The following is a 72,089-nucleotide window of genomic DNA, read 5'->3' as shown; positions in this document are numbered from 1 at the left end:
GCCCCTACAAATGCCATTTTCAGGGCAATGGATAGATTAAGTTTTACTTTATTTTTATTTTGTGGGTTTGGGGGGTGGGGGTTTGTAATACTGTTAGGGGGTCTTTGTTTTGTTTTGTAGCAAAAGAGCTGTTAAGGGCCCACAAAAGGCCCTTTTAAGGAACCTTGGTAGTTTATTATTATTTTTTAACAGGGTATTAGAATAGGAATATTTTTTATAGTTTTGGATAATTTCGTTTGTTATTTTTTGTAATGGTAGTTTTTTTATTTTTTGTAATTTAAGTGTTTTTTTATTGTAATGTTAGTTTTTAGTGTAAGGGAGCTTAGGTTTTATTTCACAGGTAAGTTTGTATTTATTTTAACTAAGCAGTTAGTAAATAGTTAATAACAATTTACTAACTAGTCTACCTAGTTAAAATAAATATAAACTTACCTGTAAGTTGCATAGTTCCACTAAGAAGTTTGAATAAATCTCCATATTGGTCCTAGATTATGCTCATCATTGCTGTAGACTGTTATGACAACATGATAATAACAATGCCCTAGGCACACAAAATTCTGCTGCCCCCCTCTTTTCTCCACTTAATATTTTTGGGGTTATTGTGTATAATGTTTTTGTTGTTTTTGTTGTTTTTAAGTGTCCGTTTGCTATTTACTCCATGTGATCAAGAATGCAGAGAAAGCTAACTATTAGTAGCTAACATACATTAGCACTGACAGTTTATGATTAGACATCACAAGCTGATCTAAGCAGTGCACAGATGCATCCAGTCTGTTAGCTGCTAAGACTTGCAATAAGCACTGTGCTGGCAGACCAACCACAGATGATAACGGTAGGCAGCATATCGGCACAAGGTCTTCCCAGCTTCACCTTGGAAGCATATTCACGGTCAAGTTTCTCACCAAGAACACTTCCACTGTAATAATGCCGGCGGCTCTAAATGAAGCAACGGTTTAAAGGAGCACTGCCTGTAAAGAGCAATCTTAATAAGCACATGTGCCTTGTCTTCTCTGTAAAAGCTTGCACTTTATAGCTCACTGTACTGTATGCTGGCTTTTAGAGAGAGGATAGTACAGATGTGCTACACATCCCAAATCTGCTTCCTTAGGCCCCCGGGCTTTTTGGCCTAGGCCAAAATGTGCCACTGATTAAACTGCATCATAAATTAACATTGTTCAAACTCTCTCTTTTATGTTAAATAATGACAAGATGTTGTTGTAAAGTAAAATTACCTTCTGTATCAGGGACATCAGAATATGCCCATGGCTCATCCTCCACTGGAATCTAGAGCAGAGTCAGAGGCAGTGGTGGTGAGGAGCGGTTGCTCCGTGGCATACAAATAGAGACAGGCATGAGATACCTGGGTATCCTATCCCTTGGCCTAGTTAAATCTGTGAACATATAATGATGTATGTCAACATTAGAACCATGTTTTTTTATTATTATTATTATGCCAAAATATTTATGTAGCTTCAATGTATGAAGATTGTATCCTCATGATGAAACTAACAACCCCAAAAAAATATATAAATATATATATATATATATATATACATACAGTATATATATATATATATATATATATATATACACATATATATATATATATATACATATATATATACATATATATATATATATATATATATATATATATATATATACATATATATATATATATATATATATATATACATATATATATATATATATATATATATATATACATATATATACATATATATATATATATATATATATATATATATATATATATACATACATATATATATATATATATTATTCTCATTTGCTTTTATCTTTCATCTTCAAATTACTTTTTGATGTTCGATCCGCCCCCTATGTGTCATTATTGAGGAAACTTTGACCCTGTATGTCACAGCCTTCTGACACATTAGAGCCAATCAACATCAGACACTCCCTCCCAGACCCTCCCAGCTACTCGGAAGCCGCCATTTTAGACTCATAACGACCTTGCTTTCTTAGTGAGAGGACGTGTTGTGTTTGTGCTGCTGACATTATAGGGAAATACATAGCTAGGCTAGTGTATTTAGTGTCCACTACAGTCCAGAAGGACTCCACTCATCTCTGCTGCAAGGACAGCACCCCAAAAAGCCCTTTTTAGGGCTATAATTCGAGCCATTTTTTTTGTTTTTTTCGTATTTTTATTAGCATTTGCTTGTCTTTCAGCCTGTGTTTAAGGCTCACAGCATATGCTGTGATTACTGCCACCACTGATATCTGCCTAACAATATTAGTTTAAATTTAACCAACCAAAAATTTTAATTATTTTGCTAGTGTAATTTTTTTTCATTTTCTATCAGGCCTGTGTCACACAGCATATACTCTGGTTCATTGCTCTGTGCCAGCCACCAGTGTTAATATCCATTTATAACATTATTTTAAATTAAAAAAAAAATTAAATAATTTTGCTAGTGTAATCTAATTACATTTTCTATCAGGCCTGTGTCTGTCAGGCTCACACAGCATTAATATAATTAATTTTTTTCAGTCTTTTGGTTAATTGGTCTGTGCCAGGCAGCCACCACTGATATCTTCTTCACCTTAATTTAAATGTAAAAAAAATAGTGTAATCTAATATCATTTTCTATCAGGCCTGTGTGTTTTGCCGACATACAGAGCCTACTGTGTTTACTTGCTGCCCTCCCTAGTCTATGAGCCACGACTCATATGTGTTTAACCTTTTTTTAAATTCCCCCCCCCAAAAAAATTTAAATCAGTTTTCTATTGTAATCTAATAGTATTTTCTATCAGGCATGTGTGTATCTGACTTACAGAGCCTACTGTTTTTAATAGCTGCCCTTCCAAGGCTATCAGCCACGACTCATATCTATGTGCTTAACCTTTTTCTTAAAAATTCCCCAAAAAAAGTCTTTAAATCATTATGCTAGTGTAATCTAATTTTATTTTCTATCAGGCCTGTGTCTAACTGTCTAGCTGACTTACACAGCATACTGTTGTTAATTGCTGCCCTACGTAGCAGCCAGCCAGTGCGACCACTCATATGTGCATTGCACTTCTTAACATTATTTTAATATTAAAATATAAAATTTTAAATTATGTTGCTAGTGTAATCTAACTTAATTTTCTATCAGGCCTGTGTTTTTGTCACTTACACAGTGTGTGCCAGGCCCAACTCGCCAACTAGTGCCACCAATCATAGTTGTTGTAACAGTATAGAAAACATTGTGAATCAACACTTTTTTGACTGTGAATCTGCAGTCTAGTAGTGCCATTGAATTGCAGTTCCCTCCTGCCTGCCAGCCTGTGTGTCAGGCCCAACTAGCCAATTAGTGCCACCAATCCTAGTTGTTGTTGTAACAGTATTGTTAATCTTTAAAATTACAAATTGTTAGCTTGTGATTCATCAGTTTGCTCGTGCCATGGAATTGCACTTTCCTCCTGCCTGCCAGCGTGTTTTCCAGGCCCAACTAGCCAATTAGTGGCACTAATCATAATTTTTGTAACAGTATATAAAAAATTTAAAATCATAATTTTTTGGACTGCAAATATTCAGTCTCCTAGTGCCATTGAATTGCAGTTTCCTCCTGCCTGGCAGCCTGTGTGCCAGGCCCAAACTAGCCAATTAGTGCTACCAATCCTAGTTGTTGTAACAGTATTGTTAATCTTTAAAATTCCAAATTGTTAGCTTGTGATTCATCGGTTTGCTCTTGCCATTGAATTGCACTTTCCTCCTGCCTGCCAGCGTGTTTTCCAGGCCCAACTAGCCAATTAGTGGCACCAATCATAATTCTTGTAACAGTATATAAAAAATTTAAAATCATAATTTTTTGGACTGCAAATATTCAGTCTCCTAGTGCCATTGAATTGCAGTTTCCTCCTGCCTGTCAGCCTGTGTGCCAGGCCCAAACTAGCCAATTAGTGCCACCAATCCTAGTTGTTGTAACAGTATTGTTAATATTTAAAATTAAACATTGTTCGATTGTGATTCATCATTTGGCTTGTTGCATTGAATTGCACTTTCCTCCTTCCTGCCAGCCTGTGTGCCATGCCCAACTAGCCAATTAGTGCCACCAATCAAATTTCTTCTAACAGTATATAAAAAAAATTAAATCATAATTTTTTTGACTGGAAATATTCAGTCTCCTAGTGCCATTGAATTGCATTTTCCTCCTGCCTCCCAGCCTGTGTGCCAGGCCCAACTAGCCAATTAGTGGCAGCAATCATATTTCTTTTAACAGTCTTTCAAAAATTGTCAATCATCACTGTTTTGACTGTCAATCTGCAGTCTACTAGTGTCCTTGAATTGCATTTTCCTCCTGCCTGCCAGCCTGTGTGCCAGGCTGACTTGCCAACTAGTTACACCAATCTTATTTGTTGTCACAGTATTATTAATAATTGTAATAATTTTTTATTTTTATTCTGAATCCTCTGTTTGCTTGTGCCATTGAATTGCACTTTCCTCCTGCTTGCCAGCCTGTGTGCCAGTCCGTCTTGCCAACTATTATTTACACCAATCATAATTGTTGTCACAGTATTGTTACTAATTAAAATTAAAAAAAATTTGATTGTTGTTCTGAATCCTCAGTTTTCTTGTGCCATTGAATTGTACTTTTCTCCTGCCTGCCAGCCTGTGTGCCAGGCCCAACTAGCCAATTAGTGCCAGCAATCATATTTGTTGTCACAGTATTGTTATTAATTAAAATTAAAAATTTTTTGATTGTTGTTCTGAATCCTCAGATTGCTCGTGCCATTGAATTGCACTTTCCTCCTGCCTGCCAGCCTGTGTGCCAGGCCCAACTAGCCAATTAGTGCCAGCAATCATATTTGTTGTCACAGTCTTGTTAATAATTAAAACCAAAAAGTTTTTGCTTGTTGTTCTGAATCCTCAGTTTGCTCATGCCATTGAATTGCACTTTCCTCCTGCCTGCCAGCCTGTGTGCCAGGCCCACCTAGCCAATTATTCCCAGCAATCATATTTATTTTAACAGTATTGCAAAAATTGTCAATCATCACTGTTTTGACTGTCAATATTCAGTCTACTAGTGTCCTTGAATTGCATTTACCTCCTGCCTGCCAGCCTGTGTGCCAGGCCGACTTGTCAACTAGTTACACCAATCTTATTTGTTGTCACAGTATTGTTAATAATTAAAATTACACATTTTTGGATTGTTATTTGGAATCCTCAGTTTGCTCGTGCCATTGAATTGCACTTTTCTCCTGCCTGCCAGCCTGTGTGCCAGGCCGTCTTGCCAACTATTTACACCAATCATAATTGTTGTCACAGTATTGTTACTAATTAAAAAAATTTTTTTTTATTGTTCTAAGAATAGTACTACTTAAACACAACCTAGTTACCATGGGTCCCAGACCAGATGTTTTCTTATTATACTTTGTCAGGCTAATCATGCAGGCCATATAGAGCTCCAACAAAAGGGGGGGGGGGGGGTAAGAGGGATTCAAGTGATAAGAAAAGTTTTACTTAACACAAAAAAATTACCATGGGTCCCAGACCGCGTGTCTTGTTGTTATACTTTGTCAGGGTAATCAATCATAACCGCCATATAGACCTCCACCAATAGGGGGAGTTACAGGGCTGAAAGTGCTAAGAATAGTACTACTTAACACAACCTAGTTACCATGGGTCCAAGACCGCATGTTTAATTATTATACTTTATAAGGGTAATTATATATCTAAAAAATCTATCTATTTCTCTTCTATCAATTCTATCTAACTATCAATCTATGTATATCTATCTATCCTATCTATCGATCTATCTTCTGTCCGGACTGTTTTGAGAGAGCCACTTGTGTTTCTGACAAATTTGAAGTAGGAGGACAGAACAATCATCTTCTTCCATCTCCCGGTTCCAAAAATGAAGGCCATATAGACCTCCCCCGATAGGGGGAGTAACAGGTTGTAGTAAAATGTTAAGAATAGTACTACTTAACACACCACGGGTCACAGAACGCATGTCTTATTGTTATACTCTGTCAGGGAAATTATATATATTTCAAATCGATTTATTTATATATCAAATCGATCGAACTATCAAACGTATCGATCAAATGTAGATTGCATCTATTGATCAATGTAATTCGTATCTATAAAATGTATATTACATATTTTGGTTGATGTCATTCGTATCTATAAAATGTATATTGCATCTTTGATTCGATAACATTCGTATCTATCAAATGTATATTGCATCTATTGATCGATGTAATTCGTATCTATCAAATGTATATTGCATGTATTGATCTATGTACAGTGTATCGATCATATGTATATTGCATTGATTGAGCTATGTAATCTATGTATCTATCTATCAAATCTATCTCGTGGTTCTGCAAGTGGACTGTTTGCGGTTGATTGCGGTGCGTTACACTTGGAGATTGCTCTGTGACTGTGATGTGGCCGTAACCCTTACACTACCTGATAGATACAACATCTTAACTGATGTTTTAAAGCACGTTATTGCAAACAATTTGGGAATGTTAAGTGATTTAGGCCCTTTATGGGTTAAAAGAAGACTCTGCATAAACTATGTAATTTTCCAGGGGAGTTTTGCCAGGGATCCCCCTCCAGCATGCCACAGTCCAGGTGTTAGTCCCCTTGAAACAACTTTTCCATCACTATTGTGGCCAGAAAGAGTCCTTGTAGGTTTTAAAGTTCACCTGCCTATTGAAGTCAATTTTAAGGCTTTAAGGCCTTCGAAACATGTCAGGAGCAGGGGGAATTGGGACCCCTCAGTTTTAAATCTAGCCATACTAGTTAGTTGTACAAATATAATATCTGAGCTGACGACTACCGTATTCTCAGATTAATCATATAGATTTATTCACCAGGGAGCATTCCATTACCTAAACATCTGAGACTAATGTCTCATATTGTTTACGATTAGTGATGTTGCGAACCTAAAATTTTGCATTCGCGAACGGCGAACGCAAACTTCCGCAACTGTTCACGAACGGGCGAACCGGGCGAACCGCCATAGACTTCAATAGGCAGGCGAATTTTAAAACCCACAGGGACTCTTTCTGGCCACAATAGTGATGGAAAAGTTGTTTCAAGGGTACTAACACCTGGACTGTGACATGCCGGAGGGGGATCCATGGCAAAACTCACATGGAAAATTACATAGTTGATGCAGAGTCTGGTTTTAATCCATAAAGGGCATAAATCACCTAACATTCCTAAATTGTTTGGAATAACGTGCTTTAAAACATCAAGTATGATGTTGTATCGATCAGGTAGTGTAAGGGTTCACAGTGACAGACCGCTTCACAGTGACAGACCAAACTCCCCGTTTAAAGGGACAGTCTACACCAGAATTTTTATTGTTTTAAAAGATAGATAATCCCTTTATTATTATTAGTGTGAAGGAAACTGACTGCTATTATTTAACACAGTCAAAAAAGTGTTTTTTTTTTTTTAAAATCTACACTACTATTACACCACATATGAGTTGCACTGGGGTGACACTGTGCCCTGGCAGGCAGGCACTTAAACGCACACGTGTGAAGGAAACTGACTGCTATTATTTAACACAGTCAAAAAAGTGTTGTTTTTTTTAAATCTACACTACTGTTACACCACATATGAGTTGCACTGGGGTGACACTGTGCCCTGGCAGGCAGGCACTTAAACGCACACGTGTGAAGGAAACTGACTGCTATTATTTAACAGTCAAAAAAGTGTTGTTTTTTTAAATCTACACTACTGTTACACCAGATATGAGTTGCACTGGGGTGACACTGTGCCCTGGCAGGCAGGCACTTAAACGCACACGTGTGAAGGAAACTGACTGCTATTATTTAACACAGTCAAAAAAGTGTTGTTTTTTTAAAACCTACACTACTGTTACACCAGATATGAGTGGTGGCACTGGGCAAGTGGGCACAGTATACGCTGTGAGCCTGACACACACGCTGGCAGGCAGGCAACTGCAATTAGATTACACAGGAAAAAAAAAAAAGCAGCCCTAAAAAGGGCTTTTTGGGGTGCTGTCCTTACAGCAGAGATCAGATGAGTCCTTCAGGACTGTAGTGGACACTGAATACACTAACCTAGCTATAGATTTCCCTACTAAATCAGCAGCAGCTACACTGTCCCTCCTCTCACTAACAATGCAGCTTCCGAATTAATCTAAAATGGATGATGTCCAGGAGGTAGGAGGGTCTGGGAGGGAGGGTCTGCTGCTGATTGGCTGGAATGTGCCTGCTGACTGTGAGGTACAGGGTCAAAGTATTACTCAATGATGACGAATAGGGGGCGGATCGAACATCGCATATGTTGGACCGCCGCGGCGAACGCGAACATGCTATGTTCGCCGGGAACTATTCGCCGGCGAACAATTCGCAACATCACTATTTACGATACATATCCACTTCATAAACTTATAGTTTATTGCTGAAAGTATATTTTTTGCTCTAACCAATCCGAATAACTGCATACTAATAGAATCATAGCAAGCAAAGATATTTTCAACATATATACAGTAGTGCAAAATATTAAGCAGTGCTGTACTGTAAGTTTATCCGGATATTCAGCTTTCATTTACCCGCCACCAACAAACAAAGAGCTACAAGTTCAAATTTAGCTAATATCCGTCAAATGTTATAATTAGTATCAGATTGCCGTTATAAACACAGGGCTAATAATCTTTGTTTGTATTTGAATCTATGGTGATACATAGTGATACACTTATACTGATCACAATGTAAAGCAACCTCACAGTAAATATGATGTTACGGTACCAACAGGATACCAAGGGTTAATACCAGGGAACAACGTCCTGCATAGGGAATCAGCAATTCACAAACCAGCCAGTTTTCAGGTTTAAACAGAATGACTACTTTATTTGAAGGCAGCACACAGATTTATACACCCTGGCTTCAGGTTACAAAGGGCATTGGTTTAACAGTAAAGCAAACATATGAACAATGCATCAAACCTCTAACAATTGTCTATTCACAGGTAAAACAGATTAACATATTAAGTTAATTAACTAGGGAAGAACGTTTACTCAGACAATCTGATGTTGGGCAGTCTAGTTAACATAATCACACAAGGACACAATCAGTTTACCCAGACAGACTCCTGAGACACAATCAGATCTGAAACATACATAGAATACATCTTATTAGAGAATATAGGAACAGTTCTTATTAGCTATAAAGTCTTTTATGCCCACTTGGCTTATAGAGTCACAATTGCTCCCACAAGGGGCACTCACACCCTGTACCCATCCTGTATTTATGGATACAGGGTGACATAGACATAAGACAGAGTTATGAAAGTACATGGGGTGTCCAGTATATAAAATTCCATATTTCCATGCAGTCTCTGGGTATCCTTAAGCCCATGTACCTCCAGCCCAAAGAATGTTCCATAACAGGCCCTCCAATGTACAGTGGCGAGATTGGTTTTGTCACATCTCTCCCCTTTTCCAAACAGACTAACAGGGTATCTGACCTCCTGTCGGTCAGTGCCCTGGTTAGTCCAGCAACCCACCCATAAAACACAATTAGTAGTACAACCCACCCACAATAAATGGTTACTACACCTGAGTACGGGGAAAACTTGTCCATGTCCAGGTGCCTCACCACAGCTGTGTGGGGGACTGGTACGCTGAATTGGTGGGTTGCGAGGTGGGCAGAGACCAGCTGTACTCTGCCCGGGTGCCAGCACTACCATGGAAGTAGCCTGGTGGGAGCCTGGTTGCTGGAGGGGGAGACCGACTGTCTCCCCTTTGGATACATAGCTGTGCTACTGGAGGGGGAGACCAATCGTCTCCCCTTTGGCTAAACAGCCGTGTTGCTGGGGGACAGGACCAACTGTCCCTACCCCTTGTAACGCAGCCTGCCGCTGGGGAATTCCCTGTATATTCCTCTGCTGCTGGGGGACAGGACCATCAAACTCCTCTCCCTCTGGTTTGTCATGCTCAGCTGTCCAGGGTATATACTGTGCCATATACCACCAGAGCACCTGGTAGGCATGTCAGTTTGCTGGGACAATCCATCTGTATTCCCGTTATGAGAGAGAATTCCTGTCCATACAAACAAGGGTTCAAATTCCTCAGTGCCCAGACCAGGGCCAAACAGTCCTTCACAATCCCATCAGCTTCTTTACAAGTTTTCTGTGCCTGCTCTTTATAGGTATCCACAATCCCTTCATACTGACATAGGGTGCCCTTGAGTTGCTGCACCTCACTATGAGCCAGCGTCAGCTTCTCCTCAAGTGTCGCTAAGTTTGTCTTTAAGGTTTCATGTCCCACTCTCAAGCTGGTGTTTTCTGCAGTCTGTCGGTGCAGCTTGTCTAGCAGAGATTCACGTTCTAAACGTGCTTTTTCCTCTGCGCTCCTCTTCTCCTTCATCAGCGCATTGTAACGGGACCTCCACATATCAATAGCTGATAGAGATTTACTGAGCTCAGCGTCCTGGGGCTTAGCAGCAGGTGGGTCAGTCTCTGCTGCACGGATCTGGGCACGGGTAGTCACAGAGTTAACATCAGCGGGACCCATAGGAGCGTAGGCAGAAACAAGGGGGGCCAAGTCATTTCCAAGAAGAACATCAGCAGGTAAGTCCTTCTTGACCCCCACATTCACAGGTCTAGCGCCCACTCCCCAATCCAAATGTACCCTGGCAACAGGTAGGCTGAACACATCGCCCCCTGCTACCCTCACAGCCACAGTGTCTCCAGTGTACTGTTTCTCAGACACCAAGTTCTTTTGAAGCAAGGTCATGGTAGCACCAGTATCCCATAGACCACTGACCTTCTTCCCATTCACTTTAACCAGTTGCCGGTTATTCCAGTGGGCAGCTTGCACAAGGTCTGCCTCATGTAGGATGCTCCAGCATTCTTGCGCCTCTACGTAGCGGGCCGCAGGCTGAGGATTATGTGGGATTCCGCCGGCGGGTCTTCTCCAGGACTGCGCTTGGTTCGCTGCGTTTAGGGGACACTCTGGTCTTTTGTGCCCTAGTTGCTTACATCCAAAGCATCGAATCGGTTGTGAGTAGCCCCGCAAATTGAACAGGGCTCTCTGAGGGTAGTTCGTGGCCGGAGGCCGTGTGGTATAGCGGTGCGCCGGGGTTTGGTAACTGGCAGCTGCTGGGGTGACTGGGGGTCTGTACTCCACTCTAGCAGGGGGCTTAGTAGTAGCAGTGTCCAGTTTGCGGGCATCCGTATACTCATCTGCCAAGCGAGCCGCTTCCTGCAGGGTGGAGGGTTTACGGTCCCGAACCCACTCTCGAACTCCTGCGGGTAACTTGTCGAAGCAATGTTCCAACAGGAATAGCTGCAGCACCTCTTCCCCAGATATGGCTTGGCACCCCGCTATCCAGTGAGCTGCTGTGCAGTGCACCTTACATGCCCACTCAAGGTAGGAATCTCCAGCTAATTTAACAGTGTCTCTGAACCGCCTCCGGTATGCCTCCGGTGTAACCGCATACCTGGAGAGCAGAGCCTCTTTTACAGTATTATAATCCCTGACTTCCTCATCTGGAATGGCCCGAAAAGCCTCTCTGGCCCGGCCGGATAATTTTCCAGATAATATCGTGACCCAGTCCTCTGCGGGTACCTTGTGTAGTGCACATTGCCTCTCAAAATCCACAAGGTACCCATCAATCTCTCCTTCTGTTTCCAGGAAGTTTTTAAAAGCTGCAAAATTTACTTTTCTCTTTTCCATCTTAGTCAGTGTTGTAATAATCCCCCTCTTCCTGAGGTTACTGGCTTGTGTAGTTGCTCTTCTGGGCGATAAGGTTCATTCCGTCGCTTGCCACCAATTTTTACGGTACCAACAGGATACCAAGGGTTAATACCAGGGAACAACGTCCTGCATAGGGAATCAGCAATTCACAAACCAGACAGTTTTCAGGTTTAAACAGAATGACTACTTTATTTGAAGGCAGCACACAGATTTATACACCCTGGCTTCAGGTTACAAAGGGCATTGGTTTAACAGTAAAGCAAACATATGAACAATGCATCAAACCTCTAACAATTGTCTATTCACAGGTAAAACAGATTAACATATTAAGTTAATTAACTAGGGAAGAACGTTTACTCAGACAATCTGATGTTGGGCAGTCTAGTTAACATAATCACAAAAGGACACAATCAGTTTACCCAGACAGACTCCTGAGACACAATCAGATCTGAAACATACATAGAATACATCTTATTAGAGAATATAGGAACAGTTCTTATTAGCTATAAAGTCTTTTATGCCCACTTGGCTTATAGAGTCACAATTGCTCCCACAAGGGGCACTCACACCCTGTACCCATCCTGTATTTATGGATACAGGGTGACATAGACATAAGACAGAGTTATGAAAGTACATGGGGTGTCCAGCATATAAAATTCCATATTTCCATGCAGTCTCTGGGTATCCTTAAGCCCATGTACCTCCAGCCCAAAGAATGTTCCATAACAGGCCCTCCAATGTACAGTGGCGAGATTGGTTTTGTCACATATGATATTAAGTTACTGTATCATTTATACAGAATAATCTAAAACGGTTTGCCCTGCAAACATCATAGAACCTATACGATATCTTTGCATATTTAATTTGATTGTTTATTCTTGGGACACTACTGAGGCGAAATATCCCGTTGTAGTAACAACAATCTGTTATCCGCAGTACATACAAACATAACACTATCCAACAAGCTACTTGTCTATATATTCATAGATATCGATACTAAGACACTACTGCTATAGTAATAAAAGTGAATTTACTACAAAACATCAGTAAGGTAATTCCATATTAAAAACATTACTACAGTATGTCTTTATATCATTTTTATGTAAGAATCTAGCAAGTTGTGCTCTTTAAATATTACTGAGCCAATACGTTAACTTTATATGTGTATACTGACAGGGTGTTGCCAACATGTCACTTTAAATGCAAAACATCCGTATACTGGAATATCATCCTTTTATTTGCAGAATTTGCTAACACACCATTATTCTTGTAACAAGCGGTATTGCAATTTGACCACATATCTAGAGACCACGCTATTGTGATACTATAGCAATGGTAGCACTATAGTAGCTACTACTAATAATAAAGCAACTTTATATTAAATTAGATACTGTGTCACCATTGCATTTTTATATAGCAACTCAGTAAGCTTTGTTTTTCAAATATCATTAAGTTGACAAGTCAACTCTTTACAATTAAACGGATTACTTGTTCTTTGTACGCTACAACAGAAAATCAAGATATTTTCTATACCAATACAAATTATCCAACAGTAGCGCAAGATAACAGAATACTATTCAACACACTCTCTAGTAATCTGATTACACACTTATAAGATATCGACATTACGATACGTTTACAATAGCAATACAAGATTACTCATCATAAATATGAAGTTATACGTCACTAAAATTTAACAATTATTTTTGGAATATTACTAAACTATCAATACAACGATACCTACTTAGTGGACATAGTAACTCGATTACAAATAATTATTTGTTCACAAAGATTACATACAATGGTCCTAATTTCACCATACAGCAACTAACCTTATTGTCCATTGGAAACCTAATATAAGTTTTTCAATCTTGCATACTGTTATTTACAACGGCCATTTGAGGTTTTAATAGTAATACGGTAATACCACAATATAGTTACCAATATCAATTCGGGAGACCTAAATGACAGTGTGAGACACTTTTTATGATGACATTGATATATACTTAGATGGTAACATGTAACAACACAACCATCTACTAGGAGCTATGTTATCCAGGATACATCCATTACTTAGAATCTATTTTTGAACTCGGCTCCCAGGACACTACATCTACATATATAGGTGGTGTGAACCTAACTAAATTATTAAGGGGTACTCATAACCAACCATTGCGGTCTTAGTTATTAACGAGTACTCCATACACTTTTGTTTAACCTACTACACCACAATCAGTACATTAACTCCTTAGGTGAAGTTGTTAATAGTTATCTGATAACATTATTGATATCTTATTTTGTCTGGTCATTTACAGACGTATTACACATTACAACTAATAGTTGTCTAGGGTTTTTAAGTGTGCCCAATTTTTTATTAATACTATTAAAGTTTTTTTTTTAATGTGTGAATTTCCTTACATATACACAACACACCACACATATATAATTTAAATACATAAGGGAGTGAGTGCTATTTTTGTGTACACTTTGTTCTCAACTTTCTTTGGTTGTGCATGTTGCAAGTAATTGGTACACAGCACCTATGGGCAAGAGCGATTATTAATAAAGTCAAACAGATACTATTACCAGCCCAACCCTCAATACTCACAGTAGTGCCATTGCACCCTTTCTTTTTCGCCACCCTACAATTGGCCATCAGTAATCATACTGAGTCCAGCCACAGCTTCTCCTCAGCAGTCACACAGCCTGACCTTACGTGCAGCACCTATGAAGCAGCAAGCATTGACCGAACAACAGGTATGTTTTTTAATGTTAGATTTTGTTTAATTAAAATGCTCTTACTCGTATGATTGGAAATTTATTTTTAACTCTATATATACACATTTTTTATTTCAGCTGAGGTACGAAGGGCTTTGGGACACCTCTTCGATCTCCTCCACAGAAAACAAAAACAAACATTAATATTATATGTGTGCTCACGTAAACGGAACAGTCAATGCCATATTTTTTAAGTTAAAATAGTATAACTGAAGAATATCACAGTATTAAACAAGAATGCTAAATTACATTGATCGTTGATATAATCTGTGATTGAATAGTATCTCAAAGAATAGTGTAGTCAAAATAAAACATTCATCATTTACATAGACCATGCATTTTAATGTCCTATTATTGAATATTCTTCTTTCTATTATTATCTTTATTTGAAAAATAATTTAAGCTTAGAAGGAATCACAGGTTTATATCATCACCTGTGTATTGCTTGATGATTGTTTGGCTACATTTAAACACCAATCATCAAGTTTTACCTATGTGATTAACAAAACACAGAAAATCTCCTAAGCGTACACTTAAAACAATCTAACAAGAGAACCAAGAAAAATGTTTGGAAAAAAAAAATTGGATTTATTTCTGAAGTTCCTTCAAATTGCATGCTTTATCACATTTTAATAGAATATCACTTTAACCTCTGCAAAAATTGCCATTATCGCATATATATATATAAGCCTCAATTAAAACGTAATTTTTTTTATTGGTAACGTTTTTACATACACATCCATGTGGATCAGAGCTAGATATTCTCAGCGCAACAGCATTTTCAATACTGAAGCTTCTCACAGCACCAGTGGGGATTGTAATCATGTCAGTAATTAAGAAACAGAGGCTAAAAAAAGTTAATAAAAGCTCTTTTGGTTCTCATAACAAGTGCTGTGTTGAAAATGCTGGTGCACGGTGAATACTTAAATACACTTTTGAAACAGCTATAGCTTTTATTAGACGCACTTTTGTTACTACATGTATATAGCAAAAATGAAAATGCTGTTATTAAAAAATGAAATGCATTCATGTGGATTCAAAACTTTGATGGAATATCCCTTTAAGATAACATTAACTATCGGAATTGTGCATGTTAAAATACAGTGTCTTACATTTATAATCTTGATATGAATAATGAAAGCTATATGTTTACTTTCATATGCCTTTAATCTTTCACTTTACATTACGTGTAATTATATTTTTATTTCTTTCATTTAATTGGCAAGAGTCCATGAGCTAGTGACATATGGGATATACAATCCTACCAGGAGGGGCAAAGTTTCCCAAACCTCAAAATGCCTATAAATACACCCCTCACCACACCCACAATTCTGTTTTACAAACTTTGCCTCCTATGGAGGTGGTGAAGTAAGTTTGTGCTAAGATTTCTACGTTGATATGCGCTTCTCAGCATTGTTGAAGCCCGATTCCTCTCAGAGTACAGCGAATGTCAGAGGGACGTAAAGGGAGTATCACCTATTGAATACGATGATTTCTCTAACGGGGGTCATTTCATGGGTTCTCTGTTATCGGTCGTAGAGATTCATCTCCTACCTCCCTTTTCAGATCGACGATATACTCTCAATCTACCATTACCTCTACTAATAACTGTTTTAGTACTGGTTTGGCTATCTGCTATATGTGGATGGGTGTCTTTTGGTAAGTATGTTTTTTATTTCTTAAGACACCTCAGCTATGGTTTGGCATTTTATGAATTTATATAAAGTTCTAAATATATGTATTGTACTTATATTTGCCTAGAGTCAGGTTCATGTATTTCCTTTAGCAGACTGTCAGTTTCATATTTGGGGAATTTAAGCATTTTAAGAAATTTATGTCTTACCTGGGGTTTAGTCTTTTTTTCAATTGACTACTTTCTTGCTATTGCGGGTATTAGGCCCGCTTGTGCGTCTAATGCTAAACTTTATTGCGTCATTCTTGGCGCGAAATTTTTTTTGCCGCGGAAAAAGACGTTTATGACGCAACTTCGTCATTTCCGGTGTCATACGTGACGCCGAGACCTTTCACACGGCGGCGTCATTAGTGACACGAGTGTGTAATTTCCGGTTATTTTTGGCGCCAAAAAAGTTTACGTTTCGTTGTGTGTCATTCTTGGTGCCAAATTTTTTCATTATTTCAATACCCCATTGATGTTTGCCTCTTGCTTTTTTCTCTATCAGAGGCCTATGCTTTTGCATTTTTTCCCATTCCTGAAACTGTCATATAAGGAAATAGATAATTTTGCTTTATATGTTGTTTTTTCTCTTACATTGAGCAAGATGTCCCAATCTGATCCTGCCTCAGAAGTTTCTGATGGAACATTGCTGCATGACATCGGTTCTACCAAAGCTAAGTGCATTTGTTGTAAAAGTGTAGAAATTATTCCACCAAATGTCATTTGTAATAGTTGTGGTAGTTGTGGAAGTTGTAGTATGATAAACTTTTACATGCAGCTAGTGTTTCCATCTGTAATAGTACATTGCCAGTTGCAGTTCCTTCAACTTCTAATGTACATGATATACCTGTAAATTTTAAAGAATATGTATCTGATTCTATTCTGAAGGCTTTGTCTGCATTTCCACCTTCTAATAAACGTAAAAGGTCTTTTAAAACTTCTCATTTAGCTGATGAAATTTCAAATGACCAGCAACATAATAATTTATCCTCTTCTGATGAGGATCTATCTGATTCAGAAGATCCTTCCTCAGACATTGACACTGAAAATCTACTTATTTATATAAAATAGACTATATGCGTTCTTTGTTAAAAGAAGTGTTAATTACTTTGGATATTGAGGTAACCAGTACTATTGACTAAGTCTAATAAACATTTAAATGCTGTTTTTAAACCTCCTGTGGTTTCCCCAGGGGTTTTTCCTATTCCTGAGGCTATTTCTGTAATGATTTCTAGGGAATGGAATAAGCCAGGTACTTCTTTTATTCCTTCTTCAAGGTTTAAAAAATGGTATCCTTTAACAGCAAAATCTATAGAGTTTTTGGAAAAAATCCCCAAAGTTGATGGGGCTATTTCTACTCTTGCTAAAGGTACCACTATTCCTATGGAAAATAGTACTTCCTTTAAGGATCCTTTAGATAGGAAGCTTGAATCCTATCTAAGGAAGGCCTATTTATATTCAGGTCATCTTCTCAGACCTGCTATTTCTTTGGCTGATGTTGCGGCTGCCTCAACTTTTTGGTTGGAGAATTTACAAGATTTGGATCCTGACATATCTAGCATTACTCGCTTACTGCAACATGCTAATAATTTTATTTGTGATGCCATTTTTGATATTATCAAAATTGATGTTAGATCCATGTCTTTAGCTGTATTAGATTTAAGAGCTTTGTGGCTTAAATCTTGGAATGCTGATATGACATCTAAATCTAGATTACTATCTCTTTCTTTCCAAGGTAATAATTTATTTGGTTCTCAGTTGGATTCTATTATTTCAACTATCACTGGAGGAAAAGGAGTTTTTCTGCCTCAGGATAAAAAAACCTAAGGGTAAATCTAAGGCCTCTAACCGTTTTCGTTCCTTTCGTCAGAATAAAGAACAAAAACTCAATCCTCCTCCCAAGGAATCTGCTTCCAGTTGGAAGCCTTCCTCTAATTGGAATAAATCCAAGCCATTTAGGAAATCCAAGTCTGCCCCTAAGTCCGCATGAAGGTGCGGCCCTCATTCCAGCTCAGCTGGTAGGGGGCAGATTAAGGTTTTTCAATGGATTCAGAGCATTGTCTCTCAGGGGTATCGAATAGGATTCAAAGTAAGACCTCCTGTGAGAAAATGTTTTCTCTCACGCATCCCTGTAAATCCAGTAAAAGCTCAGGCTTTTCTGAAGTGTGTTTCAGATCTGGAGTCTTCAGGGGTAATCATGCCAGTTCCTCCTCAGGAACAAGGTTTGGGGTTTTATTCAAACCTATTCATTGTACCAAAGAAAGAAAATGTATTCAGACCAGTTCTGGATCTAAGAATTTTGAATCGTTATGTAAGAGTACCAACTTTCAAGATGGTGACTATAAGGACTATTCTGCCTTTTGTTCAGCAAGGACATTATATGTCCACAATAGACTTGCAGGATGCATACCTTCATATTCCGATTCATCCAGAACACTATCAGTTTCTGAGATTCTCTTTTCTAGACAAGCATTACCAATTTGTTGCTCTTCCATTTGGCCTAGCAACAGCTCCAAGAATCTTTTCAAAGGTTCTGGGTGCCCTACTATCTGTAATCAGAGAACAGGGTATTGCTGTGTTTCCTTATTTGGACGATATCTTGGTACTAGCTCAGTCTTTACATACTGCAGAATCTCACACGAATCAACTACTGTTGTTTCTTCGGAAACATGGTTGGAGGATCAATTTACCAAAAAGTTTCTTGATTCCTCAGACAAGGGTCACCTTTTTAGGCTACCAGATAGATTCAGTGTCCATGACTCTGTCTCTAACAGACAAGAGACGTTTTAAAATTGGTCGCAGCATGCCGGCACCTTCAGTCTCAGTCATTCCCTTCAGTGGCTATGTGCATGGAAGTTTTAGGTCTCATGACTGCAGCATCGGACGCGATCCCCTTTGCTAGTTTTCACATGAGACCTCTACAGATTTGCATGCTGAATCAATGGTGCAGGGATTATACAAAGATATCACAATTAATATCCTTGAATCCCAATGTACGACAATCTCTGACATAGTGGATAGATCACCATCGTTTGGTTCAAGGGGCTTCCTTTGTTCGGCCAACCTGGACTGTGATCTCAACAGATGCGAGTCTTTCAGGTTGGGGAGCTGTTTGGGGATCTCTGACAGCACAAGAGGTTTGGAAATCTCAAGAGGCGAGATTACCAATAAATATTTTAGAACTCCGTGCTATTCTCAGGGCTCTTCAGTTTTGGCCTCTGCATTTGTTTTCAGACAGACAATATCACAACTGTGGCTTATGTCAATCATCAGGGTGGGACTCACAGTCCCCAAGCTATGAAAGAAGTATCTCGGATACTTGCTTGGGCGAAAACCAGCTCCTTTCTAATCTCTGCGGTGTATATCCCAGGTGTAGACAATTGGGTGGCGGATTATCTCAGCCGCCAGACTTTACATCCAGTTGAGTGGTCTCTCCATCCAGATGTGTTTTCTCAGATTGTTCAGATGTGGGGTCTTCCAGAGATAGATCTCATGGCCTCTCATCTAAACAAGAAACTTCCCAGACACCTGTCCAGGTCCAGGGATGTTCAGGCTGAAGCAGTGGATGCACTGACACTTCCTTGGTGTTATCATCCTGCTTATATCTTCCCGCCTCTAGTTCTTCTTCCAAGAGTGATCTCCAAAATCATCATGGAACAGTCTTTTGTGTTGCTGGTGGCTCCAGCATGGCCACACAGGTTTTGGTATGTGGATCTGGTTCGGATGTCCAGTTGCCCGCCTTGGCCAATTCCGTTATGGCCGGACCTACTATCTCAAGGTCCGTTTTTCCATCAGGATCTCAAATCATTAAATTTGAAGGTATGGAAATTGAATGCTTAGTTCTAAGTCATAGAGGTTTCTCTGACTCAGTGATTAATACTATGTTACAAGCTCGTAAAGATTTATTATAGAGTTTGGAAGACTTACATTTCATGGTGTTCTTCTCATAAATTCTCCTGGCATTCTTTTAGAATTCCTAGAATTTTACAGTTCCTTCAGGATGGTTTGGATAAGGGTTTGTCTGCAAGTTCCTTGAAAGGTCAAATCTCCGCTCTTTCTGTTTTATTTCACAGAAAGATTGCTATACTTCCTGATATTCACTGTTTTGTACAGGCTTTAGTTTGTATTAAGCATGTCATTAAATCAATTTCTCCTCCTTGGAGTCTTAATTTGGTTCTGAAGGCTTTACATGCTCCTCCATTTGAGCCTATGCATTCTTTGGACATTAAACTACTTTCTTGGAAAGTGTTGCTCCTTTTGGCTATCTCTTCTGCTAGAAGAGTTTCTGAGCTATCTGCTCTTTCTTGTGAGTCTCCTTTTCTGATTTTTCATCAGGATAAGGCAGTTTTGCGGACTTCTTTTCAATTTTTACCTAAGGTTGTGAATTCTAACAACATTAGTAGAGAAATTGTTGTCCCTTCCTTATGTCCTAATCCTAAGAATTCTTTGGAAAGATCCTTACATTCTTTGGATGTGGTAAGAGCTTTGAAATATTATGTGGAAGCTACAAAAGATTTCAGGAAGACTTCCAGTCTATTTGTTTTATTTTCTGGTCCTAGGAAAGGTCAGAAGGCTTCTGCTATTTCCTTGGCTTCTTGGTTGAAACTTTTGATTCATCAAGCTTATTTGGAGTCGGGTCAGGCCCCGCCTCAGAGAATAACAGCTCATTCTATTAGATAGGTCTCCACTTCATGGGCTTTTAAGAATGAAGCTTCAGTTGATCCGATTTGCAAAGCGGCAACTTGGTCCTCTTTGCATACATTTACTAAATTCTACCGTTTTGATGTATTTGCTTCTTCAGAAGCAGTTTTTGGTAGAAAAGTTCTTCAGGCAGCTGTTTCAGTTTGATTCTTCTGCTTTTTGATTTAAGTTTTTTTCTTTTTTCAAAATTGAAAATAAACTTATTTTTTTGGTTTGTGGATTAATTTTTTCAGCGGAATATGGCTGTTTTTATTTTTATTCCCTCCCTCTCTAGTGACTCTTGAGTGGAAGATCCACATCTTGGGTATTGATATCCCATATGTCACTAGCTCATGGACTCTTGCCAATTACATGAAAGAAAACATAATTTATGTAAGAACTTACCTGATAAATTCATTTCTTTCATATTGGCAAGAGTCCATGAGGCCCACCCTTTTTATGGTGGTTATGATTTTTTGTATAAAGCACAATTATTTCCAAATTTCCTTTGTTGATGCTTTCTACTCCTTTCTTTATCACCCCACTGCTTGGCTATTCGTTAAACTGAATTGTGGGTGTGGTGAGGGGTGTATTTATAGGCATTTTGAGGTTTGGGAAACTTTGCCCCTCCTGGTAGGATTGTATATCCCATATGTAACTAGCTCATGGACTCTTGCCAATATGAAAGAAATGAATTTATCAGGTAAGTTCTTACATAACTTATGTTTTTCCCATTTCTTTAGATACCGGACGTGCACACTATTTATCTGAGGAGATCACCAGGTGTCTTCAAGAGATGAGAGCAATTGTGGAGGAGGAGGAGTCCCTGGGAGAGATCAGATATCGGGAATCCCAGGAGCAGGAAATCTCCCAGGGAACATTGGATACAGATGCTCTCATCCCTGCTGCCCCTCCTGCCCCAGAAGACCCAGCTTATCTGGACCCTGGTGCCCCTCCTGCCCCTGATGCTTGTGCCCCAGTAGCTCATGGCTGTGCTGATCCTGGCCACAAACTGCTTCAAATCAATGAAGATGAAGCAGTTCGAGAAATGTTAAATCTGGCCAGGCAGTACAGGGCTAATCACCATGAGTTGCATAGGACATTGAGATTATCTGTCGAGCAACAGGGGCAGATATTAGAGAGGGGCATTCAAGTAGATAGGGAAAGATTAGATTAGATTTAGAGAGGGAAAGAGATTTATATGAAAGACAGAGGGATAGTGATAGGTTAAATTATGATAGGGAGAGCAGGGTGAATTGGATCGTAGGGAGAGGGCAGACAAAGACAACCGGCATTTTAACAGAAACCTTTTTATGTTAATTCATGGTCAGTCAGCAAGGGAGAGATCTCCCCGACAGTCTCCCCATGCCTTTCAGCGTGCAAAAGACTTGAACGCTTATTTTTGTTTTTTATATCAATTTATTTAAAATATAATTTATATTTAATTTTTTCTTATGCATGGAATTTGTATTATATTTGTTATTGTTTTTAGAATATATCAATAAATTATATTCTTACCTAATCAATTTGTTTGTTATTATTTTATTCACATAATACAAATTAAAAAAAAAATAAAATCATTCATTATATAGTCACAAGTTTGGCATAAACAACTCACTTCTATTAAAATGTACATGAATCAAAAAATTTAATTTCAGGAGTCAAAAAATAGCATGCGATAGTAATTTTAAATTGAATTAGATTATGTAAATTTATTCATTCTCATGTTTCCTTTTTTTTAAAAAATATCAATTTTTCATTAAAGGGACACTGAACACAAATATTTTCTTTTAATACTCAAATAGAGCATGCAATAGTAAGAAAAGATATAATTTTTTAATTTTAGCAATTTATATTTGTTCTCTTGCTATCTTTATTTAAAAATTAGGCATCTAAGCTAAGGAGAACATTTATTTTTGGTTCATAACCATGGATAGCACTTGTTTAATGGTGGATGTATTTATCCACAAATCAGCAAGAACAACCCAGGTTGAGAACAAAAAATGTCACGTCTTTAAATATTACAATCTTGCTTTTCAAATCCAGATAGCAAGAGAATTAAGATGAATTGACAATATGAGGAAATTAGAAGGTTGCTGCCAACTGCATTCATATTCTCTCTCTCTCTCTCTCTCTCTCTCTCTCTCTCTCTCTCAGAAGGGGACTGCACTCTCAGACAGGACTGTTTAAACATCCTATGACCCTGCAACATGCTCAGCACTGGGTGCTCACTGGCAGTCACAGGAAGCTACGCTGTCCCCAGAGTCACAGGCAGTTAAGCACAGACAGGCCTGGGTGCAAGGACAATAGTGAAAATTACAAAAGAAATTAATAAAAAAAACACACAGAGAAAGTCTAAAACTCACTCGCAATCTCTCAGCTAAGATTAAAATCAAAAATTGAAGGGTTAGTTACCGCATTTTGACAAATGGGGCAAGCACAGGTACCTCGTCAAGGTCCATTCCAAAACCCGTGTCCCCTAAAAGCAGCCACACAATGTAAGCTCTCAATCCAACAAACTACAAGTAAAGGGTGCCCAGATAACTAAACCTTCTTCTAAATGAGTGTTGGACTTTCTCTGTGTTATATATATATATATATATATATATATATATATATATATATATATATAATGATTCAAAGAGAGCACTCTCACTTCCAAAGTTTAAATGCCAGGGTGCTAGCGGATATGTATATAAATGAAGGAAAGCACTCTCTGGTCTTTTAGTGAATATTTAATCAAGCGTGACGTTTCGGGGGGAGTGTGTCCCCGAAACGTCACGCTTGATTAAATATTCACTAAAAGACCAGAGAGTGCTTTCCTTCATTTATATATATATATATATATATATATATATATATATATATATATATATATATATATAGCAACAGAATGAAAAACAAGTTTTTGTTATGGGTGAAATATAAAGTTATTTAAAGGGACAGTGAAGTACAGTTTTGATTGTCTTGCTATCCTTTGTTGGTAAATATTTGAAAAGTGAATTGAGGAATTAACATTGCCAAACATGACTTACAAAGGGAATGCAATTTTGAACATATTGGAATGTAATTGGTGTGCAACAGTTTTCAGTCTCTTGCTGTCCTTTGTGGGACGTAGAATGCCATTGTAAATGTATTTTGCATGTATTTGGTATGGAACAGTTTTGATTGTCTTGCTATCCTTTGTTGGTAAATATTTAAAAAGTGAATTGAGGAATACTGTGGTGTATTAACATTGCCAAGCATGACTTATAAATGGAATGCAATTTTGAACATATTGGAATGTAATTAGTGTGCAACAGTTTTCAGTCTCTTGCTATCCTTTGTGGGATGTAGAATGCCATTTTAAAGTCCTTTCAATGTTTTTTGCATGCAATAGTTTTCAGTCTCTTGCTATCCTTGGTTGGAAAATATTTGCAGAGTGAATTGAAGAATAATGTAGAGTATTACCATTGCAAAAGGCGTGAAAGGACACATACTCCTTACAGAGACATGTAGTAAAAGAAAGAACAGAGTAACCAACTCTGGCTTTCTGTACCATGGGCTGCAATGTGTTAGGAAACAAAGCAAGGACTACCTCACAACTTCCTAACTGCTTAAAAGCCACCACTACTCTACTGAAGAGATTGACGTGGACTCAGCTAAACCCAAATATTTACTTGAAGGGAAAAGTTCCCAAAAAAGGAATTCATTTCTTCAGATACCAAACTTCACCTCCTTCATTGACAGAGGCAAAGAGAATGACTGGGGATTATAAGGTAGGGGAGTGACACTTAACAGCTTTGCTGTGGTGATCTTTGCCTCCTCCTGCTGGCCAGGAGTGATATTCCCACTAGTAATTGAATGACGTTGTGGACTCTCCATATCTTTGGAAAGAAACATTTATTAATATTTATAATAAATATTTTTATCAGACAGTGTATACATGTATATGAGTTTATTAGTTTATTTTAAAGTGTTTTTGATGTGTCTGATTAACTTTTTTTACCCTCACACTTGACCCCAACTTTAGCATGCCACTTGTAATCTAGCCCATTGATACTGTTGTATCTGAAGAGTTTTTGATATATGTATTCCTATATGTATAAAGACACACACACAAAAGCACACATATATATACAGTATCTATCTATCTATCTATCTATCTATCTATCTATCTATATATATATACAAAACACGGAAGGGATCTGCACTCTCATACCGGACCGGGTACACATCCCATGACCCTGAAACATGCTCAGCCCTGGGTGCCACTGGCAGTTAACCCCAGACAGGTCTGGGTGCAAGAACCATAGGGAAAATTACAAAACAAATTAATACAACACACAGAGAAAACCCAGCACTCACTTACAAGCTCTCAGCTAAGATTTAAAAGCAAAAATGGAAAGCTTAGTTACCGCATCTGGCCAAATGGGACAAGCCCAGGTACGTCGTCAAGGTCCTTTCCAATACCTGGGACCCTAAAACAGCCACACAATGCAAGCTTTCAAATCCAAACAAACTGGGAACAAGGGAAGGGTGCACAGGCATATGTAATCACCATAGACATATACAAAACACGGAAGGGAACTGCACTCTCATACCGGACCGGGTACACATCCCATGACCCTGCAACATGCTCAGCCCTGGGTGCCACTGGCACTCACAGGAAGCTGTGCTGTCCCCAAGACTGGGGATTATGGGTAGGGGAGGGACAGTGGTGCTCTTTGCCTCCTCCTGCTGGCCAGGAGTGATATTCCCACTAGTAATTGAATGACGTTGTGGACTCTCCATATCTTTGTAAAGAAACATTTATTAATATTTATAATAAATATTTATTAGTTTATTTTAAAGTGTTTTTGATGTGTCTGATTAACTTTTTTTACACTTACACTTGACCCCAACTTTAGCATGCCACTTGTAATCTAGCCCATTGATACTGTTGTATCTGAAGAGTTTTTGATATATGTATTCCTATATGTATAAAGACACACACACACACAAGCACACATATATATACAGTATCTATCTACCTATCTATCTATCTAAATACAGTATATATATATATATATATATATATATATATATATATATATATATATATATATACAAACACTTTTGAGCCTTTTCCAGTTGAAGGGACACTGTACACTAGATTTTTTTTGCACAAATCTATTATAGATAATCCATTTATATAGCCCCTCTGGAAGTGTTTTTGCAACAATATCTATTTTTTAATAGCATTGTGCTGATTTTCAGACTCCTAACCAAGCCCCAAAGTATCAGATGTAGACCCATGGTTACAGACTCCTACTTGCTCCTGTTTGTGTAATGTGTATTTCATATGCAGGGGAGGGTGAGGGAGGGTCTGTTCTTCCTGCTTTCTCTGACCCTTTGAGTGGGTGTCCCAGCCTAACATCATCAACAGTGCTAAACTGGGACCTTCAAAGTAAGTTTATAAAAGGTTTTATACTGGATTTGTTGATCAGTATGTGTGCATATACTTATTTACAGTAGTGTATATTACATGCAGTTATATGCAAATTGGTTTATACTGTCCCTTTAAATACCTTGAATTGTGAACTATAATTTTTACTCAATTTTTATTAATTTTTAATGTATTTTATTGTGTTTGTAATATAAATACTTTACATTCCAATGTCCTGTTTTTTTAAAAAAATTCTATGTGAATTTACATTGAAATGTAAGGAATTCATAACAACCTGGCGCAGTTGGTCTTATTCACTGTCGGTTAGTGCGCAAACAATAAGTGTTTTTATTTAACAGTGTGCCCCATTGAAGTCTACAGTATGGGAGAAGGTTTCTTTTTCTTTTAAAATAATATTTTGAGGACTGCTGCAGCTAAATATTCTCACATATCTTACAGTCAAAAATTGGTATCAGGTGCTTAAAAGGCGCAGTAAATGTTCACTGCACTGTATACTAATCTTAGCGGTGCATAGATCAATCCCTTTATAGGTTTATTTTTAACACCCTCATGGGTGTTTGTTTACCTACTATCCAGGCTGCTTTAGCAGCTAAGTAGTGTTACACAGGTTGCAAATTCTTCTATTGTGCCTATGATATATTGTAAAAATGTAATTTTGTATTCATTAATAAATATAGAGTCATTAGTTTTATGGATGTTTTATTAGTTTACATACTCCTGTTCCTTCTGTTGTTGTTTTTGTTTTACTTCTTTTACATTTGAATTTATTAATCTCTTGTTTTATGAAATTTGTTTTAAAAATATCCATAAAGCATGTGAAAAAAAATACTGATTAAAATTATTTTACATTTACAGGGTTTTAAAGAGATATTGAAGTTAAAATTAAACTTTTATGATTCAGATAGAGCATTTCATTTGAACCAACTTTCCAGTTTACTTCTATTTACAGATTTACTTTGTTCTCTTGATATCTTTTGGAAGAGTAGAGCTAAGTAGGCTGATATGAGCTCAGAAGTAGAACATTACTATAAACAATGTTGCAAACACTGCTGCCATTTGGCTAGAGACACGTTCACGCTCCTGAGCTCACCTTAGCATACCAAGAGAACTAAGCAAAATTGATAACATAAGTAAATTGGAAAGTTGATTAAAATGTTATGCTCTATCCAATCCATTGAAGTTTAATTTTTACATTACTCTCCCTTTAAGACACTGGAAGTCCATCATCGGAAGTAGTGCAGGTATTACGAGTTAAAAGTAAATGTGTTTGCTAAAGCGTAATTTAATTTAACGCATGTCAGATTAGCTCCATTTCACATCTCTGGATAATTGTTAAGCGAGACAAAAAGTTGCCAAATAACATAAAAAATACATTAAAAAGTAGAGTTATATGTATCATAACACTGTCTAATAAAAATATTTTAAAAAAATTGCACTAAAAAGTTATAAGGGTTCAAAGATATGAGATCTAATATGAGATCCAATGTTCACTTACAAGAAAATGTCCTTTCTTTTATACAAGTGGTGAGAGTCTGCAATCCATTATTCCTGGGAATTACTCTTCCTTACTACTAGGAGAAGGTAAAGATTTCCAAACCCCAAGTGCTCTATAAAACACCTCCCACACAACATGTACCTCTGCCTTTACTTTGCCTCTGCTGGAGGTGGACGAAGAATGAAAATGTGCATTTGATTCTTCAGAGAGAGGGGTTCTCAGTTTATATTGAGGCCCGGGTTCCCCTCAGAGTACAGTGCTTGTCAGAGGGATGTATATGGGGTATGATTTGTGGCCCCTTTTTCACCTCATGGGAAATCTGTAACAGACCCTCCATAATTGATTGCAGGGACTTATCTTTTGCCTCCTTATATGAATCTACAATATACTCCTATTCCATAACATCTGATTATTAAGTTAGGGCATGTAGGTCAACTGTTGGCGCTCTACAATTAACCGATTATAATAATAATAATAATTTGCAAATTGGGTTTAGCGTGCTTAATTCCCTTATAACTGTAAGTTTTTTGCACGCCTTATCTCAGTCTGCTGTGGGTTACCTAGTATTCAGATGTGAAGTTATATGGCCTCTGCTTTGTCTTTCAGTTCGGTTTTAACATGGATTGTACCTTTACATTTTTGTAAGCTACTTTAGGAGGGGTAAGTTACCATTCCTTAAAAGCTTTTTTGGGGGGTTATAGTGTTTTTTATTGCACTGCTTTGTCAAATTCTATAATAGAGCTATCTGATTCTGCCCCTATCTGATTCTGCCCCTAGTTTATTGTAAACAAAACAACAACAACATGGTTTTCCTCCAGTTTATTTATGTGACTCATGTTGGCCTATGTTATTGTAATCAGATCAACCTAATGCTGCTTCTTTGGGGTATTACTGCTCCTTCTGTTTGCTCATTAAAGAGAATGCTACTGATGTTTAACCCAGTGTGAAAAATGTAATCAAAGCTGCTTTTTTTTAAGCATTGTCTGCTCTCACGCCTTCAAATAAGCATAAATGGTCAGTCCAGAAATGTATCTTTTACTAGTACTATGTCCCCTGAAGACAGAGAAAACAGAAGGTAGGGTTTCCTCTGATGATGATGAATCTGGTGTTGAACCTGATACTTCTTCTTTTTTTTTTAAAATTAAGCATATTTTTTTTTTTTTTTAACAGAAGTTTTAATTACTTTAGGGGTTAAGGATTCTAAGGTTTCTGAGGATAAGCCTTGTAATCATTTTAATTCAGTGTTTTAAACTGTTGCTAAACTTCCTGAAGTTTTTCCTATCCATGATGCTTTCTCTGATTGCAATACCTAAGCTGAATTTGCATCAGTTTAGTGATTTGCTTTGGAAATTGGATTGCTAAATATGTATGTATTCCTAATGCAAATGGTCTTAGTTCCTCACTGAATTGTATTTGTAGCTGAGTAACGTCAGGGCAGTATTAAAGAACTGCACTGAATAAGATTTACCACCTTAGCATAATATTAGAGAAAAGTATTGTGCTTAATACGATTTGTATTAATGCAATGTGAGTAAGTGATTTTACAGATAGATATGCTGAACATGTGAGTGCTGAGTTGTACTCGTATATTTGGTTAAAAGGTTGAGCGATCTAAATGAAGAGAACAGTCTTTAGATTTCTCAGCACAGTGCAACACTAGATAGATTGAATGTGAATACGGAGATCGAAGAACAGCTAACAGTCTGATTTATCACAGCACACTGCAACACTTAAATAAAGTATCAAATTATGGAGTTCTGGAACTGCTGAGGATAGCGTGAAGCAATTATGACATTGCGGTCTTCCAGAATTTAAGAATGGCATTCATATGGCAGAGACAAGAGTAATAAAGGCAATGTACCTGATCGTTGTACAGCTGCAGCTGGTAAAACAATCTGGACTCGAGAGGATGACGAGGAAGGTTCAATCAGAGGAGGAGTTATGCAGATTACTGGTAGAACATGTAGGATCTGACAAGCCGACAGAAAGGTGATCCGTAAGTTGATATGTTGGAGAGGAGAATGTGAAAGTTGATTCAACACACAGAAGGTTCAGTAACAAACTGGTACAAATAAATATTTTTGCAGTTTCTTGACAATCTAAAGCAGAATTGCAGACAGCAGTAGAACGACACAAAGTTTTACTGCTAATTAGAAGTTCAGAGTTAAGACTGCAGGCTTAGATATCTGCAGGTTGGACTGAATTCAGAGACATTCTCAAAACAATATGATAATTCAAGCAATGACTTGAAACTAGAGAGAAAGATTTATAGGCGTGTGTGAGAGGGGAGGAGTATTAGGCTTAAAGGCATAGTCAGAGAGCCTAATATGACACTGATATGGTTTATAGGGAATGGTCTAAACCAGGTAATTATTTTGATCCCTCTGCAAGGTTATCACTTACCTGCTGCCAATGTTGAATTATGGGAAACAGTTCCCAAGATTGATGGGCTATTTCCACTAAATGTGCTACTATCCCTTTGGAAAACAGTACTTCTTTTAAAGAGCCTTTGGATAAAAAAAATAGAAACTTTTCATAGTAGAGCTTTTTAGCAAGCAGGTTATTTACTTATGTCTGCTATTTCTATTGCCAATGTGACTGCTTCATCTTACTGGTTATCTAGTTTTTCAGAACAGTGTTCTAATGACTCTGCTAATGAGAATATTTTAGGTTTGCTCATAGAGGCAAATTATTTTATTTATGATGCTGTATTTGATATTATGAAGATCAATTTTAAAAGCAGGTCCTTGGCAGTCCTTTCTAGGAGAGCCTTGTGGCTTCAATCTTGGTCTACTGACATGGTGTCAAAATCCAGATTATTGCCTCTTTCTTTTAAGGGAAAGAAACTATTTGGTTCTGATTTAGATTCTCTAATATCTACCTTGACTTGTAGTAAAGGAGTTTTTCTTCCTCAAGACAAGTCTTAAACTTCTAATGATTTTTGCTCATTTCATCAGAATAAGAAACAAAGTTTGATTCCTCTGCTCAGAAGCAAGGCACATCTGGCCCAGTTTGGAGGTCTAGTGCTAACTGGAACAAGTCAAAGCAGGCTAAGAAGTTTATCCCTACTACAAAATCTGCATGAACGTGCATTCCCCAATCCAGAGGTTCTGGTAGGAGGCAGGTTAAGCATTTTTCAGGAAGCTTGGTTTCAATCTGTTCCAGATCCATGGGTTCTGAATATAGTTTCCCAGGGTTATGAGATAAGTTTCAGAACAAGACCTCCCAGAGTAAGGATTTGTCTGTCAAATGTTCCAAGGAATCCTGTAAAAGCTCAAGCTTTTTTCCAGTCAGTTTCAGATCTGGAAACTATGGGAGTGATTTTTCTGGTTCCATTACAGTCTCTTTATCAGGATGTATTCAATCATAATGTGGGTCTTTGGGGTTTCCTAGAGATAGATCTGAATGCTTCTTGTTTGAACAACAAACTTCCCAGGTATTTTGCAAGGTCCAGAGACCATCAAGCAGACATTGTGGATGCTCTAGTAGCTCCTTCGTCAATTCAGCTTGTTTATCTGCTTATGCCTCTGGTACTTCTTCCCAGAGTGTTCTCCAAGATAAGTTTAGAAAATTCTTCAGTAATCTTGATTACTCCAGCTTGACCTCACAGGATTAGGTTTGCAGATCTGTTTCAGATGTCCAGTTGCCCTCCTTGGCCTTTTCCTTTGCAGTCAGACCTTGTCTCATGGTCTTTTTTTCCAACTGGATCTCAAGACTCTGAACTTAATGGCATGGCAATTGAACAGTTAGTCTTTAGACATAGAGGTTTCTCTGATTCAGTGGTTAAAACTTAAATTCAGACTCATAATTATGGTTTTCCCTGCCATTATTTCAGAATTCCTAGTATTTTGCAGTTATTGCAGGATAATCTGGATAAGGGCATATCTTGCAGTTCTCTGAAGGGGCAGTTTTAGAAAAATTGCTAATCTACATGATATTCATGATTTTGTTCAGGCTTTGGCTTATTTTAAGCCTGTGATCGAGCCAATGTATCCTCAGTGGAATGTTAACCTGGTGCTAAAGATTTTGCAGGCTCCACCTTTTGAATCTATGCATAAGGTGGATATTAAACTTTTTTCTTGAAAAATTGTATTCATTTTGGCTATCTCTGCTTTCATCAGGATAAGGCAGTTTAACAGACTTCTTTTGATTTTTTGCCTAAGGGTGTGTCAGACAACATGACCTTTAAAGTCGTCAATCCCCGGCCTAACATTATAACATTTATAAAATAACTTACTTAATATAAATAAGAGTTACACACAACTTTGGTATAAAATTGGCCGCAGCCATTTTATTAATAACATAAGTTAAATATTAAATATAATAAAACATCTTTAAACATTTAAACAGAACATACCTGATGTTCATAAATAACATTCCACATCAAAACATAATGTCAATTCCCCACAGCAGTGCTAGTTCCCAAACCCACAAAAAAACAAGATGGCCGTTATTCAAAAACTTGACTCAACTATATCCACGTTGAATGCGTACCAAGCACACCTCCACTTTAATAGGGAACCCCTTGTCCCTATTAAACCAGTTGCCCACTCACCCCATGGAGAGGCAACTTCTTAAAATCCTCCAAATCACTTGGCCATATTGCTTAAAATATTTGTCTGGGAACTAGCACCCCCGCCTTGCTGCGACGAACACAAAACAAGGAAGGAACACCACAAACTTAGGGAGGGAGCACTTTCCACAGAGGTTTTCTTAACAATCTGATGACAGATTCTCCCGCTCTTTTCTTTAAGTGTGTAGTAGCGCGTGCTAACCCCGCCCCTTACCCATTCTTAACCAATCCAAAACACACTAGGACTATTCCTCCAACGGTCAAGGCCCCTTCCCGTTACTTCGAACTCCCAGGGGCTCCCTGACCTTTAAAGTCGTCAATCCCCGGCCTAACATTATAACATTTATAAAATAACTTACTTAATATAAATAAGAGTTACACACAACTTTGGTATAAAATTGGCCGCAGACATTTTATTAATAACATAAGTTAAATATTAAATATAATAAAACATCTTTAAACATTTAAACAGAACATACCTGACGTTCATAAATAAAATTCCACATCAAAACATAATGTCAATTCCCCACAGCGGTGCTAGTTCCCAAACCCACAAAAAAACAAGATGGCCGTTATTCAAAAACTGGACTCAACTATATCCACGTTGAGTCCGTACCAAGCACACCTCCAATTTAATAGGGAACCCCTTGTCCCTTTAAAACCAGTTGCCCACTCACCCCATGGAGAGGCAACTTCTTAAAATCCTCCAAATCACTTGGCCATATTGCTTAAAATATTTGTCTGGGAACTAGCACCCCCGCCACCGACTGGTCTGCCCACGCAGCCCAGTCCCGCCAAACTCAACATTTTTCCCAAAGCTTCTTTTATGTCAAAAAGGAATAGCTGCAGCCCAAATTGATTAAAATGAACCCCATCCTTTAGATAAAATTCCTCAGCCCCTTCCACTTTAAAAAATGGGTGAAAAACAACGCCCCCCCCCCCAACCTTCTTACAAAAGAACTAATTATTTTATTATCTTTTTTACGGCTCTTTTCAAGCTTATCATAATCCCATGCTGATCTCCACACCAGACGAGGAGTAATCTGTGACCAGATTATTTTTATCCCAGGATAAAGATCTTTAATATTGCCCAAATCTCTTTTTATTCTTTTTACTAATTCCGTCTGAGGAATAATACCCAAATCATTCCCCCCCAAATGCAACACTAAAACATCAGGGTGATGGAAAACCTTGCTGTAATCGACAAATACTGGAAACAAAAGTTCCCAACACATGCCCCTAATCCAAAACCATTTGACCTCCCATTGACCAACTGGACACCCGAGCTGCAGGCCGCCCATTTTCTTACTGGCCTCAGCATTGGCCCAATATATAAATGAATGCCCCATCACCCATACGATCCTCACACCTGAAATACAAGAAATAAAAGAAAACATTCAGGTTGCTATTTGCTCAAGCATTCCCACAAAATTCACCCAATTCTATAATATATATATTTTTTTTTTAAACTCTCAAATCAGGCCTAACATAAGATTTATAACGATTTGAACCCCATCTACCAATCTTTTTAACTATATCTTCCTTGAGATCTAGTATAGAAGCTTCAGTAGCAGCTCCTATACGGAATGAGTGGGACCCAAACTCTAATGGATTAAAACCCAATAAACCAATTGATCCCTTCAAAATTGATACTGCGACAAAAATTAACCATCTGAGTGAATCAACAACGGGCCAGCCTGCGAAGGCCATATAAACCCATAATGCATCATTTCCTGACAAGGACATATCACTGACCCACTAGGGCACAGCACTATATTCTTGTTTTTTCCATAAATGTCAGTTTTACAACTCCTCAGTAAAATTTCAACCCTACTCTCATCCCATATTACATCTTCTTTTTGTAAACCCCCCGAAACTCTCCTACTAGGTCTTACCAATTCAGATAGCCTAAAAGCCCCAAAAAAGGCCAAGACAAAGGCCGTTCTAAACAATGTTATTTCAAATGCTGATGAACAAATATCAGCCAGTACTACCCAAATCTTTTCCAGCAAAGTAAATGTAATAGGCCTTCTCTTGTCTATACTCTCCGCCTTCTTCTTTAAACCTTTAAGGATCTGACGTACCCAAAAAACCTTTGTAATGTCATACAAACCTAATATACGGAATCTAAAAGCTAGGGCGGCCAATCTTTTATCCATATTAGATGCTGACAAACCCAAAGTTCCCCAATGCCACATCCATTCCAATAAGCAACCTGTGACATCATCAGACCCCTCCTTGAGTTCAGCCTGTCCTAACCACATTTTCCATTCTCTCCAGACTGATACATAAGAAGACCAAGTACCTAGAGCCAAAGAATTCTTAATTAACTCAGCCAATCCTCCTCCCCAAGCTTCCATAATTGATCCGGGAACTTCGCTCCGACTACATCTGCCTGAGGGGCCAGCTCCCGAAAACGACTCCACTGTGAATGAGATAAAGCATCTGCTATCAAATTAAACTTACCAGGGATATGTTTTGCCCTGACAAAAACATTCATGCTCAAACATTTCAAAACCAGCACTCTCAATAAACGCAAAACTGGCAATGAGGACACAGATAACGAATTGATAGCAGAAACAACACCCATATTATCCGTGTGGAATAATATAGATTTATTAACCAAATCATCCTCCCACACAAACAAAGCTACCAGAATCGGAAATAGTTCAAGAAAGACTAAATTTCGAGTTAATCCCAGCCCCACCCAATCCTGGGGCCACACATCCGCACACCAATAACCCTGAAAATAAGCCCCAAAACCAACACCACCAGCTGCATCTGTTACTAAATCCAAATCAACATTGGAGATCCTAGCTTCCATAAAGATTGCAGCTCCATTAAATTTTTTAAGGAACTCTAACCAAACCTTCAAATCATCTTTGTGTCCTTTTTTAACCCTCACAAAATGATGAGGCTTGCTAACACCAGATGTAGCCAATGACATTCTTCTAGAAAAAACTCTCCCAATGGGAATTATTCTGCAAGCAAAATTCAATTTTCCTAACAGTGATTGCATTTCACGCAAAGTCACCTTACGAACACCAAGAAAGCGCTGAATCATTTCAGACAAATCCACAATCTTTTCCAAAGGCAACCTACATTCCATTTTTTCCAAATCAATTTTAATACCCAAAAAATTAAGGGCCGTAACTGGACCCTCAGATTTTCCATTGCAATAGGAACCCCAAATTCAGATGCCATTAAATAAAAACAATCCCTTAACTTCAAACAAACATCCGATTCAGGAGGACCAACAAAAAGAAAATCATCAAGATAATGTACAATAGAAGAGAATCCTGACTTGAACTTAACTACCCATTCCAAAAAAGAACTAAAACACTCAAACAATGAGCAGGAAATAGAGCAACTCATCGGAAGGCAAAGGTCAACATAGAAAAACCCAACAAAACAGCAACCCAAGAGATAGTGTGAAGAAGGATGAACCAGAAGTAGAAAGGCAGCCTCAATATCAACCTTAGCCAGTAAAGCAAACTGACCCGCCTCCCTAACCAACTTAACCGCCATGTCAAAAGATGTATAAGACACTGACGATAATTCTTCCGGAATGTCATCATTCACTTACCCACCCTTTGGAAAAGACAAGTGGTGAATAAGACGAAATTTACCCGGTTCTTTCTTAGGGACCACACCCAAGGGTGAAATAGGCAAATTGGGGATAGGAGAAACTTTAAAGGGCCCCGCCATTCGGCCCAACAAAATCTCCTTCTCAAGTTTACTCTTAACAACATCTGGCCATTCCCTAGCTTACTTAAGATTACCTCTGTAATGCACAACTCCCCCAGAAGATGGAATTTTAAAACCATACTCAAAACCATGGAACAATAACAAAGCTTTTTCCCTAAAGCCCTTCTGTTTAGCGTAGAGTACGAGCCACAGCTCCATCCCGCTTAACATCACCGGAGTTAATCCCTTTTTCAGACAACTCCTGGGTTCCACCCGATTTGTTCTTTTTGAAAAACTTGGAGAAAGAGTGGGCACCCCCACACCCTGAACACTCATGTGTGAATTTACAAGCTGATCCCCATTTGCAAATCTTTTCATTAAAAGCGAAGCAGAAAGCTTTTTTAACTGTTGCCGATGACCCACTCTGAAGTGACCCGCCGGCTCCCCCACGAAAAGGCTGCAAAGACCTTAACAGGGTCATTATTTTTAGCCAAAGGTCCATATCACGATCATCCCACTTCCTCTCAGGCTTAACCGACAAACGTTGTCTAAATTGTTCATCATAAACCCACCAAGCCATACCCCCATATGTTCTCTGAGCAGCAGCTACTTCATCTAAATAACAAAAGAGGGCCGCACCTTGATCAGAGAACTTACCAGCAAATACACTGGCATAAATAACAAAAGCTTGAAACCAATTAGTAAAGGTTTTTGGTAACTTTCTGTACCGTTTTTTCCTCTCCTCTTCTTCCTTCTTTGACGCATCTTTCTTTGAATCTTCAGTTATCTCAAAAGACTGGTCAAGAGGAAGCAGAGAAAATAATTCAATAAATTCTCTCTTCCATATCTTTTCCCTTAACTCGACCGTCAAGTGCATACCTAAAGGCCCAATAGAACACAAGCAAGACCTAAAGGCCCAATAGAACACAAGCAAGACCTAGCCAAAGCCGTGTCAGCAATTTTAAGTTCGGGGACCCCTGACCCTTTATTCTCAACATTAGCCACTTTTGACTGGGGCAATTCAACAGCTTGAGACTGAATTGCTGACCCTACATCTTTAGTTCCCTCAACAGAACTCACTACTGACACATTTTGCAGTGCAGATCCAGGAGGAACCCACAAATTGGCGACTCACCCTGGAACTTTAGCACCTTCTAACTTGGCTAACAACTCCCTTAAACCTGCTACAACAGTTAGTGATAAAGGATCAACATTCACACCAACTTTTTCAACCCACACATTCACTTCCACGGCACCATATCCCCCATTACCTGTCCCAAGATCCTGAGCCGCAGCAGACTGATCCACTTGAGATGCAGCCGTTACCTTCTCCCTACTCTGGAACCCAGAAGTCCTAGGTTCCGTATTAGCCATCACTTGTTGACTTCTTTCAGCCTGCAAAACAGAAACATGTGACAAACCCCCCGAAGGTGCCCAAACACCAATGACCCTACTAGCTGTAGAAATACCCAACCTACTATCAACTAAAACCCCTCTACCCCTCTTAGAAGCTGTAACTTCTGACACTTACCCCCTTAAGTCCCCATACCTTTTGCGTTGTCTACCTCTACCTTGTATTCTCCCATTCCCAGACCTGTTTGGACATTGAACAGAATTAACCAAACTATTAAATGTATTGCTATGACTCCTTCCCAAAATCCCCTGATGGACAAAATTAAAATTGTTGGCCGTACTCACCCCTGCTTCTTCTCCCCTTGAATTAGGACGTCCTGCCATCGGAACGCCGTCCTCTATATCAAGCCTCATATTATCCGTCCAGGATTCCTGAAGGCCATAAGCTTCCCCACTCAGGCCATCATTTCCCACCACCAAGAAACCTGGAGGATTCATAGGCCGTGACCCAACCTCATTCCCTTCTAAAAGATAAACATTATAAGCCACATGTAAATTTTCAACCATATCAACATTCCTTCCCCTCAAATTTCTTATCTCACCCCTTAAAATTAAATCACTCGATGCCCTAACTGCAGGTCTAAACTGGCGAAGGGGACCAACCAAACTGGGAGAAGGAGGTATAAAATCCTCCTCAGAAGAATCCAAATATAAGGTTAATTCCCCATCGCCAGTACCAACCTCCGTATCGTGCTGATTCTCACTTACTTCAACCCCCTTAACTCTCTCATCTAATACTCGATAAGACTGCTCCTCAAAACTGCAACTAGGCCTCAAAGCCTGGGCCGTCTTTGGAACATTATGTACCTGCACCTCAACCACCTGTGATAAAACAGACAAGCCTGAAACCCCTGCCTCCCTATCATCCTCGCCCCTCTGTCTTTCTAAAACACCTACTGACCTAACACTGCTCACTTGCTCGTTACTATACAAGAAAAAGAAATAGTTCTGGCACTGTGAAAGTATTGTTATAGGAAAAAAGGGATATAGTATTCCCTGGTGCTAACCCTTAGTATAATTACTCTGATAAGGAATAGGGGGAAGACTGGACAAGAAGGGGTTAATTAGCACTCATTCCTATAATTGAGAGCAAATATGTTGATATATTCAACTATACATTGAAAAGATAATTAAGTTAAAACTTATTGTTTATTAAACCACTATAAAAAAGAGTGTTTAGTAGAATTAACACTCTCACCATTACCAAAACGAGTGTCTCGCTGTTAGTGCTTTATATACCCATCGCCTGTTTCATTTACCCAATCGCAGCGTGCGTTTTGTGCACGCCCACCTCTCAACGAATCACACGCGATTTAATATTAGCGTGCCATAGGATGAGAGTCAGTTTCCGATTGGTCAATTTCAAACAGCACATTGAGAAAGGCCTCTACTCGGCCGAAACGCGTTTGTGCTAAGCACAATAGTATGCTTATTTAAGCATAGTGTTTTTAATTATTTTCTACTTTTGTTACTCACGCAATAGCGAATCCGCTGCAAGGGACATGTCACACAGTATAGAAACCATCCCTGTCACCTGAAGCCAGCGTATCCTGTTACTGACCAGGAATACAGGGGGGTGGTGGAATCTGTGTCCACTGTCTGGGTATATTGCAGTGTGGTATTCACCAGTGTGAGTGTGGAGTGTGAGTGTGGAGCATTTTGGTAATGGTGAGAGTGTTAATTCTACTAAACACTCTTTTTTATAGTGGTTTAATAAACAATAAGTTTTAACTTAATTATCTTTTCAATGTATAGTTGAATATATCAACATATTTACTCTCAATTATAGGAATGAGTGCTAATTAACCCCTTCTTGTCCAGTCTTCCCCCCATTCCTTATCAGAGCAGTTGCTCGTTACTAACACCCGCTAAGCTAGGCGTCAACGGGCCGTCACCCTTACTAACTTGCCTCTTTCCTTTAACAGCCTCTTTCTGGCCTAAATTGGCCGTCTTACCCTTAGGCAAAGAATCACCCTCCTTTTCAGAAACTTTCACTTGCTCCGGTAGAGAAACACTGCTGCTGGATGGTATAGCGGGATCCCTGTTCTCCGCTCCGACCCGCCGACTCCCAGAACCGGAAACCTGTTCTTTTCTTCATGGACGCCTTTAACCCGGACTGGGGCTGGATCTCCTCCGGCCACCATTACTGCCTTCCGAATCCGGATCCAAACGGACCGGAGGCCTAGAACCTCACCTGTCTAGTAGCAGCATCCTCTTTATCATCCCTCACTCCGATATCTGACACAAACAGAGGACGTAACTTTTCTTCAAGCCAGGTAGGGCCCATTTTAGCGGCTTCCACCTTAAGTTGCTCGAAAAGAGAATCAAACTGCGCCATAGCGAATACCTCCAACGATGAGCACTTTCCACAGAAGTTTTCTTAACAATCTGATGACAGATTCTCCCGCTCTTTTCTTTAAGTGCGTAGTAGCGCATGCTAACCCCGCCCCTTACCCATTCTTAACAAATCCAAAACACACTAGGCCTATTCCTCCAACGGTCAAGGCCCCTTCCCGTTACTTCAAACTCCCAGGGGCTCCCTTAGCAGAAAATTGTTGTTACTTCTTTGTGTCCTGATCCTAAGAATGCTTCAAGGGACAGTCAAGTCCAAATTTTTTTTTTAATGATTCAGATAGGGCATGTAATTTTAAACAACTTTTCAATTTACTTTTATCACCAATTTTTCTTTGTTCTCTTGGTATTCTTAGTTGAAAGCTAAACCTAGGAGGTTCATATGGTAATTTCTTAGACCTTGAAGGCCGCCTCTAATCTAAATGCATTTTAATAGTTTTTCACCACTAGAGGGCATTAGTTCATGTGTTTCATATAGATAATATTGAGCTCATACATGTGAATTTACCTTGGAGATAGCTCTGATTGGCTAAAATGCAAGTCTGTCAAAAGAACTGAAATAAGGGGCAGTCTGCTGAGGCTTAGATACAATGTAATTACAAAGGTAAAACGTGTATAATTATAACTGTGTTGGATATGCAAAACTGGAGAACTGGTAATTAAGGGATTATCTATCTTTTAAAACAACAAAAATTCTGGTGTTGACTGTCCATTTAAGAGAAATTGTTGGATAATTTGGCTGTTGTTAGAGCATTGAAATTTTATATTGATGCTATTAAGGATTTTAGACAGACTTCTAGTTTGTTCATTCCCTTTTCTGGTGCTAGAAAATGTACAACATTTCTGATGTTTCTTTGGCCTCTTGGTTTAAAAATCATTTTATCCGGTCAGTCGCCACTTCTTGGTCTTTTAAGAATGAATCATCAGTTGGACAAATTTGCAAGGCAGCTACTTGGTCTTCTTTGCATACTTTTACTAAATTCTATCATTTGGTAGGAAAGTCCTTCAGGCAATTGTCTCGGCTTAATTTTTCTCTTGCCTAATTGATTTATTTAATGAATTAAAAAAGAGGGTTTTGTAGGGTTGTGGATTTAATTGTGTGAAACAAATATGTTTTTTCAATCCCTCCCTTTATGTTATTTCTCCTGAACTCCACAGCTTGGGTATTAATTCCCAGGATTTCTCAACACATATGAAAGAAAACATATTTTATGCTTAGCTGATATATTAATTTCATTCATGGTGGTGAGGGTTCATAAGACTCCACCTTTTGTTTTTGGGTTTAGTATTTTCTTTAGCACATCCTTTTTCCCGGCATATTCCTTTTTCTTACCTAATTTTGCTTTACTGTACCTTACCTATACCTGACTGAAGTACATGTGAGGTGGGAAAGGGGTTTTATAGAGGTCTTGGGGTTTAGGAATCGTTGCCTCCTCCTAGTGATAAGGAAGAGCAATTTCCAGGAGTAATGGATCATGGACTCTCACCACCATGAAATAAATGAATTTATCAGGTAAGCATAAATTGGGGCCGATTTATCAAGTGTCTGATGGACATGATCCACTGCAGCGATCATGTCCACAAGACATTGATTAATGCCGACAGCATACACTGTCGGCATTTATCATTACACAAGCAGTTCTGGGGAACTGCTTGTGCAATGCCACCCCCTGCAGATTCACGGCCAATCAGCCGCTAGCAGGGGGTGTCAATCAACCCAATTGTATGGGATTGGGTGGATTGATGTCCGCGGTCTTAAGACCACTGCTTCTTAACTCCTGTTTCCGGAGAGCCTGAAGGCTCGCACGGAAACAGGGGTATATGGCCCCATTCAGTCCATGATAAATTGGCCCCACTGTGTTTTTCATTCTTAAAATAAAAATAAAAAAAAATATATATATATATATATATACATATATACTTTATATATATATTTATACTTATACCTTTATATCTATTCATGTAGATATATAGGTATAGATATATACTTAACATGAACAGTGTCAGATAAACATAGAAATCTATATTTAATAATAAAAAAATATTTTTTTTTCTATGTGAAGAATATAAGAATGTAAAATATGCGTTTTGTGTATCGGGTTTCTTGATTTAGATGTAACGCAGTTGGGTTAGCGAAATAGAAACTTAGTAATCTTTGGGAGCAGTATTTAAATATTACATAAAAAATATTTTTAAAAAACTAACAATTATTAAAAATTCATAAAAATGCTATAAAATATTCTAAATAACACTTATACTACTTCTATATATTTTACAGTATGTTTAAAGGGACAGTACACTGTAAAATTGTTTTTCCATAAATGTATTTTAAATGACTTGTTATACCAAATGCAGAGTATAAAATATTTGAGAAATTGCATTTTCGGGTTTATTTGTGTATCTGAAGTAGCTGGTTTTGTGTTTTGAAACCACAGCCTATTACAATGGGTTGAGCTTCAGGTAATATCAGATCTCATTATGTTATCACTTTTATGTACACAGACTTGCTTCCTTATCTTATATTTGTCTGGAACACTAAAGCTCAATACATAGAGAGAACAATGGCAAATTATCATTTTATTACTTAACTATCATGCCCCCCACTGAGGGTGTAATCTCTTCTGCTGGCTGTGTTTACTTAGGCTTGTCAATAGCGTATACGCCAGTATCAAAACTTTCAGTATAGGTTGGGAAACCACAAGCTAAATCAGCTATTTCAAATGCTGAAATATGAGTAAAGGAGCTACTTGCAACCAATTTAATACACTCTAGCAGGTAAAAAGGATCATGGGGAATAATTTAAAGGGGAGAAAGTTTTTGGGTGAACTGTCCCTTTAAGTCTTTTTATTATTTTTTTATATGTAAAGTAAATATACAGTAAAACATATAAAAGATCCATATGTACACACATATATATGTATGTACTGTAAATATTACACTTTCCAATTTTCTTTACATAGGGAAAATGTTCTATGTATTTTTAAATAGATTTTCATATATATATATATATATATATATATATATATATATATATATATAATCTTTTGTTTTGCTTTGCCTTTCATGTACTCCATCTCTACACTGTGCGGCCCATACCTCATATTGATTGAGGTAGAAGAGTGTACGTAGACACCCGAGAGGGACTAGGATCTATCGCCTAGATTACGAGTTTTTGTAGGTAAGACTGTGCGGGGCTAACGAGCCTTTTTTTCTTACCACTGGTATTACGAGTTTTCTTCAAGAAATAAATAGAACATATTCTTCTATGTGAAGAACATTGAAATGTGAAACATCCATATTTCATGTTGGGTTGAGTTCACTTGGTTTAACACAATTGGGGTAGTGCACGAGTATGGGTGTTAGTTTTTTTCCCCAGTTTTTGCTATTCATTGAAGTTGCGCGTATTGGGTTAGCGCTCATGCGCAAAAAAAAAATATTTCAACCTGTAATATGAGCACAACCCGATGCATGCAAAAAGCTTCCATCCATCGCTGTTTACGCTCAAGAAGTAGTGATAGATAGTGCTCCACTTGTAATCTAGCCCTTAGTTGCTGATTTCAAACATTGTAAATGTTGTTTTTTAACCATTTATTACTAAAGTCTTCTTTGAAAAACTATTGCTGAACAACTTTGCAGCCAAAGTTTTGCCAGTCATAAGAAATTTAGATTCAGTTACTAAAGATAGCAATTTGCTTCATCATCTGAGCCGTGGAAGAGTTCTATAACACATTTCTTCAATTTCCATGTCTTGTGACAAGAATGTTGATGGTGTAGTGTCTTTTACTCCTGGTAATGTTTTAACGAACAAAGGTGTTCATAAGTGTAGCAATTTGCATTTTGCCAAAATATAAGTGAATTATAATTAACCATGCATTCTGATATCTCAGCGTATCTGTGCATCGCTTACATTTCTACTTGTTCTACTTTAACCAGATTAAATGTATAAATATACTATTAATACACTTATATATTCATCTTAATTTTAATACAAATATAAATATGTTTATTATTAAAAATGAATTTGAAGTTTAAATGTGCCAAGGTAAACTTTAACATAAAAACAAATGAGTATGACCTGTGAAATGCACTGTACGAGTTGCAAATGATTTAATGATTCAATGTCTACCTCATGCTGATAGTGTCTACACACATATATCATCTATCTTTTAATGGGTTCTCTTTAATTCAAGTAGGTTTTTTTTGTCCATAATAAATAAGCTAATGCATATACCTATGATATTTGTTTTGCAAATATACTTGTGTATTCTCTCCAGCAGAATAAGAGAGCTAAATATGCTCATGCTATAAATAACTAATAGCTGAAAAGATTCTTACCAAGAGGAAAAAATCTGACAGGGCAATACTGCTTTATCATACAATATATTCTGTCATAAGGATGGTATTTCTGACAAAGTGAGTACCAGTCACTCACTTGCAATAGATACTGCACAAGATACAAAAACAAAATACAAGCACTACTAGTTTACAGATTATTGTTAAAAATAGTATATATAAAAAAATTTGGCCTATAAAGAAATGGTTTTGTCAAAATCAAAATTTTGTATGTGATATTAGGTGATTTGTTTGATACATTGTGTCCTGTCTCTTAAAAATATTGTAATATTGTTGTACTTTCATCATTTGCACGCATGGGCAGCGCTACATTTTTATAGCTCATGAATGATTGAAAACATATGACAGTTTAACATGCAATATTATTCACTACAAAATGTGTATATCTGAAATAAAAATATTTAGTATATAACTTACTAAGAAGAACACAATGTCATGTTTCCTATGTGGTAATATCAATGTTACCTAAAACTACAGTAAAAATATCTACATCAATGTTGTTAAGTTTAGTGTGGACAAATATCTTGGGCCTCCATTACAATCCATTAGTCTACTGTTTGAATACTTCATACTGGTGCCTTTAAGCTTATGTTCTAATTCAAATCTATTAGAAGTATGGGGCAATTAGTTAAGCCAGCCCAAGTTGCCTATTCTATATTTTCAAAGCATCAACATTTTGCATATGTTCATACTAGGTAAACCTTCAAAAACATATAAGATAAAGGCTTGTCTATACTGCTCCCAAAAGCAGCCCTTTGCCAGCCCACCTAGATTGAAACAGCACAAACTCTACTTTTGTTCCTCTTGCTGACTCAGTGATACACTGCAGCCTTTACCTGAGGACCTTCCCTTCGCTATGACGTGTAGCCAATCCAGAGATGTTTAGGAGGAGCACATGCCCCCCTCGATGAAGGAGGGAAGCTTTCCCCACCACACAGCAGCTGACATGTAGGATGCCGGGCTAAAGACCTGTCTTTGATGCAGGTCATTTGGTGCAAGGTTCTGACCAAATAATATGGCTGAGTAAGTATGTTGCCAGAAGGATTCTATTTATACAGCTAAGAGGGCTTTTCAATACCTCATACAGGGGTACTTAATACACAGTTCTTCAGTGATATAATTATAAGGAAAAAGTTTCTTATTCCATAAAGCAGACTTCCGCTTTCTCTCTAAAGCTTCATACTTATGGACTGGCTTTTCACATTGGGGATATTTGGTGTAAATTAGATACCACTAGACTTATGTTATAATAGAAATATAATTTATTTTATAATAGAAATATAATTTATGATTATAAAAATTACATTATTTTCTATGTAAAATATATCAGGGTTCTCACTTTAGGTCTCATGAGGTGTCAGGTTAGCGTACATGAAGAATTACTAATTTTACATTGCGCTATTGAAATATTACATGAAAAATATAAAAAAATAATAATAGATATAAAAATTTATTATAGATGTAAAAAATTCTAAATAATCCATAGAATATTATTGTTTTAATAGGATCTATAATAATTATTAATAATCTTGTGATTGCGTTTACTTTCAACTTGTAATATGAGCGCTGTTTTTGTTGAGTGCAAAATGGCGAAAAACCCAGATAAGTTAGTGTTCCACTTGTAATCTTGGCCATATTGGGCAACATTAAAAGTGGTGGGCTTATTTTCTTTTTGCTCAAACCATAACTTTGCTCAAAGTAAAAAATGAGTGTAGCCAGGTTAGCGCGCGTATTAGTATTTAAAAGCAAAATGGTGGCACACAAGCGAAAGACTCGTGTGCACTAACTTCAGGGCTTCAGATTTTGTGGCCGTGCTAAATCCTTCTCCACATTGACTTTTAATGGGTGCACTGAAAAATTCTTTATTAGTTATTGCTTGCGCCCGACACTGCCCTAGACCAATATAAATTAATTTACAACAAAATATAAAAAAACACAACAGGCAAAAGTCAATATTTACTTTGACCTCCCTTGGCAGTATTTTCTTGAACTATTTTGGGGAGACTGTCCTGAGGTTTTCTGAACTAATCATCTGGTATATTATACCAGGCTTCTTTAAGCACTTCTCAGAGTTATTTTTTTTAATGTAGGTTGTATTTTATTTATTTCTCTGTCTATCTGACCCCATACTGCTTCTATAATATAGAGGTCTGGACTATGTGGAGGCCAGGCCACGACTGTCAGTTTCTCATCAGCCATTTTTCTCTCCAAATATGATTTATCTGCATTAGCATTGAGCTTAGGATTGTTATAATGCTGAAAAATAAAATGATTTGCATTCAGGTGTCTTCCAGTACGAATGACATGCTGAATTAAAACCTGTCTGTACTTTTGAGCATTCATGATCATGATCCCATCAATTTGGACAATATTGCCAACACCAATGTCAGAAATGCAGCCCCAAACCAGGACAGACCCTCCCTCATGTTTCACTGAAGGCTGCAAGCACTCATTCTTCCATCTCTCTCCAAATCTTCTTCTCACATATTGTCGACGATTGAACCCAAAAATGTCAAACTTAAATTTCTCACTCCATTATACTATTTTCCACTAAACTTAATTTCAATCTTTGTGAGCTTTAGCATCTCTTAGCCTTTTCACCCTGTTCCCCTTCTGAAAAAAGTGATTTCTTGGCTGCTAACCTTCCAGAAAGACAATTCCTGATCAAGCTTCTTCGGACTGTAGAAGGGTCAACTTGGCATCCCGATGAAGCTGCCAGATGCTGAGCCAGGTCCTTGCTGGACTTCTTCTTGTCTCTCAAAGAGGAAACTCTGAGAAACTTCTCATCAGATTTTTAAAGTTTTCTTGGCCTTCTAGTCCATTTTTTTTTACCTGTTTATAACAGCTTGAATACCACATCTTGAGTATCCAGTTTGATTTTCCTTTGAGAGTGGCCTTGCTGATTCAAAAGTATGATGTTATATTTGTCAAATTCTGTGATCTTTTGGCATTTTGAATGGAATGATGTGCTTGAAAGTTGGTATTATTGTCTTATTAAAAAGCTTTCAATGAATTAAACTCATACCACATTATTTGCACAAACCTGGTGTTATTGACTTTTTTCACGGCAATCATTTTGACATGAAATAGTAGGACAAATACAGGTGTTAGCAATGACATCAATTAGGGTTCCACTTCATTTAGGTTTACAATAGCTAGATTCCTGCTATTGCTTAAGTGTAAGGGGAGGTCATAATATATACTTGCCATTTTAGCCTATATAAGCTGTTTTTTCTGATTTTTTTCTGATTTCTAATACTGCATACAGTGTATTTTCTTGTATTCTAATAAAGAGACTGAGAATTAATTATATATGGTTATTATATCATTGCTAAAACAACAACTCTATATATATACACACACACACAGTGATATATATTGTATATACACACATATACACATGAGCACAATGTTATCTATATGGCACACATGAACTAGAGGTGTCTAACTGTGAAAAACTGTCAAAATGCACTGAGGTAAGAGAAGGTAAGCCTTCAACGGCTTAGAAACCTGTTTAGCTTTCAAAAAATAATTCCAAAGAGAACAAAGCTAATGTGATGATAAAAGTAAATTGGAAACTTGTGTAAAAGTGCATTCCTTATCTGAATCATGAAAGTTTTCATTTTGACTTGACTGTCCCTTTAAAGTATTTAAATTCAAAACATATTAAAACATGTTAAAACTAAAAAAAAATGATGTTGCATGTTTAAAGGTATTTAAATGGGAAGGGCTCAAACGTGTGTGTGTGTGTGTATATATATATATATATATATATATATATATGTATATATATATATATATATATATATATATATATATATGTATATATATATATATATATATATATATATATATTTATGTATGTGTGCACATACAGTACATGTTTACACATCTAAACACATAAATGCACATGTATACACATATAAACACATAGACACACATACACATAGATATATAGATTTATCCCGTTATAACCCTCATAACCTTTTTATCAATATTTAAATGGTCTTTTCTTTAATCCCTTAACGACCAAGGACGTGCAGGGTACGTCCTCAAAAAAAAGGCAGTTAACGCCTGAGGACGTACCCTGCACGTCCTCGGTGTGGAAAGCAGCTGGAAACGATCCTGCTCGCTTCCAGCTGCTTTCTGGTTATTGCAGTGATGCCTCGATATGGAGGCATCCTGCAATAACCTTTTTAAGCCACCCGGTGCAGAGAGAGCCACTCTGTGGCCCTCTCTGCACCGGAGATCGGTGGCTTTCCTCGTTGGTGGGTGGGAGCCGGACCGGGAGGCGGGTGGCGGCCATCGTTGGCACTGGTGATGTGGAGGAGGGCGGGATCGTGGGCGGGGATGTCCGGGGGCGCACACAGGCGCGCGCGCGTGCACGGGAGGGCGGGGGCAGGCGCGTGCACGGGGAGGGAGCGGGTGGGAAACGCTACACTACAGCAAAAAAGTTTAATAAAATGCTACAAAAAGGGGAAAAATAGTTTAATAAAAATAAATCAAGCAAGGTGTGGGGGTTAGTCTGTGGGGGGAGGGAAGCTACACTACAGAAAAAAAAACCAGAATAAAAAAAAAACATTTTTTTCTGCAAGTTGGGTACTGGCAGACAGCTGCCAGTATCCAAGATGGCCCCCAATAATGCAGAGGGGGAGGGTTAGAGAGCTGTTTTGGGGGGATCAGGGAGGTTGGGGGCTAAGGGGGGATCCTACACAGCAGCATATGTAAATATGCTATAAAAAAAAAAAACCTTTTATTTCAGTACTAGCAGACTTTCTGCCAGTACTTAAGATGGCGGGGACAATTGTGGGGTGAGGGAGGGAAGGGAGCTGTTTGGGAGGGATCAGGGGGTGGGATGTGTCAGGTGGGAGGCTGATCTCTACACTAAAGTTAAAATTAACCCTGCAAGCTCCCTACAAACTACCTAATTAACCCCTTCACTGCTAGCCATAATACACGTGTGATGCGCAGCAGTATTTAGCGGCCTTCTAATTACCAAAAAGCAACACCAAAGTCATATATGTCTGCTATTTCTGAACAAAGGGGATCCCAGAGAAGCATTTACAACCATTTGTGCCATAATTGCACAAGCTGTTTGTAAATAATTTCAGTGAGAAACCTAAAATTGTAAAAAATTTAGGCCTAGATTTAGAGTTCGGCGGTAGCCGTCAAAACCAGCGTTAGAGGCTCCTAACGCTGGTTTTGGCCGCCCGCTGGTATTTGGAGTCAGTGATTAAAGGGTCTAACGCTCACTTTTCAGCCGCGACTTTTCCATACCGCAGATCCCCCTACGCCATTTGCGTAGCCTATCTTTTCAATGGGATCTTCCTAACGCCGGTATTTAGAGTCGTTTCTGCAGTGAGCGTTAGAGCTCTAACGACAAGATTCCAGCCGCCTGAAAATAGCAGGAGTTAAGAGCTTTCTGGCTAACGCCGGTTTATAAAGCTCTTAACTACTGTACCCTAAAGTACACTAACACCCATAAACTACCTATGTACCCCTAAACCGAGGTCCCCCCACATCGCCGCCACTCGATTAAAATTTTTAACCCCTAATCTGCCGACCGCCACCTACGTTATACTTATGTACCCCTAATCTGCTGCCCCTAACACCGCCGACCCCTGTATTATATCTATTAACCCCTAACTTGCCCCCCACAACGTCGCCGCAAGCTACTTAAAATAATTAACCCCTAATCTTCCGACCGCAAATCGCCGCCACCTACGTTATCCCTATGTACCCCTAATCTGCTACCCCTAACATCGCCGACCCCTATGTTATATTTATTAACCCCTAATCTGCCCCCCTCAACGTCGCCGACACCTACCTACACTTATTAACCCCTAATCTGCCGAGCGGACCTGAGCGCTACTATAATAAAGTTATTAACCCCTAATCCGCCTCACTAACCCTATCATAAATAGTATTAACCCCTAATCTGCCCTCCCTAACATCGCCGACACCTACCTTCAATTATTAACCCCTAATCTGCCGACCGGAGCTCACCGCTATTCTAATAAATGTATTAACCCCTAAAGCTAAGTCTAACCCTAACACTAACACCCCCCTAAGTTAAATATAATTTTTATCTAACGAAATAAATTAACTCTTATTAAATAAATAATTCCTATTTAAAGCTAAATACTTACCTGTAAAATACATCCTAATATAGCTACAATATAAATTATAATTATATTATAGCTATTTTAGGATTAATATTTATTTTACAGGCAACTTTGTAATTATTTTAACCAGGTACAATAGCTATTAAATAGTTAAGAACTATTTAATAGTTACCTAGTTAAAATAATAACAAATTTACCTGTAAAATAAATCCTAACCTAAGATATAATTAAACCTAACACTACCCTATCAATAAAATAATTAAATAAACTACCTACAATTACCTACAATTAACCTAACACTACACTATCAATAAATTAATTAAACACAATTGCTACAAATAAATACAATTAAATAAACTATCTAAAGTACAAAAAATAAAAAAGAACTAAGTTACAGAAAATAATAAAATATTTACAAACATAAGAAAAATATTACAACAATTTTAAACTAATTACACCTACTCTAAGCCCCCTAATAAAATAACAAAGCCCCCCAAAATAAAAAATTCCCTACCCTATTCTAAAATACAAATATTACAAGCTCTTTTACCTTACCAGCCCTGAACAGGGCCCTTTGCGGGGCATGCCCCAAGAATTTCAGCTCTTTTGCCTGTAAAAAAAAACATACAATACCCCCCCCCAACATTACAACCCACCACCCACATACCCCTAATCTAACCCAAACCCCCCTTAAATAAACCTAACACTACCCCCTGATGATCTTCCTACCTTGTCTTCACCATGCCAGGTTCACCGATCCGTCCTGGCTCCAAGATCTTCATCCAACCCAAGCGGGGGCTAGACATCCACTGAAGAAGTCCAGAAGAGGGTCCAAAGTCTTCCTCCTATCCGGCAAGAAGAGGACATCCGGACCGGCAAACATCTTCTCCAAGCGGCATCTTCTATCTTCTTCCATCCGATGACGACCGGCTCCATCTTGAAGACCTCCAGCGCGGATCCATCCTCTTCTTCCGACGACTAGACGACGAATGACGGTTCCTTTAAGGGACGTCATCCAAGATGGCGTCCCTCGAATTCCGATTGGCTGATAGGATTCTATCAGCCAATTGGAATTAATGTAGGAATTTTCTGATTGGCTGATGGAATCAGCCAATCAGAATATAGTTCAATCCGATTGGCTGATCCAATCAGCCAATCAGATTGAGCTCGCATTCTATTGGCTGATCGGAACAGCCAATAGAATGCGAGCTCAATCTGATTGGCTGATTGGATCAGCCAATCGGATTGAACTATATTCTGATTGGCTGATTCCATCAGCCAATCAGAAAATTCCTACCTTAATTCCGATTGGCTGATAGAATCCTATCAGCCAATCGGAATTCGAGGGACGCCATCTTGGATGACGTCCCTTAAAGGAACCGTCATTCGTCGTCTAGTCGTCGGAAGAAGAGGATGGATCCGCGCTGGAGGTCTTCAAGATGGAGCCGGTCGTCATCGGATGGAAGAAGATAGAAGATGCCGCTTGGAGAAGATGTTTGCCGGTCCGGATGTCCTCTTCTTGCCGGATAGGAGGAAGACTTTGGACCCTATTCTGGACTTCTTCAGTGGATGTCTAGCCCCCGCTTGGGTTGGATGAAGATCTTGGAGCCAGGACGGATCGGTGAACCTGGCATGGTGAAGACAAGGTAGGAAGATCATCAGGGGGGTAGTGTTAGGTTTATTTAAGGGGGGTTTGGGTTAGATTAGGGGTATGTGGGTGGTGGGTTGTAATGTTGGGGGGGGGGGTATTGTATGTTTTTTTTTACAGGCAAAAGAGCTGAAATTCTTGGGGCATGCCCCGCAAAGGGCCCTGTTCAGGGCTGGTAAGGTAAAAGAGCTTGTAATATTTGTATTTTAGAATAGGGTAGGGAATTTTTTATTTTGGGGGGCTTTGTTATTTTATTAGGGGGCTTAGAGTAGGTGTAATTAGTTTAAAATTGTTGTAATATTTTTCTTATGTTTGTAAATATTTTATTATTTTCTGTAACTTAGTTCTTTTTTATTTTTTGTACTTTAGATAGTTTATTTAATTGTATTTATTTGTAGCAATTGTGTTTAATTAATTTATTGATAGTGTAGTGTTAGGTTAATTGTAGGTAATTGTAGGTAGTTTATTTAATTATTTTATTGATAGGGTAGTGTTAGGTTTAATTATATCTTAGGTTAGGATTTATTTTACAGGTAAATTTGTTATTATTTTAACTAGGTAACTATTAAATAGTTCTTAACTATTTAATAGCTATTGTACCTGGTTAAAATAATTACAAAGTTGCCTGTAAAATAAATATTAATCCTAAAATAGCTATAATATAATTATAATTTATATTGTAGCTATATTAGGATTTATTTTACAGGTAAGTATTTAGCTTTAAATAGGAATCATTTATTTAATAAGAGTTAATTTATTTCGTTAGATAAAAATTATATTTAACTTAGGGGGGTGTTAGTGTTAGGGTTAGACTTAGCTTTAGGGGTTAATACATTTATTAGAATAGCGGTGAGCTCCGGTCGGCAGATTAGGGGTTAATAATTGAAGGTAGGTGTCGGCGATGTTAGGGAGGGCAGATTAGGGGTTAATACTATTTATGATAGGGTTAGTGAGGCGGATTAGGGGTTAATAACTTTATTATAGTAGCGCTCAGGTCCGCTCGGCAGATTAGGGGTTAATAAGTGTAGGCAGGTGTCGGCGACGTTGTGGGGGGCAGATTAGGGGTTAATAAATATAACATAGGGGTCGGCGATGTTAGGGCAGCAGATTAGGGGTACATAGGGATAACGTAGGTGGCGGCGGTTTACGGAGCGGCAGATTAGGGGTTAAAAGTGTAATGCAGGGGTCAGCGATAGCGGGGGCGGCAGATTAGGGGTTAATAAGTGTAAGGTTAGGGGTGTTTAGACTCGGGGTACATGTTAGAGTGTTAGGTGCAGACGTAGGAAGTGTTTCCCCATAGGAAACAATGGGGCTGCGTTAAGAGCTGAACGCTGCTTTTTTGCAGGTGTTAGGTTTTTTTTCAGCTCAAACTGCCCCATTGTTTCCTATGGGAGAATCGTGCACGAGCACGTTTTTTATGCCGGCCGCGTCCGTAAGCAACTCTGGTATCGAGAGTTGCATTTGCGGTAAATATGCTCTACGCTCCTTTTTTGGAGCCTAACGCAGCATTTGTTTGAACTCTCGATACCAGAGTTAAATTTATGGTGCGGCCAGAAAAAAACCCGCGGAGCGTTAACAGCCCTTTTACCGCCGAACTCCAAATCTAGGCCTAAGCGTTTTTTTTAATTTGATCGCATTTGGCGGTGAAATGGTGGCATGAAATATACCAAAATGGGCCTAAATCAATACTTGGGGTTGTCTACTACACTACACTAAATCTAAAATTAACCCTAGAAGCTCCTTGCATGCTTCCTAATTAATCCCTTCACTGCTGGGAATAATACACATGTGGTGCGCAGTGGCATTTAGCAGCCTTCTAATTATTAAAAAGCAAAGCCAAAGCCATATATGTCTGCTATTTATGAACAAAGGGGATCCCAGAGAAGCATTTACAACCATTTATGCCATAATTGCACAAGCTGTTTGTAAATGATTTCAGTGAGAAACCTAAAGTTTGTGAAAAAATTTGTGAAAAGTGAACATTTTTTTTTATTTGATCGCATTTGGCGGTGAAATGGTGGCATGAAATATACCAAAATGGGCCTAGATCAATACTTTGGGATGTCTTCTAAAAAAAAATATATACATGTCAATGGATATTCAGGGATTCCTGAAAGATATTAGTGTTCCAATGTAACTAGCGCTAATTTTTAAAAAAAGTGGTTTGCAAATAGCAAAGTGCTACTTGTATTTATGGACCTATAACTTGCAAAAAAAGCAGAGAACATGTAAACATTGGGTATTTCTAAACTCAGGACAAAATTTAGAAACTATTTAGCATGGGACTTTTTTGGTGGTTGTAGATATGTAACAGATTTTGGGGGTCAAAGTTAGAAAAAGTGTGTTTTTTTCCATTTTTTTCCTCATATTTTATACTTTTTTATAGTAAATTATAAGATATGATGAAAATAATGGTATCTTTGGAAAGTCCATTTAATGGCGAGAAAAACGGTATATAATATGTGTGGGTACAGTAAATGAGTAAGAGGAAAATTACAGCTAAACACAAACACCACAAAAATGTAAAAATAGCCTTGGTCCCAAACGGACAGAAAATGGAAAAGTGCTGTGGTCATTAAAGGGTTAATAAATCCATATGAAACCCAAAATTTTCATTTAATGATTCAGATAGAGCATGCAATTTTAAACAACTTTCTAATTTACTTCTATTATTATTTTTTCTTCATTCTCTTAGTATCTTTGGTTGAAAAGCAGGGGTATACGCTTAGCAGCTGGCCTATTTCTGGAGTAATATATGGCAGCAGTTTTGCAAGAATATTATTCATTTGCAAGATCACCAGATGGCAGTACTTTTTCCTGCCATGTAGTGCTTCAGATGCCTACCTAGGTATCTCTTCAATGGAGAATATCATAGGTACGAAGCAAATTTTATAAAAGAAGTAAACTGGAAGCTTTATTTTTAAATTGTATGGTCTGTCTGAATCACAAAATAATTGTTTGGGGTTGCATGAACCTTTCAATGTGTAGACCTGAGTGTAATAGTTTAATTTGAAAAAATGTTGTGTTTGCAAAAAAATTGTTTTAGCCCTTACACTTTATTTCAGGTCTCAAGTCGGGCTAAATATTCTAGCACAGTTTTGGCTTTTACTCAAGTGCAACCTGTAACTTTCAACTTGTAATATGAGCTCTAAGTAACTCAGTCTTGATCTCCATTGAAAGTATAGGTTTTGGTAAAGCCAAGTTGGTCGCTCTAACCATTCTCTGTTATATCAATTTTACTATAGACTTTTAATATCAAGTTGCGTGCAAATGTTAGCACAGTCCAGCGATATTATATATTGTGTACTGCGATATCATTAGCATGCCACTTGTAATTTGGCCCATATTATATTGTTTTTTTTCAGCAGACCCAGCAGATTCAACCTATACCATTTTTTATGTATATATGACATGTGAGAACTGAACATCAAAAAGTGTAAAAAAAATTGCATATTTTTATTAGAATTTAAATGTACAAGGTTGTAAACAATAGTGTGTGTGTATTTTTGTAAACTCTTAAACAAAATAAGGGGTTAACCTCTTATAAATATGGTAATTTGTATGTAGATATGTAACTTTGTGCACGTAGAGGCTCCCATGAGCCTTTACTCAAATACATGCACATTTATTTATGCCAGGTGATCACTATTACTATAGTAATCACTTGGCTATTAAAACCTATATTTATTTTAAAGAGGGGATTTTGGTTATTAAAATAAGTTGTTTTGAGGATCCCTAGGCCTTTTTGATGGATTGTCATATGTGCCTACAGGACCCCTCAATAAATACAAGTGTATATTTTTTATTTTTCAACAGTGGGGGGTTCTGAGGCTTAAGGGACCTGAGATTGAGAGGGTTTGAATACTTACCCCTCCCACCCAGCTTCCTTAAGTTCTGTCAAGCACTTCCTAGCTTCCAGGGTGGTGACTTTACCAGTATTGCCAAATTACCAAGGCCTGTAACTGCAGGGGCTGCCATGATCAGTCCTGAAAGGTGCCCCTCCTGGATGACAATACATGGATGTCATCCCCATTTAAGCTAATTGAGAAGATAACAACAAAGTGCTGTCATCCGCACTTAGAGGGTTAAATATTTAATTAACATTACATACGTTATTCCTTTTAAAATAGCTGGAGTGCTGCTTTGGTGATTTAATTAAATATCATTAAAACTATAGTAGGTAGCAATGATTGCTCTACGCAAGTTGTTAAAAACAGCGTTCCCATTAGTATACTATAACATACAATATCATTTTTTTCTTAATTTCTGAATTTGTCAATATTTATATGGGAATTATTTTTAAGTAAAATTGATATAGACAAGTTTCTTTTAAGTTAATAAATGACATTCAGCTAGATTTACGAGTTTGGCGTTATGAGTGAAAAAGCATTGTTATGGCCCATAACGATGCTTTTTCCCTAACACCGCTATTACAAGTCTTGTCAGAATAGCTGTACCGCACAGTTTTTTGGCCATCACGTAACATCAGTACCGCACTTTAAGAGAAGTCCTTTTTCAATGGGACTTCCATAGCGCCGGTATTACAAGTTTTCATTGGATCAGCCAATGGGATGAAAGCTCAATCCTATTGGCTGATTGCAACAGCCAATAGGATTTTTGACCCTTTAATTCCTATTGGCTGATAGAATTCTACGTTAGGGTTAGGTTTAGGGGTTAATAGGTTTATTATAGCTGCGTTGTGGGAGGACGGCAGATTAGGGGTATATAATCTTTAAATAGTGTTTGCGATGTGGGAGGGTGGTGGGTTAGGGGTTAATAACTGTAATTTAAGTGTTGTTGATGTTAGGGGCAGCAGATTAGGAGTTAAATTTTTATTTATGTGGCGGCAATGTTAAGGGCGGCAGATTAGTGGTTAATAGTTTTATGTAGGTGGCGGCGATGCCGGGGCAGCAGATTAGGGGTGTTTAGATGTGGGGTTTATGTTAGGGTGTTAGGTTTAAAGGTAACTTTTTCTTTCCCCATAGACATCAATGGGGCTGCATTACGGAGGTGGTAGGCGTTTTTTTTTGCCGGCTCTCCCCATTGATGTCTATGGGGAAATCGTGCATGAGTACGTCAAAGCAGCACTTGTATTTGGGTGAGGTATGGAGCTCAATGGAACCATATCGCCTGCACAAGCCTGCTTTTTGCAAACCTGTAATAGCAGCGCTATGAAAGGTGAGCGGTGAAAATAATGTACAAGTAATTAGCGAGCAGCCATAACGCAAAACTCGTAATCTGGCTGATTGATTTTAAAATAAATTTTTATTTTTTATGCTTTTTTTACGTTTGCTTTATACAAAATAACCATATATTTTACTTTTAGGAAGTCCAAAGTACAAGAAAAAATAACTGCAAACACGGTAATCTTGCATCAAAGTTGAAGGGTTTATTTCATCCACTTAGACATGAGCAGACAAACACCTGACATGTTTCGCATGGGTACTCCCACGCTTCATCAGAGGTGATTATGCAGAACAGGTATGGGGATTTAAAAAGCTGAGCTTGACCAATGAGAACATTGCATTAATACATTCCCTCTTTGAAAAATCTTTAACCCTATCTGTGCATAGAGACCTTATTCAGACCTACAAAATTAGATGTAATAATATTTGACTTTATCTAAATATATGTTGACTTAGTCAACATAGATATTATATTTTGAGGTTGTAGTAGTTGAATACTTTTTGCTTAAAAATAAGTAAAAGGGAAAGAAAGAAGCAGTTTCGTTAACAATATGCATTGTTCATAAAGGATTATAACCTATAGTTATCTAACCTTGTATAGGAGAATTATATATATAGATGAAAAATAAAATAAAGTAAAAATATATGTATATATTTTGAAACCTATATAATATATAGTATTAACTAAAGAATATATACAAGATAGAAAATAAAAAATAAAGAATAAAGAAAATAAATAGTAAAACTTAGATGGTATGACATGTAATCATATTTTAACCTCTAATAAAAAAAAGGAAAGAAAGAAAATGTTAGTATTTAATTATGGTGTACAAATGTTTTAAAAGACTAGTTATTTGTTATACCATGGTATATCAAAGAATAAGTTTTTTGTTGATATGAAATCAAAGAGAAGCACTATTATGTATAAACATTTCTATGCTTGCTTATAATCTTTTATAGACCATAGTATATATACTAGTATATATTACTATTAATAACCTATGTAGGTTTACTGTAATTCTTATAAAACAATAAATACTAAATTCTAATTCAATCGTATATCCTAAATAGGGTATACTATATAACACAAATATTTATGTGTATGAATATATAGTACAATAAACTCAGCAATATTTGATTTGTATATCTCATATTGTGTGGAAGCAAATATATAAAAATTGGATAATCTAACCTATTAGCGGTTTCAGTTCTGGTTAGAAAACTTTTCATATAGAATTTTGGTGTCAGTAAGTAGATTTTGGAGTTGTTAGTCAGATTGTTTAACTTATTATGATGTGAATGCATCTACATCAAGTCTTTTGTTGATGCCATCTGGAGCTCTGGTATTTAATTCCAGTATCCAGAAGACTTCTTTTCTAAGTAAGCAGTCATTTCTATTTCCTCCTCTAGCTTTTTTTTCTATCCTATCTATCCCTAAAAATGAAAAGTATTTTGTGCCTTTGCCATGTTGTCTGAAATGTTTGGCTACTGGAGTTTTTGGTTCCTTGTCGTCTAGTGATAATAAGTGTTGTCTTATTCTTTCTTTGAGGGATCTGCTGGTAATACCTATGTATTGAAAAAAGCAGCATTGGCAGGTAATTAGATATATCACAAATTGTGTAGTACAATCAATTCTACTTCTTACTTCATATTGTTTACCAGTAGAGGAAGATTTAAATGTTTTACTCTTTTGTGCATAAGTGCAGCTTTTACAGGGAATATGTCCACATTTGTAGAATCCATTAGTTGGATTTAACCATTTTGTTTTTGATATACTCTTATCCTTCTCTGATAGATCTGTTCTAGTGATATCACCTAAATTTTTAGCTCTTCTTGCTATGAATTTGACTCTTTTTTTGTTAACAATTTGTTTAAGAGTATCATCTACATGTAAAATAGGTAAAATCCTAGTAAGAATATTACAGATCTCGTTGTATTGTGAACTGTATTTTGTAATAAATAATATGTTATAATCTTGTATTCTTTTCTTATTTTCTTTATATTTGTTTTTGTTTTTACTATTGGTAGAAGTAAATAGGGTATTTCTATCTATTTTTAGTATATCTTGTTCAATATTTTGGAGAATTGTTTTATTATATCCTCTCTGAATCAATCTTTCGGTGAGTTCTCTAGCTTGTTTCATATATATTGCAGTATTAGTACAATTTCTGCGAATCCTAATATATTGGCCCTTTGGTATGCCTTTCTTAAAATGTGGGATGTGTCAAGAATCAGCATGTAGTATGGTATTTTTGGCTAGAGGTTTTCTGTAGATAGATGTGATAATTTCTTGATTGATTCCTATGTGTAAATGTATATCTAAGTAATCTATTTGTATTTTATGTTGTTGACTTTTAAACTTTAGATTATATTTATTGGAATTTAAGTATGCAAGGAAATTGTCTGTTGTGTAAAGATCATCATTTTTCCATATTAATAAGAGATCATCTATGAATCTTCCATATAATATAATATTATTTGAAAAAGGACATAGATCAGAGAAAATGAGGCTGTGTTCCAGCCATCCCATGTAAATATTAGCAAATGCGGGGGCAAATTTTGCCCCCATGGCTGTGCCACTTTTTTGTAGATAGTAATCTCCCTTATAAATGAAAAAATTACGTGTGAGTAGGTATTCTGTAATATTGATGATAAATGTTATGAACTTATCATCATACTCAGTATGTCTATGTAACATATTTGTTAGGGCTATAAGGCCCAAATCATGGGGTATATTAGAGTATAGCGCTGTAACGTCTATAGTTAGCCACTTATATTCATCTTGCCATTTTATATCTGTTAGTTGTTCTATTAGATGAGAGCTATCTCTAATATAACCTGGGAGGGCTAATACTATTGGTTGGAGAATGTGATCTAACCATTCCCCAAGTCTTTCACATAGTGAACCATTACTGGCCACTATGGGTCTTCCTGGTGAATTTATTGTGGTTTTGTGAATCTTAGGTGTGATTCGAAAATATGGTGTTCTGGGATCTTCTATTATCAGATACTCAGTTAATTCTTTATCCATTACATTATTTTCAAGTGCTGTATCTAATAATGACATTAGTATCTGTTTAAAGGGTTGGGTAGGATTGTATGTTAATTTTGTATAGAGATCTTCGTTGTTTAATTGAAACATCACTTCATTATGGTATTGTTCCTTATCTAAAATCACTACTGCCCCTCCCTTGTCCGCTTGTGTGATAATGATGTCATCATTATTACTGAGTTCTTTAAGTGCTTTTCTCTCTGATTTTGTTAGATTATCTCTGTATCTATAGTTATCAGATGATATCTGTTTATTTAGAGACAATAGATCTCTTTCTACTGATTTTTGATACATATCAATATATGCATCCCTACTTTGTATTGGATAGAAATAGGATTTATCTTTGAACATAAATTTTGTGTCTGGTATTGATTGATTATGTGTATTAGCTTGTGCTGATAATGTGATCAGGTGCGACAAATCTTTAAGCATAGTGTATTTCAGTCCTACTGAAGGGGCCTTAGAAGTGAATGTGACTGGTGTTGTGGATGTATCTTGTTCATTCGTAGTGTTAGCAAAATGTTTCTTAAGTACTATCTTCCGTATAAAATTATTGACATCCAAAATTGTGTTAAATAAATCAAAATGAGTGGTTGGTGCAAAACTTAAACCTTTATTAAGAAGTGTCAATTGTGTCAAACTTAAATGAAATTTAGAGAGATTCACTACTCCTTCTATTTTTTGTGATTCTTCCGTATTCTGCTGGGGTATCTGAAATTTCCTTCTCCCTTTTTTGGTGTACTTGTTTGTTGTGGTAATTGAACTAGTGTTTTGAGATCTTGTCTCTCTGGTATTTCTACATTACTAGGGCCTGGTGTTTCATCATTGTGTATACTTTCAATAGATGTAGTTGGATATATGTCTTGGTGGTCAGTATCTATACTAGAAAATGTGACTTTCTTGCTAGATAGATGTTGTTTATGTTGTCTTTTAAATGGTTTATTTTTATTTTTTTTTGTTAGTTTTAGTACTTTCATTTGTCTCATGTTTAGTGTTTTGATTACTTCTTCTTATACTTTTTTGCCATGAATATACAATGTCCAATTCATAGTCTTTAAGGTCTCTGTGATATTTTTTATCTTTTCTATCTGAAAGTTCTGCATCTAACTTACTTATAGTGTCATTTAGTTGTTGTGGTAATCATTGTATTGTTTTGTTTTTTCAAAAGTTTTGAGTAGACCAAATAGTCGGTCTATCTCTTTAAGTATTTTTTCTCTCTCATTTTTTTTGTGTTTGACCAATTTCTTCATACAAATAATGGAGCAGTTGGTCAAATTGGTGTTCCATTCTTCCATGAATTCTGGTATGGTTAAAGCAAATGTAGGAAATTTCTTCATTCTAAGACCTCTAGGTATTTTGTTTTCAGTTATATATAACTCTAAAAATTCTATATCCCACCATAGGTTAGTCTCTTTAAATCTTAGATTTTCAAGAGATGAAAAAACATTACATAAATCTTCCTCACAAATATTATCTGAAATCTGGTCATGTCCTTTGCATTGACCATTATGAGCTTTCGTTTTGTTACATCTATAACCCCTGTGGGTATATGTTCTGAAGCCATTTTGTGTCAATGTATTGAAGGTATGTGAGAATGTCTTAATAGAACGATCTAAAATATAAATGAATATGTAAATAGACACTTCTCATATATAAGTATACATATAGCTGTGGATATAACACCTTAGTATAAAATTACAGTGTAAATAGTAATTATAAAGCAAGAAAACTGTATAACAACAGCGAGCAATATTAATCAGTAAAGAGTAAGAATCCTAGATTCAAATAGCAAAAGAAATAACTGATAATATTTAGCTCAAATCAACACTCTAAGTGACTCGGATATTGCTCTATCTAGTATTATGTTGCCAGTCTGGTTTCTTTGATATACAGAGTCTTTAGTGTGTCCCAAAGTTGAATATTGTAATATAAACTTCACTGTATTGGCAAACTTGAATCTTCAAATAAGCTCTGTATTTAATACGTGATGCGAGCTATAAGCCTTAATTGGCTGTACTTTATAGTTCCATTATAGGTACTTATCGTAGTATTCAGAGTCTTGTCATTATAGGCAGTCCAAATGTTTTAGTAGTAATGTTAGGCTCTTATTGAAACGCTGGCTTTCACTCACCCTGTGCCGTGTAGTCAATGTCCCAAGCCGGTGCGAAGTCTCCAGGTAGGGCCCCGTCGTCTTCCTCACCAGCCGCCGTGTAGTCGAGTGATGTCAAAGTGCCTGCATCCAGGAGGTGTGTCTCCCTCAGGTCTGACCAGGATTGTGTCCGTGACTGGCTATGGGATCAGTGAAGTGCTGCTTGTTGCTGCTTGTTGTAGAAAACAGGCTGTTTATTTCCAATAGTGTTTCAGCTTTTAAGAGGGCGGTGAGTGAAGCACTGGAAACACTTGATCGTTAGAGCTATCCAGAAGTTGCTGTTTGACAGTTAAAAAGCGTCTCTCTTCAGCCACTATACTATATTTTACTTTATATCGGTAGCAGTTATTTGCATTTTGAATAGTGCAACATGATACTTTTTCCTTAGGGAACACAATAATGGTTTTCAAAAATGAAGTTCAAACTCAAGAAGAGTTAACTAATATTTGAACATATGTGTAAATTATAACATTTTACTAGAGCAAATGGATGAAATGCTAAAATGAAAGATAATTACATAAAACAAATAGGCCACAGGGTATGTGTTGGTTGTACACAAGAGTAAAGAAGATTACGTGGCTCATAAAAGAAACTGAATAAATATAAGCGTATACTTTATTAAAGAAAAAAAATCTTCTTTCCTGGAGGAAATTCTAGCATAATTCAATAAATAACTCCTTTTAGTAGCTTAAGAACTTCTTAGGTATTTTTCAGGAGCTGGAGCCTACTGAGGCAAAAAAGGTCATTGAAACCTAATAGCATAAGTTACATTTTAACTATGTGAGATTTAAAACATTGCAGAATCTAAGCCAAGAAATATATTGCAAGTTACTGAATGATATTTGAAGGAACATTTACATAATTTATAACAAATGGAACAGAAGTAACACTTTACACATTCATACAAAATTAAACAAATCCATGCATTATCCGGAGATATTTGGCAGGCTCTTTCTGCCAGCGTTTTATACTCATGACATAAAATGATTAGAGTAAAGAATGATAAAGTGGCCAAGTTACCTCGGGAATGGATCATTACAGAATGCCCTAGGGTGAACTTTAAATAGTGTTATGGATTCTGGCAGCTGATGATCCAAAATACAGAGTTGTTGCAATTCCTCTGTAACTCCTTCTTTTGGGATAATTTGATTAGTGTCCATTATTTTAAACACACTTTAGGCCAAATGTAATTGATCATTTTTAGTTATTTGCTTCCCCAAAATGAGCAATCAAGTAATCATTCTCTTGTTAATCTGATACTATATTTAAATGTTTATAGCCAGCTGCAGACCAACATTTTATTACAACAGTGGAAAGAATCTGTTAAAATAACTTTAATATGACCCTAAATGCCCTTTATCTTCACTTTATACTTACAATATTTTGAATTGCACGATAGCAATTTTGTTAGTCATACAAATAAGCAGGAACAGGAATCTAAAAGTATGATGATGGTGATTACTATTACAATATGGATGTCTTATAGATCATAATTTTTAAAAGTAAATTTAAAATAAAAAGGACTGTTTTTTTTTCTTTCAAAAGCAAAGCCATACATATGAAATAGATCAGATATTTATTGAATTACAAAACACAAGCATTGGATGAAAAGACAAACTTTTAGTATTGCTTTTATTCTATAGAAATCTTATATTATTTCTAATTTGTAAGCTTATTTTCCCATAACTTTAATGTGTTTTTTTTTGTTTTGTTTTTGGGAGATTACAAAGTTGTTTGAATATACAATATATCTGTTATATATGCCATCAATTAAGAATTTTACAGCCGACAAATGTACCATCTATCTTTGAGCTCTTATAAGTTTTTTTATAAAAAATGTTTAATACGTTTTAACAAATAGGCCTAGATTTGGAGTTCGGCGGTAGCCGTCAAAACCAGCGTTAGAGGCTCCTAACGCTGGTTTTAGGCTACCGCCGGTATTTGGAGTCAGTGATTAAAGGGTCTAACGCTCACTTTTCAGCCGCGACTTTTCCATACCGCAGATCCCCCTACGCCATTTGCGTATCCTATCTTTTCAATGGGATCTTTCTAACGCTGGTATTTAGAGTCATTTCTGAAGTGAGCGTTAGAGCTCTAACGACAAAACTCCAGCCGCCTGAAAATAGCAGGAGTTAAGAGCTTTCTGGCTAACGCCGGTTCATAAAGCTCTTAACTACTGTACCCTAAAGTACACTAACACCCATAAACTACCTATGTACCCCTAAACCGAGGTCCCCCCCACATTGCCGCCACTCGATTAAAATTTTTAACCCCTAATCTGCCGACCGCCACCTACGTTATACTTATGTACCCCTAATCTGCTGCCCCTAACCCCGCCGACCCCTATATTATATTTATTAACCCCTAACTTGCCCCCCACAACGTCGCCGCCAGCTACTTAAAATAATTAACCCCTAATCTTCCGACCGCAAATCGCTGCCACCTACGTTATCCTTATGTACCCCTAATCTGCTGCCCTAACATCGCCGACCCCTATATTATATTTATTAACCCCTAATCTGCCCCCCTCAACGTCGCCGACACCTGCCTACATTTATTAACCCCTAATCTGCCGAGCGGAGCTCACCGCTATTCTAATAAATTGATTAACCCCTAAAGCTAAGTCTAACCCTAACACTAACACCCCCCTAAGTTAAATATAATTTTTATCTAACGAAATAAATGAACTCTTATTAAATAAATGATTCCTATTTAAAGCTAAATACTTACCTGTAAAATAAACCCTAATATAGCTACAATATAAATTATAATTATATTATAGCTATTTTAGGATTAATATTTATTTTACAGGCAACTTTGTAATTATTTTAACCAGGTACAATAGCTATTAAATAGTTAAGAACTATTTAATAGTTACCTAGTTAAAATAATAACAAATTTACCTGTAAAATAAATCCTAACCTAAGATATAATTAAACCTAACACTACCCTATCAATAAATTAATTAAATAAACTACCTACAATTACCTACAATTAACCTAACACTACACTATCAATAAATTAATTAAACACAATTCCTACAAATAAATACAATTACATAAACTAGCTAAAGTACAAAAAATAAAAAAGAACTAAGTTACAGAAAATAAAAAAATATTTACAAACATAAGAAAAATATTACAACAATTTTAAACTAATTACACCTACTCTAAGCCCCCTAATAAAATAACAAAGCCCCCCAAAATAAAAAATTCCCTACCCTATTCTAAATTAAAAAAGTTACAAGCTCTTTTACCTTACCAGCCCTGAACAGGGCCCTTTGCGGGGCATGCCCCAAGAATTTCAGCTCTTTTGCCTGTAAAAGAATAAATACAATACCCCCCCCAACATTACAACCCACCACCCACATACCCCTAATCTAACCCAAACCCCCCTTAAATAAACCTAACACTAAGCCCCTGAAGATCTTCCTACCTTGTCTTCACCATCCAGGTTCACCGATCCGTCCTGAAGAGCTCCTCCGATGTCCTGATCCAAGCCCAAGCGGGGGCTGAAGAGGTCCATGATCCGGTCAAAGTCTTCATCCAAGCAGGGCAGAAGAGGATCTTCCATCCGATTGAAGTCATCATCCAGGCGGCATCTTCTATGGTCTTCCATCCGGAGCGAAGCGGCAGGATCCTGAAGACCTCCAGCGCGGAACATCCATCCGGACTGACGACTGAACGACGAATGACTGTTCCTTTAAGGGACGTCATCCAAGATGGCTTCCCTCGAATTCCGATTGGCTGATAGGATTCTATCAGCCAATCGGAATTAAGGTAGGAATTTTCTGATTGGCTGATGGAATCAGCCAATCAGAATCAAGTTCAATCCGATTGGCTGATCCAATCAGCCAATCAGATTGAGCTCGCATTCTATTGGCTGTTCCGATCAGCCAATAGAATGCGAGCTCAATCTGATTGGCTGATTGGATCGGCCAATCGGATTGAACTAGATTCTGATTGGCTGATTCCATCAGCCAATCAGAAAATTCCTACCTTAATTCCGATTGGCTGATAGAATCCTATCAGCCAATCGGAATTCAAGGGACGCCATCTTGGATGACGTCCCTTAAAGGAACAGTCATTCGTCGTTCAGTCGTCGGTCCGGATGGATGTTCCGCGCTGGAGGTCTTCAGGATCCTGCCGCTTCGCTCCGGATGGAAGACCATAGAAGATGCCGCCTGGATGATGACTTCAATCGGATGGAAGATCCTCTTCTGCCCCGCTTGGATGAAGACTTTGACCGGATCATGGACCTCTTCAGCCCCCGCTTGGGCTTGGATCAGGACATCGGAGGAGCTCTTCAGGACGGATCGGTGAACCTGGATGGTGAAGACAAGGTAGGAAGATCTTCAGGGGCTTAGTGTTAGGTTTATTTAAGGGGGGTTTGGGTTAGATTAGGGGTATGTGGGTGGTGGGTTGTAATGTTGGGGGGGGTATTGTATTTATTCTTTTACAGGCAAAAGAGCTGAAATTCTTGGGGCATGCCCCGCAAAGGGCCCTGTTCAGGGCTGGTAAGGTAAAAGAGCTTGTAACTTTTTTAATTTAGAATAGGGTAGGGAATTTTTTATTTTGGGGGGCTTTGTTATTTTATTAGGGGGCTTAGAGTAGGTGTAATTAGTTTAAAATTGTTGTAATATTTTTCTTATGTTTGTAAATATTTTTTTATTTTCTGTAACTTAGTTCTTTTTTATTTTTTGTACTTTAGCTAGTTTATTTAATTGTATTTATTTGTAGGAATTGTGTTTAATTAATTTATTGATAGTGTAGTGTTAGGTTAATTGTAGGTAATTGTAGGTAGTTTATTTAATTATTTTATTGATAGGGTAGTGTTAGGTTTAATTATATCTTAGGTTAGGATTTATTTTACAGGTAAATTTGTTATTATTTTAGCTAGGTAACTATTAAATAGTTCTTAACTATTTAATAGCTATTGTACCTGGTTAAAATAATTACAAAGTTGCCTGTAAAATAAATATTAATCCTAAAATAGCTACAATATAATTATAATTTATATTGTAGCTATATTAGGATTTATTTTACAGGTAAGTATTTAGCTTTAAATAGGAATCATTTATTTAATAAGAGATAATTAATTTTGTTAGATTTAAATTATATTTAACTTAGGGGGGTGTTAGTGTTAGGGTTAGACTTAGCTTTAGGGGTTAATACATTTATTAGAATAGCGGCTAGATTCAGTCGGCAGATTAGGGGTTAATAATTGAAGTTAGGTGTCGGCGATGTTAGGGAGGGCAGATTAGGGGTTAATACTATTTATGATAGGGTTAGTGAGGCGGATTAGGGGTTAATAACTTTATTATAGTAGCGCTCAGGTCCGCTCGGCAGATTAGGGGTTAATAAGTGTAGGTAGGTGTCGGCGACGTTGAGGGGGGCAGATTAGGGGTTAATAAATATAATATAGGGGTCGGCGATGTTAGGGCAGCAGATTAGGGGTACATAGGGATAACGTAGGTTGCGGCGGTTTACGGAGCGGCAGATTAGGGGTTAAAAAAAATATGCAGGGGTCAGCGATAGCGGGGGCGGCAGATTAGGGGTTAATAAGTGTAAGGGTAGGGGTGTTTAGACTCGGGGTACATGTTAGGGTGTTAGGTGCAGACGTAGGAAGTGTTTCCCCATAGGAAACAATGGGGCTGCGTTAGGAGCTGAACGCTGCTTTTTTGCAGGTGTTAGGTTTTTTTCAAGCTCAAACAGCCCCATTGTTTCCTATGGGAGAATCGTGCACGAGCACGTTTTTGAGGCCGGCCGCGTCCGTAAGCAACTCTGGTATCGAGAGTTGCATTTGCGGTAAAAATGCTCTACGCTCCTTTTTTGGAGCCTAACGCAGCATTTGTTTGAACTCTCGATACCAGAGTTAAATTTATGGTGCGGCCAGAAAAAAGCCAGCGGAGCGTTAACAGCCCATCTACCGCCAAACTCCAAATCTAGGCCATAGTGTTTATAGTGTAAATGTACTTTTAAATATATGTATTTTGTGTTTTAGGCAACGTTTTTTTAACTCACTACCCTTTACACAAGTTCTTCAGTTGCGCTGACCCGACGACGAGTACAAAACGCGATTGCACTTGAGTGAACAAGTTTACTCTCAACTTTTAGAATATATGGATGTAGCCTGAGTGCCTTAACTAGAAGTGGGCTAGGATGTGAATAGGTAGTACACGTGTATTTATTAATGACAATAAATGGAGACAGTTAAAACAATTAAAACAATAATTAAAACAAAAGTTTAAAACAATAAATAATATGCAATATGCAAAGGTACCTATTTGGAATATTCAAATATTACATTAACATGGATCCATGTTTATCAACATACAAAAAGACTGGTAAGATGTGACAGTAGACAATCTTGATAACAATATGCGAATAAAAGCTGTATATACACTATATATATAAATATATATATATATATATATACAGGGAGTGCAGAATTATTAGGCAAATGAGTATTTTGACCACATCATCCTCTTTATGCATGTTGTCTTACTCCAAGCTGTATAGGCTCGAAAGCCTACTACCAATTAAGCATATTAGGTGATGTGCATCTCTGTAATGAGAAGGGGTGTGGTCTAATGACATCAACACCCTATATCAGGTGTGCATAATTATTAGGCAACTTCCTATCCTTTGGCAAAATGGGTCAAAAGAAGGACTTGACAGGCTCAGAAAAGTCAAAAATAGTGAGATATCTTGCAGAGGGATGCAGCACTCTTAAAATTGCAAAGCTTCTGAAGCGTGATCATCGAACAATCAAGCGTTTCATTCAAAATAGTCAACAGGGTCACAAGAAGCGTGTGGAAAAACCAAGGCGCAAAATAACTGCCCATGAACTGAGAAAAGTCAAGTGTGCAGCTGCCAAGATGCCACTTGCCACCAGTTTGGCCATATTTCAGAGCTGCAACATCACTGGAGTGCCCAAAAGCACAAGGTGTGCAATACTCAGAGACATGGCCAAGGTAAGAAAGGCTGAAAGACGACCAACACTGAACAAGACACACAAGCTGAAACGTCAAGACTGGGCCAAGAAATATCTCAAGACTGATTTTTCTAAGGTTTTATGGACTGATGAAATGAGAGTGAGTCTTGATGGGCCAGATGGATGGGCCCGTGGCTGGATTGGTAAAGGGCAGAGAGCTCCAGTCCGACTCAGACGCCAGCAAGGTGGAGGTGGAGTACTGGTTTGGGCTGGTATCATCAAAGATGAGCTTGTGGGGCCTTTTCGGGTTGAGGATGGAGTCAAGCTCAACTCCCAGTCCTACTGCCAGTTTCTGGAAGACACCTTCTTCAAGCAGTGGTACAGGAAGAAATCTGCATCCTTCAAGAAAAACATGATTTTCATGCAGGACAATGCTCCATCACACGCGTCCAAGTACTCCACAGCGTGGCTGGCAAGAAAGGGTATAAAAGAAGAAAATCTAATGACATGGCCTCCTTGTTCACCTGATCTGAACCCCATTGAGAACCTGTGGTCCATCAACAAATGTGAGATTTACAAGGAGGGAAAACAGTACACCTCTCTGAACAGTGTCTGGGAGGCTGTGGTTGCTGCTGCACACAATGTTGATGGTGAACAGATCAAAACACTGACAGAATCCATGGATGGCAGGCTTTTGAGTGTCCTTGCAAAGAAAGGTGGCTATATTGGTCACTGATTTGTTTTTGTTTTGTTTTTGAATGTCAGAAATGTATATTTGTGAATGTTGAGATGTTATATTGGTTTCACTGGTAAAAATAAATAATTGAAATGGGTATATATTTGTTTTTTGTTAAGTTGCCTAATAATTATGCACAGTAATAGTCACCTGCACACACAGATATCCCCCTAAAATAGCTATAACTAAAAACAAACTAAAAACTACTTCCAAAACTATTCAGCTTTGATATTAATGAGTTTTTTGGGTTCATTGAGAACTTGGTTGTTGTTCAATAATAAAATTAATCCTCAAAAATACAACTTGCCTAATAATTCTGCACTCCCTGTATATATATATGGAAAAATACCACTAAAGAAAGTACCACTAAAGCAGTACTACACCACCTTGGTACACAAATGGGGCACTACGCGCCCAGAGGGGTCTTGGCCGTGGTGAAGTGAGAAGTCACAAATTGTTCCTATCAGTTGAGTGTAATTTGTAATCAAAGGTGTAATCAAAGGTTCAGTGAAAATATGATGTATAATTTCCAAGCGTATACTTAGGTAGAGTCCAATATAATTATGTTATAGATGACCCCTCATTAGTGATAGTGTAGGAGAAAAAAGGGGATGTGACTGAAAGCTCAAAAAATAGTGCAAAATAGTGAAGAGGAAAAAAAAAAGATAATCCTTCAACAAAGGATAAAAATACAAAAATGTAAAAATGTGAAAAAATGTGATTTTTTTTTTTTTGCAGATATTGCCAAAAGATGCCATTGATGAAAAAAGATGAAAAAATGTGTTGAAGTTAGGATAAATATATTTGTAGGTGCAATATAAGTCTAAGTGATTAAAGTAAGTGAATGAAAAATTATTCTCAAGGTTCAGTTGGGTGGAAATCCAGAGATTTTAGTGGATGTTCTGCTCCTAGCTGGATTTATCTGTGAAAGATCTGCTCCTAGCTATATTTATCTGTGAAAGATCTGCTCCTAGCTGGATTTATCTGTTAAAGATAATCAATATAGTGTAGTATGCTCAAATTAGTTTAGCAATGAATGTTATAATTATTAAAGTAGGCGACTGACGACCTGTTGTATACAACTCTGATGTGTGAAATTTGTTCCACATATATTCGTATACTTCAGCCTAATATTTGAGCTTTAATGATTATAACATGCATTGCTAAACTAATTTGGGTTTTTTTCCTCATCATAGTTAGTACTATCCGTCTGTGTGAAACTTGGTCCACATTTGGATTTAGGCAAATTTTTCTGGGCTTAGTTTCAGGTATCCTTTATAGGGCTTTTCGCCACCCATAATTACATTTTAGGACCGTGTCCACTCCGACATAGTGATTATCACTGTGTTAATTATATGGGGATTCCCTTACCTATCCCAGTATTTGATACTATTAAGTATTCATATTGTCCTTTAGTTGTTATACACAGGTCTCCATCTGTGCCGTTTTTACCGCTGTATATCATTTATGTTATCCGTCTGCTATGGATTTTTACTCTCAACAACTTTTAAAAGTTATAAATGGAAGGGGTCCTTACCCTTCATACTCTCTCTAAGCGAGTGCTGTAATTGGTGCTTCCTTTTCATGTTACTTACCATAGTAGTAAGTAGCATGGGCATCTGGACGGGGGAGGACAAGGGAGGGAATTTTGCTCTGAGAAAATTTTTTTGCAAGCACACTGCTAGATTAAAACTATTTTTTTTCCATTTTGCTTTTAATGCAGCTGTGTGCTTGCAAGAAAATGCAAATTAACCCCTGTGCCCCCCCTCAATTGCGCAGTCGACTGCCACTTGCCATTTCTAGCCATACCTAAATTTAGTCAGGTGCTTCTGGATCCTTTGAAAGCCTTGCAGTAACGCAACTGCAAGCTCCATAATGCCACTCTGACAAAGGATGTGTGGCTCAATCAATCAGAGCAGTCTCATGGAGAAACTCCTAGCATTACTGTAGCAGAGTTTTGTGAGTAATTTGCCGAAGACAGAGAAGGAAAAAAACATATACAGATTGTTTTTGGGAGAAAATGTAGTGTTTGTAATATTTACTCTGACAGTAATAGTTATATTTCTGCACTGTGTATAGGGTATAGCGTCTGCAATTAACTAAAATCAT

The sequence above is a fragment of the Bombina bombina genome, chromosome 5 (assembly GCF_027579735.1).
Source record: "Bombina bombina isolate aBomBom1 chromosome 5, aBomBom1.pri, whole genome shotgun sequence".
NCBI classification, from domain to species: domain Eukaryota; kingdom Metazoa; phylum Chordata; class Amphibia; order Anura; family Bombinatoridae; genus Bombina; species Bombina bombina.
Note: the sequence above shows the minus strand (reverse complement) of the source record.